Genomic DNA, 72,089 nt, shown 5'->3' on the forward strand with positions numbered 1-72,089 from the left:
TGACCCTCCCAGCGAGAGATTTCCCCACGGCCACGTCTGCCCTCTGGTTCAGCAGTGAGACTCTACTTCTGAAAAAAAATCCAGTTGCATTTCATTATTACAGCAATGCAAAGAATTTCAGAAACTGTGGACAGTTCATAGAAGCCCATTTCTCAGTTCTGCATTCATGAACTTCTTTCAGGCTAACGGGCAATATTTCTTCTCTCTGAACTGTATCTCTCGGGGGCTCTCTGCTTCCCCCGTGTGTTTGTATGTGGTATTACACCCTCGGTTTCTTTCAGGAGGTCCCCTCACCATGTTTGCTTGTTTATGAGTTTATGTTCCTTAAGTATAAGAAGCTATTAATTGTTCTTCATAATTAGACGCTTCGAATTTGATGCATAATCAAGTATGATGATTTACCATCTCTTTCATCTACCGAAATGTACAGTGGGGTCCAAAAGTCTGAGACTAAAATGCTTCTATCTTACATTCTTTTCTAATTTAATACAAACTTTTCATTACTAATTATAATATCAGCATAACAATTTGAGTGAAAAGTTGAATCTTTGCAAAACATTAATTCCAGAATTTCTTATTAGTTGGTATGTCTACCTTTTGCTTTAATAACAACGTGCACTCAAGCTGGCATGGACTCAAATTTGTGCAAAACCTGATGATCCATGCTATCTCAGCATTATTGGGCAATAATGCATTATTGGGCAATGTTCCGAAGAGCATCTTGTGATGTTACTGAATGCTTGGATTTTTTCAGTGTCCCCATTAATGTTCAGTGGGGTTGAGGTCAGGTGATTGTCAGTGGGGTTGAGGTCAGGTGATTGTCAGTGGGGTTGAGGTCAGGTGATTGTGAATTGTGCAGCATTCCTTGCTCTTCTTTGGCCTTCGAGTAGTTCTTGCAAAGCTTTGAAGTAACTTTCTTTTTCTTTAAATTTCTTCAAAATTCTAAACTTCCTGTTTATTTCCAGGATTACATGAGAAAAAAACCCCAGACTTTTGGACTCCACTATATATGAAAGCAACAAAAGACCATTAGCCCATATTAATTTCAGATTTTTTCTACTATCAAGATCAGTTTTCAGGCTGTAACTTGTGCTTTAACTTCCTATGGTGCACTACATGGAAAAGCATTACTTTAAGGACCGTAACACGTTAAAAGTTCAAACACCATATTATGTGATAGAAATTTGAAACTCAATTTGTTTGGAAGATGTCTGAAGTTTACATGAGTTTATGTGAGTTATTCTGGAGAATAACAGGACCTACTTGTTTTTGGATACATGTAGCATATGAGAACAGAAGCTTTGAGCATAATTGCATATTCTTACTATATCCACCTTTATTTTATACTATTCACCCAAATAGCACTTTTTCAAACCAAATGTATTCACTGCTAATCCTGCACACTTGTTGGATAAAAGTGGGCACAAATTTCCTGTGTCCAATGATTGGTTAGGTATTAATAATATCATCATGGATTGGTCAGGAAATTGAACAGCTAATGACTGACTAAACCAGGTAACAAACGGTGACTTGAGTGACTGGCAGACAGAGTTTCATCAGCGATTGGTCAGAGAAGAGACAATATGGTCAGTGATTGGTCAGGGAAGAGGCAATATGGTCAGTGATTGGTCAGGAAAGAGGCAATATGGTCAGTGATTGGTCAAGTATCACAGATTGGGCTTCTTCCTTTGGCTGTCCTGCTTGTGTATTGCACAGATTCACTGACATTTAAATGACCTGGAGGGCTCATCCTCTTCACTGAACTCTATGGTCATTGGACTTATTGACATGTAGTATGTGACATGTCAATGCACATATCATAAAGGTCATAGAGTCTGTCCACAGGCCAACACCAGGCACGATCAACAGGGAAGTCATCCCAATTCCTGATTGGTTCACAGAGACAGGTTTCTATTATTTTTCATTTCTTACCAGAGAGAACAGGTCTGGAAGCACATTACCCCATTACCCTCAGGAATTCAGAAAGACGTGTGTGTGCGTCAAGGTGTCTGTCTAGGTGTCTTTGTTTATTCCATCACACACCAGCCGTCAGCTGGGAGATGTTGCCAGGAGAAAGGTCTCGTTTGAGAGCAGACGCAGTCGAATGCACTGAGCATGCTCACTAACACAAACAGACATGAAGCTGACCCGACCGTGGAGGACCAGCAGGAGCCGAACAGGAGCGTTTAATTCCAGGGTATTTATTGAGTAGATGTGAGGTCTATAGATAGAGCCTGACTCCATGGTGTCTGTGGCCAAGAGAGAGGTTTCTAAGCAAACCAATGGATTTCTCATTAATTGTTGGAGGTGATAAATTCAACAGTAGTGGGAGGAATATGGTGCCTTGGTGTGGGAGAGGGAGAGGGAGGCCTGCCTTCATTGCTGCTGTCCTTTTTGTAACCCTGGCCTGGTCTGTCAGGACGAGGAAACTCGATGTCTTTAGCAAGAACTTGCTTTGCACAGTGTGAGACGGCCCCTTCTGTGTGATGTGGTGAATGGAGCCCAGCTCGACTGAGGGGCTGTGTGCATAATAGCGGTTGCCAGGACGATGGCCACACCGAGGGTCAGAGCTCCTGGACTGACTTGAGCAGGAGGCCCTGTTCTGAGGTGGGGTGATGAGAAGGTCCCACATGTACTCACACAAACACACACACACACACACACTCACACTCTCACACACACACACACACACACACACACACACTCACATTCTCACACACACTCACACTCACACACACACACACAAACACACATACACACTCACACAAACACACACACACACACTCACACACACAAACACACACAAACTCACACACACACTCACCCACACACACACACACACACACTCACACTCAAATACACACACATACACACTCACACACACACACACACACACACACTTACACTCACACACACACTCACACTCTAACACACACACACACACTCACATACACACACACACACTCACACACTCACACATACACACGCACACACACACACATACACACACACACACACTCACATACACACACACACTCACATACGCACACACTCACATACACTCACACACACGCTCACATGTACTCACACACACACATATACACACTCGCTCACACGTACTCACACACATGTACACATGTATATGTTGACATGCACGCTCACACTTACTCACATACACACACATATACACAAAAACGTATACGTACACACACACACACTCTTGCACTCTCACGTACACACACTCACTCATACGTGAGCACAGACGCACACTCGCACACACAGGCACACGTGCACACACACTGGTGGATCACTGTGTGAACCTCTCCAACAGTTCAATTGAGTGGAGTCCTGTTTGATCTGCAGCGTGATAGTAATATTTTAATGTGAAAAATATTTCTTCACTAACTGAAGCACCTCCTCACCTGGCTGACAGTTTTTATCACTGCCCCCCCCCCACCCCCCACACACACATGAAAAATATCCAGTACCAGTCAAACGTTTGGACACACCATGACATGATTTATGACAAACAGAGGAAATAACACCGGCATCAATCAGAAAAGGCAGAAAGGGCAAGGCGCCCACACATGCCCAGGCACTCTTTGAGCCGCTGTTTAAAGGGCACATCTCTATAGTTTCCTCTTATACCTCACAGTAGGCTCCTCAGCCGCCCCCATCCCACCAGCAAGCCCCAGTCTTAAACAAAATAAATCGGTGAGTTGCCATGGAAACACAGCGCTACACCAGTCCTTCCCTCAGAGCAATGATAGGAACGGATTTACAATGGTCTTGTAACAATGTGAGCCGCATGCCCAACCCTGTTCCTGGAGATGCACTATCCTGTATGTTTTCATTCCAGTCTCATGTACGTCATTCAACAGTCACAGAACTGCTAATTACTGAAATCCGGTGCAGAAACTCGTGTGTCAAATTTGGGATTAACTGAAAACCTGCAGGACCGGTAGTTCTCCAGGAACAGGGTTAGGTTGCTCTGTTCTGGGAAATACGCCAGTGTACTGTCTTTTTTGCATACACAAATATGCTCTTGCAATTTAGCGTTACAAAAGTATTTATCAGGTGCTAAAATCAAGTTTTAAAAAACTACTCCCTCAAGTATCAAGGCTCCATGAGACAAGTGAAGAACTCTTCTGTTTCCTGGGGAAGACGTTGGCTTTGTCATTTGATGGTCGGAGGGTTGCCGGTTCGATCCCGCCCTGGGTCTGTCAAAGTGTCCTTTAGCAAGACACCTAACCCCAGTTGCTCCTGACAAGCTGGTTGGTGCCTTTACTGGCAGCCAATCGCCATTGATGTGTATGTGTGTGTGAAATTCATGAAACTTAAAGAAGTAACATGGTGGTTGGTCACACTTTCTAGGTTTTTATATGCAAGAGGGCATTAAGGAAACACAATGAAAGTATTAAATATGTCCGTTCTTTAGTTTTGTAGAAGTAAGCGTTTTAAATGTATTGTCCTATGTTGAGAATGTTCTAGCAGTACGTCACATGAGCATAACCACGCCCTTAATCCCTCCACTTCATCATAGCTAATTCACTCTTCTCATTACCATGCCCAAACAGTTTAGTGAACTTTTATAGTGGGAAATTTAGGCTTAGAAAAATATGTTTTAAAAGACATTTAAAAAAAAATGTATATATATATATATATATATGTATATATAAAAATATTTTGTATTATTTGTTTTATTGTTGGCAAAAGAAAATTAGCAATTCTAATTAAAAAATATATTTCCCAAAATATCAGGTCTGGCAAACATGACCATGATAAGGTTAGAGAACGCCACATCTGGAGGGATTTTTGTCCATTTGTCCATGAACTTCTCAGAATTGATATGGAATAGTGCCCCTTCCACCACTGGTAAAAACATATAGATTATTATCTTTGTTATGTATTATGTGCAGCCTTTTTTCTTCATTTTTATTAAGGGTGCCGATAATTCCAGAGCCCACTGTAGGTAAGATATGTGGGTATGGGGGCGGATTTGTGGGGTGTAATGGCAGGATTGGGGGCATGAGGGTAGATATGGTGGTATGGGGGCAGGTATAGAGGGTATGTTGTCGGATGTGGGATACGGAGGGCAGATTCTGGTGAGTATGGAGACCACCACTGCTTCACAATGACAGGTGCGACCGTTGTGAGCAAGACACCTAACCCCCAAATGCTCCTGACGAGCTGGTGGGCGCCTTGCATGGCAGCCAATCGCCGTCGGTGTGTGAGTGTGTGTATTAATGGGTGAATGAGAAGCATCAATTATACAGCGCTTTGGATAAAGACGCTATATAAATGCCAACCATTTACAGGTGCCTTGGTCCCATGTGATGGCAGATGTCAGGTCTGCTCATTCATAATCATCAAGTGTAATCGTCAATTGCTATGGCAGCAGGTATAAAATGTCTTTTTGTGATTTCAAAAGACATAACAGCTATTAAAACTGGCCTTTAGTGAAAATTTGTTTTGGGAAATAAAATACATGCATGTCATCCCGTCCACAAGATGGTGTTATTTTACCTGGTTTAACCAGGATTGTAGTTTCCCCTTTCTGATAGAATGCTGTTGCTGGAAGTGAGCTGTGTGAATAATCGTATCATTCACCAAATTATTAAATTATTAATTATTGTTAAAATTGCAGGATTATATTATATTTTTCAGATATGACTTGATCATTGTACACTCAATTGGGGGCTGACAGAAAGACATAGCATGCTAAGCTTAAATTTGATTGGTAAATGAACTGAGCCGTTTGAGGTGTTGTATATATATTCCTCTTACAGCGCCACCTATTGGTGAAAATATATGAGAATATTACAATGGCATGCTGCCCCAGATATTTTACAGAATTAAAAAACAGACATAACTTTTATTGGGGTTACTCCCAGCCTTCTCTGTGTCAAATTTGGTGAAGATTATATGAATGTTCGGGAACAAGAAGGGTAAAGAAGAAGCTGTAGACATAAAAGTTATTTGGTAGAAAGAGTAGGATCTAATGATCTAAGTCATAGTATTTTCCCTTAATAATAGCCAAAGGTACCAATCTTTCAAACCTGCACATTTGCTATAGCACCCCCTAAAGGCCGACTGATCCCAAATGATATGGGGCTGTAGCAGGTTAAGCTTCAAGATACTCACCAAGCTTTGTGATGATTGGACAAAGCAATCATGAGTTACAGCTGTTTTAGTAAAGATGCCCATTACAATTGACTGACATGACATGGACAAAGGGTTTGCTCCATCCAAAAATTTGGTTACTCTTAGGTTACTTTTTCCTATGCTTTTTGACAAATTTGGTGAAGATTGGATCAATTTGTAGAATTTAGAAAAAAGAAAGAAATTCAAGTCTATGAGGTTGCCGCCATTATTTATTAAACGTTGTGCAAGTTTGATAAATTACTGTAGTGCCTCCTATTGCCAATTGTTACCAAGTTTTAGTGAGTACACACTGACCAGTAATACACATGGACCAAATTTTGAGATGAATGGACCTTGGCAAGTCCATGAAATATAATAAAGGGAACCCAGAATTGAGCTAACCACTGGACCACCGCGCAAGCACGATACTTTGCCGTTTTTGAAGAAACTTGGTCTAAAACTTCTATAGGCGTTTAAACTTATTTGCTTCTTATAGTGCCACCTATTGGCTGAGAGGTGCCAAAATTGGCATGTGTCATAGAATCATAGACTACATCCAGTGTGTATAAAAGGATCAGACATAGGATTCATAACTTACAGCTGTTTTAGAAAAAAACGCCCATGCCCACAACATTCAATTGACATGTCATGGACAAACAGTTTGCCACATCTAAATAATAACTGATATGTTTTATCGGGGTTCCTCCCAGTATACACCATGTAACATTTGGTGAAGATTAGATGAAATTAGTAGAAGAAGAAGCAAAACATTAAAAAAAAAAATGTAAATGGCGCAAAAATAAAATAAAAATCGTTTAAAAAAATCTTTAAAGGTACAATCGGTAATTTTGGTACAGAGTGTCGGCCCGTCAATTGCTTATTTTGAAACCCGAATTTAAGGACTGTAAACACTGGCAGAGGGTGAGTCAACATGTCCGTGAGTCTTTTTCAATGATAGGAACAGATTTACAATGGTCTTGTAACAATGTTTTAACACAAAAATCTGAAGTAGTAGGATCTACTGACAGGATTTTCCATTGACCATAGCCAAAAATACTCTCTTAGAAATCCTGCATATGTATTATAGCTGCTATAGCACCCCCTGACTGATGGCTGACTGATCCCAAATTCAGATTCTAGACCAAATGGTTCAGTGGTTAGGACCTAAACTGTAGACGGCTGCACCACCTTGGGGCCGATAGGTGTCATTGCAATAACAGTTTTTGTTGCCCATTCATCACTTTTGCCAAAGTAAAATAAAAAACAGAACAAAAACAATAGCTTGGACCCCTAATAATAATAATAATAAGGAGTTTTTCCTCACTAACATTGCCCTAAGTTTGCTCTTGTGGGAGTTTAGGCCAGGGTTGTCTGTGAAGCGTGTTGCGACAATTGTTTGTGAATTGTTGTTTCTCGCTATATAACAAATGATGGTTAATAATAATAATAATAATAATAATAATAATAGCATTTCTCTGTCAGAATATGCTTCAACAATGCACAGTTGTACTAAAGTGAATATTCCAATGTATTCCACTCTTATCTCAGGATACTGCCATGTTTCTGTGTTATATGTTACATTACATGATTGGCAGTTGGCAGACGCTCTTATCTCTTAGCGAAGTACAGTTGATTAGAATAAGCAGGAGACAATCCTCTCCTAGAGCAATGCAGGGTTAAGGGCCTTGCTCAAGGGCCCAACGGCTGTGCGGATCTCATTGTGGCTACACCGGGATTAGAACCACCAACCTTGTGTGTCCCAGTCATTCACCTTAACCACTACGCTACAGGCCGCCCTTGTGTACGACTTCTGTTTTAAGTAGCTGTGGTGTACGTTATGTAATGGTTGTCTGTGTGTATGCCGTTGTGTGCATGTACCATTGTGTGCATGTACATGACTGGGACCCGCAAGGTTGCTGGTTCGATCCCCGGTGTGGCCACAATAAGATCCGCACAGCTGTTGGGCCCTTGAGCAAGGCCCTTAACCCTACATTGCTCCAGGGGAGGATTGTCTCCTGCCGAGTCTAAAATCAACTGTAAGTCTCAATGGATACGAGTGTCTGCCAAATGCCATTAATGTAATGTAATCTAATGTTGTGTGTTTGTGGAGTAACAGTGGTGGTGCATTGGTACAGTCACTCAGTTTTGGCAGCCAGCCCAGTCACATGTAGTTCATGATTTTTGGCCACCAGAGGGCAGGATTTCCCTGAATCTACCTGAGATTGGATTGAGAACCCCAAAGGGGAGTCATAATGCTTCTGGCCAGATCTGAGTTTAGCATGATGTGTATCTGTGTTCTGTATGCATATGTAATCTATCTGTGTGTGTGTGTCTGTGTGTGACTTAATTAAGTTTGTCTAGCTATATGTGTGTGTTATAGCTTTGTGGTCTGTGTATTACTGCAATGTGTGTGTTGTCTAACTGTACGTGGTGTCAAACCTGTGTTATTGAATTGTGTTCGTGTGTGACAGAGAGATCGTGAGAGTGAGTGAGAGAGGGAGTGCAAGAGAAAGAGAGTGAATCAGAAAGAGAGAGAGAGAGAGAGAGAGAGAGGCACAGAGAGAGGGAGAAAGAAAGAGAGTGAGAGAGAGAGAACAGTTGTAAATTTCCCTCCAAATTCACTGCTGTGGCGACCCAGACACCGAGGAGACTGGGCTGTTGCCAGGCAACCACAGGTCTGGGCAGAAGAGGTGGACAGAGAGAGAACCGGGGTGGGGGGAAGGGGGGGGGGGGGTGTAGGAGACGGACATTTAAATACCAAGACCTAACTCAGCTCATTTTCATCTTCTACTTAATTATGACCAGACCTCACCAGTCTGTGAGAATGATTACACATATTTCAGTACAATGCCACGCAATACAATGTCTTATCCACAGTATCTGTGTGTAAACGCATTTGTGTGTGTGTGTTTGTGTTTGTGAGCCTTTTTGTGTGTTTGTGTGTACATTTTATGTGTGTGTGCATACTGTATGCTTGTGGTTTTGTATGTGTGTGTGTGTGTGTTTGCGTGCGTGCGTGCGTGTGATATGCATGTGTGTGTGTACATACAGTATGCATGTGATTGTGTGTTTTTAAGTGTGTATTTCTGGGTGCATCAGTCTGTGCATCAGTGTGTTTCCACTTTCACCTTAAAGTGAGTAAAGTGAGACCTGAGTACTGCATTTTGAATAGAACTGCTGTATTTTGTGAACAGATTAATGAGTGAGATTAGTTTGTAATCAGAGGGATAATTCGTTTTCCATTCCCCTGCAAAGCTCTGAGTTGTATTTTTCTCTCTGTAAAAAAAGGGGTGAAAGGATTTACCGTCAGTGTGAACCAGAAAGGGTTTCACCTGAAAAGAGTGGCAGACCGAACTCCCAACACCAGGCTGCAGGCTGCTCCAGGTACTGCAGCCACAGCGCGTTAGCCTTCTGTTTGCTGAATCTCACTGCACGAGCATATCCCTTTCTCCCTCGCCGGCAACCACAAACAGCGAGTGAGATAAAATGAAAGAGAGAGAGCGTGGGGTGGCAGAAATGGAGAGATGAAAAGAGGAGAGGAGAGGCGACAGAGAGGGTAAAACGGGGATCAGAGGCTGTCGCTCACTCCGGATTAAATCTGTGTCCCAGATTGACCTAATTTCTGTCCCAAGGGACCACTGTTGTGGAACAGGGAAGGGAGGAAGGGACGCAGGGCAGGGAGAAAGTGAACATGAATAATTGATGCTGGAAGATGGATGAGGTCGCCGTGGCTCCGCCCACAGCCTTCTCTCTCTCCTCTCCTTTTTTTAACCCAGACTCTTTTTTTAAAAATCTCTTTCATAAAAAGACAGAAATTATAAATATCCCGAAAACCGTTTTTAGGGCGCGGCACGGCGCTGACGTCTGAGATGCACGTGCCGCAGACGTCAAATGTTCGTCAGAGTGTGTGTGTGTGTGTGTGTGTGTGTGTGTGAGAGAGAGAGAGAGAGAGAGAGAGAACAGAGGGAGCATGTATGTGTGAGAGGGAGAGATGGTGAGAGAACTTGTGTGTGTGTGTGAGAGAGCATGTGTGTGTGTGAGAGAGAGAGAGCGTGTGTATGGGAGAGAGCAAGAGAGCGTGTGTGTTTCTGTGTGTTAGTGTGTGTGTGTTTGAGAGAGTGGGAGCGTGTATTGTGTGTGAGTGAGAGTGAGAGAGAGAGAGTCAAGGAAGGTGTGTTTTCAGTCAAGGAAGAAGAGGAGGGCCATATCTGTGAGCATATGTCGACTTCTCAAAGGGTGGTAATATCATTATCGTATTTCTCTCACTATTTCCTTCTACCTTCTTGAGTTTTTACACATTTGTAGCCCGATTTGTCTTTGCTAGACTTCTCAGACGATGCTCCTGGAGTGCGGTGGGTCTGATATTACAGTACTGAACAGACAGGTGTGCTACAGCAGCAGATCTGTTTGAGAGTCTTTGTCTCGGATTGAATGGGCTGGGGTGGTCGGTGTGGGCGCTCATCTTTATCCAGGTGTCGGTGGGGAGATCTTGCTGCGGTCATATGGCCCCCTTTTTTTGCTGTTATTGCTTCAGCGCCTGATTTTCTGGAGTAGATTCACTGATTCGTTCACTGAATAACTGAATCTCTCACTGAATCATGGAATCTTTCATTGAATCACTGAATCTCAAATCTTTCATTGAATCTGTGACTCTGAGTCAAATCCGAGTCATGGCCTCTGGTCATGCAGTCAGTTGCACACGTTCACGAGTCAAAACAGTCACAGTCGCCGAGTCACAGACAGATATAACCACAAATACCAGAGGAAGAGAATTCAAATTCAAGTCAAATAAAACAAAATCAAACAAAAAAGAGAGTACATTTTAAGTCTCAAAATAAGACTAAAATGTTATATTTCAGTGGACACAGGCGGTTGGGGAGGAGTCGGAGTCGTAGTCCGGTCAAAGAGTGACGGGGTGAGGCTGGGTCAGGATGTCCGTCTTCCTTTCCGGCCAGATTTAGAGAAATATCCCATAATCCTCTTTTCTTGCTGGGATCAGTCTAAACTCCAGTCCTGCAGTGATTTTATTACTGTAATCTCGGTGGTGAAATTGGCTTAGGGTCCCGCCTAATGGAAGGGAGGCTGGATTGCTGAGTGACGAGGCGGCACAGCCACTGATCTGGGGTCAGTTTCAGGTCCGTGCAGAATGCTTTTTAACCCTTTAAGGTGTGAGATCACAAATATTTGCTCAGAATGTTCTTAACTGAACATTCTAATGGTGGCTCTGGTGAAACAGCGCAGGCTATGAGACAGCTGGCAGCTGGTTTACCATTTCAGACTTGCTCCCAACTCCACATGGTTTAACTGGTTCACCAGTTCAGACCTGCTCCCAACTCCACATGGTTTAACTGGTTCACCAGTTCAGACCTGCTCCCAACTCCACATGGTTTAACTGGTTCACCAGTTCAGACCTGCTCCCAGCTCCACATGGTTTAACTGGTTGACCAGTTCAGACCAGCTCACAGCTACATTTACATAGGCGAGTATGACATGGTACCAGCTTCCAGCTCAGACAAGCTACCAGCACTACCAGGTTGACTAGCTTTATACCCAGCTAGACCAACTTATGACCAGTATGAGCAGCTCAATTTTCAAGCTGGTCAAGTTGGCATAGCTGGATTTTACAGCAGGGTAATGTATCAATGATGACTGGTAAAAAAAAAAAAAAAAAAAAAAAAAAACATTAGAGCCACTAGTCAAAGGGTGAGGTATGTACAGACCAATGGAAATGTTCTGCACTTGTGTTGTGTTATGTTGTAGTTTGAGGTAGTACTTTGTCGTGGCTTATTTTGGGTGTGCTGTGTTCGGTTGTGTTGTGCGCCAATCGTCGTACCATGGTTAGAAACACATATTGAGGAAAAACACTGCATTTTGGAATGTACCATTTGACATTTTGCGAAGGGGGCTCGGCTGTTTCAGAAACAGGGCAGCGTGAAGCAACTGTGAGCTGCAGGAGGGAGAGACAGGTGAGGAGTTTACCCTGAGAGAGAGAGAGAGAGAGAGAGAGGGGGGGGCTGCTGTGCCCTTTCAAATTAAAGGTGGAGACATTGCTAATCAGGCTGTAGGTGTGAATTTGTGCTTCATTTTATTTATCTGATGCTAAGAGCTGAATATGGAAGCTCTTCTGATTTTCCCCTCCCTCTTTTATCCTCTTATGCCAGCTTTCTCTCTCTCTCTCTCTCTTTCTCTCTCCTCCTCCTCCGTACCCCTCGCTTACAGCAAGCGAACTCATTGAGCCCAACAACTCCCAGGGGATAAACCCCGCCCTCACACATCTGGCCACGCCTCTCATGTGATGGAATAGAATCCTGAGTCAAGGTTGCCATGGCAGCAGCCCACCCTCACTGGGAAGATTTAAAGATGCAGTTTTTTCTTCTCTCTCTCTTTCTCTCTCTCATTCTCACCGTTTTTCTCTCCGTATCTCTCCCTCATTTCCTTTGTCTGTATTCAACACAGAACAAGATGGTGACACTCAAACACTTAATATTGATTGGATGATGTATATGACCTTTAACCCTCTCTATAATGCCTGATGTCACTTGGGAATTTGGAGGTGGGGGGGGGGGGGGGGGTTGGGGAGGGGGGTATAGGAAAGGAGTGTGGAATCCACAGAGATTCACAGATTTATCGATTGTTTCGATTTCATCCATAAATCTGCCAGTAGCATCCTTGTATGTACCCTCATACAAGGCAACAGGAAGAGGCTGTGTGGTGCAGGACACACAGACAGGAAATGACACGTAGAGCCCGGAAGAACTACACAACACAGGCTAACTTTCAAACACTTTCATTATTTTCTCCACATAACTCAAAAAACAAACAAATCCCCAAAAAAGAACAAAAATGAAATCAAAGAAATTAAATTAGAGAGAGGAAGGAGCAGAGCATGCTGGGGCATGCGATGATGTCACAGGGGGCAGGGCAGGGGGCAGAAGGGCGGGGGGGGGGGGGGGTATCTCCGGGGGTGAATGATACAGTATAAAAACTACAGGAGCAGGTAAATTGTAGCATTCATCAGGTTACCATGGTTTCAGTTGGACAGGTTCTCGCCGAGGTTCAGGAACTCAAGTCTGGTAAAAGCGCACGTCGTTCGAAAAAACAAAACTCGACGTGTTTACTGGGCTTTCGTTCCTTTACATCGCTGGAGAGTTTTAGAGTTTTTTCTAGACAGAGAGAAAGAGAGAGAGCGAGAGAGAGATAGGGAGAGAGAAAGAGGGAGAGAGGTACACACAGCCAGTGGATGTGACCAATAGGGGGCGACATAGAGGAAATTTGGGGAGTACAGGCCCCTCACACACATGCTATAAAAACGTCTCATTGAGTCATTGTTCATAAGCCAGCTATAAAAAATAAACAAAACACTTTTCTTTTTTTTTTTCTTCTTCTTCTCTCATTTTTCCTGCTTCAGGGTCACGGCAGCGAAGCGGTCGGACGCAGGCCTCCGCGGGTCACGCTCCCACCGTTCCTCTCCCACGAAACAGTTCGTCACGGCAAACGGTTTCGGTTTTCGCCAACAGACATCGTCTCGGAGAAGCCCAACACCGTCAACGTTAACGTAGGGATGAAACTCAGATCCGTTTTTTTTTTTTTTTGCAACCCTTACACTGCTTCCAAAACTAGAAGAGATTTATTTTTTTGTTCAATATTTTATCTATACAAAACTAAAACATACGTGAGCATGCAATTTTTGTTTTTACTTTTAAAAAACAAGGCAGTTGGCGTTTTTTCAGACATCTTGCAAATAGCTAGAAAATTTTTTTGTCCTCAGTAAATAAGTTGTTTTGAAAGCAGCGGTTGAAATGTAACAGTCTCTGAACTCTACGGCGGGCGGGGCGACGGCCACGGGTTGGAGGTCACGCCCAGACGCCCGGCACCTCTCCGGTGCTCCTGCGGAAACATTTTCTCATAATAATGCTGGCAACTCGAGCTGCGGGTGGGGAGGGGTCGGGGCATGGACACGATTGACAAGGCGGTGGACCTATGGGGAGCTGTGATGGATGTGACCGGCGGGGGGGGGGTTAAAGTGGGCTGTGATTGATTAGGGGGCGAGTCTGGAGGGGTTATGATGGAGGCGGCTGGCAGGCGGAGCAGATGTGGGTGGAGAGCGCTGTGTATGTGTGCCGTTGCGTATCTGTGCGAGCGCGGTGTGTCTGTGTTCATAAGTGTGTGTGTGTGTTTATGTGCGTTTGCATATGTGTGTGAATGCTATGTGTATGTTTATATGCTTGCTGTTCTTGTATGCATTTGCATATGTTTCTGAGTGCGGTGTGTGTATACGTGAGTGTGGAGAGTGTGTTTATGTGCTTGGGTGTGCATGTATGTTTCATTAGTGTGTGAGTGCATGTGTGTGTGAGTGTACAGTATATGTGTATGTGTATATTTATGCGTGTGTGTGTATGTGTGTGTGAGTGTACAGTATATATGAGTGTGTGCGTTAGCTTGTCTGTGTTGTACGTGTGTGTGTGTGTGTGTGTGTGTGTGTGTGTTTCTGGGTGCGCATGGTCATTATGGTGAGAAAACATTTCTGGGTTTCCATGCGGACATGAATGCAGTGATGAAGCCCTTTCAGACAGCCTGTCTCTCCTCTGTTGCATACGGTTGAGAGTGAGTAGCCCTGTTTAAGAATCCTTTCTCTTCTCCAGACTCCACCTATCCCACAATCCCCCGCGGCTGTGGAAAGGGGGGGAGGGCGTGTCCAGGAGGGGGAGGATGGGGTCAGCTTCTGTCCACACGGCCATCTGTTTTCCGGAAAGATTAACAGACACGTCCCGTTGGATCTCCTCACCTGGCGACGGTGAGCGGGCGCGGGCGTCACCATGGGAACCGCTCCAGGGGCGGAGCTTCACCCAGGGGCCACAACATGGTTTAACAAGCCCGCGCCAGATTCTAATCTCTTTTTTGTTAAACTTCCCAAGAAAAATAAAATATATAAAGTAATGAACCCATCGACATCATCAACAGAGCAAAACAAGGCAATTGAAAAAAACCCCCCAAAAAAACAATAATTTGCAATTCATCGTAATATCGTTAACCAATAAATAAATTATTTAAATAATAAGTTAAAATGGTCTTTGAAAGGAATGAGGAAACGGCAGGTAACGTTATGAGTAGAATGGTGGATTTGAGCATTTGCTGCTCTGTTAAATTTGACCTCACGTGTATCTTTAATGGAGTTTCATATTCTGTATAGACCTTATTATGTCTCTTTGTCAAAACAGGCTAAAGAGGGTTGGAGGGGGGGGGGGGGTGAATAGCCATGATAGTATTCATATTAATTCATAACAATAGTATAGATAATAAGAAGAATTAATAGGCAATACATTGTTTAAATAAAAAAGTGAATAAACAAAATGGCCACTCCAATGTTGAGCAAAATCACCATGACAACCAGAATAGAGCTGGAACCCTGCGTGGGACACAGAAGAGAGAGAGCGAGAGAGAGAATGAGTGAGAGAGGGAGAGAGGGAGGAAGAGAGGGAGAGAAGCATTAAAGCACACGTTCAGTCTGCTCCCACACCCACTCCTACACCCACCCCCTCCCTCTCTCCCTCCTGCCTGGAACAGTGTGTAACCTGCTCTGTGTGCTAAATGTGCCGTCCAAGGTTGGGCGTGCTCGCAGGATTAGGGAGTGATATTGTCTCTTTCACGCCAGAGCATGCAGTCTGAAGGCTGAACCACCTCGCAGTGATTGAGCTTGCGGTGCTGAGTGGTAAAATAAAGCCAGAGGTACAGTAAAAGCTGAAAACATACGGCCATTTACATTTGCCGGCTTGTTAACTAACTGCACGTTAAAAAACCGTAGTTAACTAGCTGGATATTATTGCATCTATCTATATATCTATCTATCTAATCTAAACATGATGCTCTTTATTATCTAAGTAAACAAGGAGAGATAAGATCAGATCAGATTCTTCTGCAGGTGTGATCCCTTATTGTTATTGACAGTATCTGTCCATGAGCATAAAGAATACATATATCTGGCATTGCAGCCTTACAATAGCAGTAATGAAACAAAATTCAAACATAGGCACGTACTGTTATGACAAAGTTATTGACACTACACAACCACCAAGTCCCAAATGGAAATATGGTCTTCCTCTCTTCCTCTGTCACTTAATTTTGACAGGATGCCCTTGCATGTGGTCCCAGCATGCTTTCATGTGTAAAGCAATGCACACACTCTCTTTCACTCTCACTCCCTCACACACACATTACTCACGCACACACAGACTCACATTTCTGCCTTTATGTGTGTAATTGCATGTGCACATTTTCATGTGTTCACACATTCATGTTCATTTATGTGACTGTGTTTGTGATATGTGCAACTGTGTGTTTGTGTGTACGTGTGTGCGTATTTGTGTGTGTATTTGTGTGTGTACGTTGTGTGTGTTTGATATGTGTGCGTGTTTGTGTGTGTACATGCACGTGCATGTTTTTTTGTGTGTATGTTGTGTGAGATATGTATGCAAGTGTGTGTGTGTTTGTGTGTGTACGTTGTGTATGATGTGTGCCTGTTTGTGTATGTGTACATGTGTGTGTTTGTGTGTGTATGTTGTGTGTGTGTGATAAGTGTGCCTGTGTGTGTGTACGTGTGTGTGTATGTTATGTGTGTGATAAGTGTGCCTGTGTGTGTGCACATGTGTGCCTGTGTGTGAGATATGTGTGCCTGTGTGCATGTGTGTGTGTATGCATGTATGTGTACGTGTGTGTGCGCCTATCTGTGTGTGTGTGTGTGTATGCGCACGTGTGTGTGTGTGTGTGAAAGACGGCATGTGTTTCAGATGAACCTGCCATACTGAAGTCTGCTGCATTGCTTTTCTCTTTGCAGCAAACATCCACCCCCCCTCCCTCCCTGGCCTCAGAGCCAATCTGATTGGCTGCTGCTGGAGAGAGGCATAAGCTGTTCCCTGGCAACAGAGTGCAGGGCAGCCAATGGCGGGGTGCATTGTGGAAGGAGCCACTTTGCCAATGCGCTGTTACTAAGGTGCTGGGAACACAGAGAGGCTGTGCGGCAAAGGGAATGATGGGGTAGCCAGGCGAGGCACCATGGGGTCAAGGGTCACAACGCACAACCCAGCACAGTACACTGTAGAGCAGTCTGTGTAACAGTTAACACTGCACTGCAAACACAGGTTGTGTGTAACTTCCCACGGGCAAAAATCGTTCTGTGATGGAAAAATGTACGAGAGAGAGTGTGTGTGTTTATACTCCTGAGACCGGACAGGAAAAAGTCATAAAAAATGTATTTTCTTTTTTTTGACATAATACAAGTATGAAAAAAAACATGTTATAGTGAAAATATTTTCACAAATATTATTCATATAATTGTATTGAATGTCCCTTGCAGTGTCAGGATGTGGTTCAGACCAGACCTGTGTCCCCTACAGAGGGAAAAGTGAATTAGCAGGTCTAAGGAGGTTATGTGTGCAGCCGGGTGTGTGTTTGCGTGCATGTGTGTAAGCTGTGTTGTGCATTTACACGTGTCTGCATGTAATCTGCCACACATGTAACCGGGTATGTGTGCTAGCTGTGCAGTGATAGCCTATGTGAATTTATACTCACTGAGCACTTTATTAGGCATTTATTAGACTTATTTTTTTACTTATTTGTCTTCTGCTGCCACATGATTAGCTGATAAAATATTTACATTAACAAGCTGGTGTACAGATCTACACCGAATAAAGTGCTCCCTGAGTGTATACTCATGTGTGAATTGTGGTGCATGTGTGTGGGTTTTGGTGGGAGTGTACGTGTCTGTAAATATGCATAGTTTGTGTATTTATGTGCATGTGTGTGCGGACTGTGGGAGTGTGTGTGTGGGTGGGTGTTGAGTGTAATTGCGCATGCAGTAGTTTGTGTTCATGTGTATGTATGAAGATGGCGTGTGTGTGTGTTTGTACGTGAGTGTATTTGCACATTGTTTGCATGGTTATGCGTGTGTGTGAGGATGGTGTGTGGGAGTGTGTGAGTGTGGAGACTAATGCACTGAATCTTCAATGCTGCTGTGGCCAACTGAAGAGCGTTAGAACAGAGGAAGCACTGCATTCTGGGAGATCTCTGCCTCTTGTCACTAGTGATTCATACATGCTGTATGTCCACAGCCTCTACAGTCTGCCCCACCAACACAGCAGAGCCACGGCTATCTATTCTGTACAATATCTGACCCTCCCATCCACCTTACTACTGCCCCCCTCCACCAACACACACACACACACACATGCACAGACACACACACATACACACACCCTTGCACAGACACACACACACACGCACAGACACACACACACACACACACACACACCACACCCACGCACACACCACACCCTTGCACAGACACACACACACACACACACACACACACACCACACCCTTGCACAGACACAGACACACACACACATACAAACACACACACACACCCGGAGCCCTTACCGAGTTTGATTTGAGCTGGGTCATGCTCTCCTCGTCCTGTTCTAGTGCAATGGGTGAAGACTTCTGTGGTGGGGAGAGGGTGAGGTCCCGGCAGAGGGGCCGCGCCTCCAGCTTCGGCGTGGGGTCGGAGGCGGCCCCCGCCGGCCACGCCCCGTCCCTGCCCCCCGGGGGCCAGGCCCCGCCCTCGCGGCCCTCCCGGCTCTTGGGCCGCAGTCTCTGCGGGGCGTGCGGCGGGCGGGGCTCGGGGTGCGGGTGGGCGTGGCGCTCCTCGCCGTGCCCGTAGGGCTTCTGGGAAGCGGAGTCCATGGGCTGCAGCGGCCGCATCTCCATCTCGTAGTTGCTGAGCTTCTCCTCGTCCTGCTCCAGCAGCCGCGAGCGCGCCAGGCCCTCGCTCAGAGCCCGCTGCGTAGTCCAGGCCACCGACGGGCAGTCCGCCCAGCGCTCCCGCGGCTTGTGGTTGGCCGAGGCGTGCCGGTGGCCGTTGGCCCGGCCGTCCAGGGGCCCGGAGGGCGTGGCGGAGCGGCTGCTCCCCCGGCTGCTCCCGCCCTGGTGCCGCTTGTCCTCGCTCCAGCTGTTGGCCCGCAGGTAGTCCCCCCCGCCCCCCCGGCCCTCCATCAGCACCTGGATCTCGGCCGCGCCTCCTCCTCCTCCTCCTCCTCCTCCTCCTCCTCCCCCTCCGCCCCCCCGCTCGTCGTCCACGGCGGTCTGCCGCAGGAAGCGGGCGTTCTTGGTGCGGTGCGAGGGCTTGGCCGGGCTGCGGGGCGGGGTGGAGGGCCGGCTGGGCACGGGGCTCAGGTCGGGGGTCAGGTCCGGGGGCGTGGTGCCCTTCATGTACAGCTCGGGGCTGTCGGGCGTGCCGCTGGAGACGGCCTCGATGTCGTTCTCACTCGAGTTCTGATGCTTTGGCCTTTGGCACTCCACTCCTGCTGAGTATGAGAGCGAGAGTTAGCATGCAGTATGAACACATAGCATGGGATAGTTAGTATGCAGCACTGACACATAGCATGGGATAGTTAGTATGCAAATATATACAATGCTCACATTAACAACATTCAACTAAGTGCTGTAAAGAGTTTATTTGGTGCAGTTTAGTCTTAAAAGCAGCAAGGTTTAATTGTTACATCATTCATAAATTAGATGTTCTAATCACACCAGTGTGACCATACACAGCAAAGGATTAACTGAAAACCTTACAGCTTCTTTTCAGTCCTAAAGGTGGTTAACTTAGCTGGGCAAAGAAGTGAGTAGAAGCTGTAGTCTGTACGCTCCCTACCCGATTCAGTCTGTACGCTCCCTACCCGATTCAGTCTGTACACTCCCTACCCGATTCAGTCTGTACACTCCCTACCCGATTCAGTCTGTACACTCCCTACCCGATTCAGTCTGTACACTCCCTATCTGATTCAGTCTGTACACTCCCTACCCGATTCAGTCTGTACACTCCCTATCTGATTCAGTCTGTACACTCCCTACCTGATTCAGTCTGTACACTCCCTATCTGATTCAGTCTGTACACTCCCTACCTGATTCACTCTGTACACTCCCTATCTGATTCAGTCTGTACACTCCCTACCCGATTCAGTCTGTACACTCCCTATCTGATTCAGTCTGTACACTCCCTATCTGATTCAGTCTGCACACTCCCTACCCGATTCAGTCTGTACACTCCCTATCCGATTCAGTCTGCACACTCCCTACCTGTCAGAGGACACTGCCGTGTTGGGACAGCTGGACATGTGCAACACACAAGCCAATTTATTTGGGCAAAACAGTAGTATAAAAAAGCACCTGCTTTTCAGACTGATGTTGTTCTCTTTGGTACACGGTATAGATCAGAGCAAAACCCATCTCCTGCTTACACACACACATACAATGAGATTCCCATTGTGAATAGAATAAACTATCAACCTGCTTCCTGTGGTCTAATCTGGAGCCAATCCTGTAACATAATCTCTTCCCTTGGCAAATGCCGTGAATGATGACTTCACCTTCTCCTGCTCCTGCTTTTTCTACATCCTCCTCTTTCATTGGAGGGTAAGAGGGTCCATGAGCCAATCGGCAAGGACAGGATGAGGCGGTTTTATAAACGGTTTTCGGAGGGGAACGAGAACTGTGTGTTCTTGCGGTGATTTGTCTCGTACGGTCAACTTGTGACACAATTCTTTACAGAGGACATTTTCCATGGGGAATTTAAGAAGATGGAAATTGTTTATTGAATAATAGATTAGTCATACTGTACATAAAAATATGCATGGAATTCTTCACCGGGCATGTTTGTGTAGTCCTCCAGTCTGTCTTGATGACTATTGGAGATATAGATTGCGTCATGTGTACAGCTGGAAAAAATGGTTCATTTAACCGATGTGTCAATAAAACAGGTCAATATGGCCCAGATTCGTCCTGTGTGTGCGTCTGTGCATGTGCATGCACATGTGTTTGTATTTGCAAGTGTGACTGATTTCTCTGTGTGTATACATATGCATGTATTGTGCATGCTTATGAGCATGCTTTTGACTGTGGGCCAGGCCATGCATGTACAGTATGTGTGTGTGCGTGTGTGTGGTGGGGCATGTATATATACAGTCAGGTCCATAAATATTGGGACATCGACACAGTTCTCCTCTTTTTGGCTCTATACACCACCACAATGGATTTGAAATGAAACGAACAAGATGTGCTTTAACTGCAGACTTTCAGCTTTAATTTGAGGGTATTTACATCCAAATCAGGTGAACGGTGTAGGAATTACAACAGTTTGTATATGTGCCTCCCACTTGTTAAGGGACCAAAATGGGACAAACTAACAATCATAAATCAAACTTTCACTTTTTAATACTTGGTTGCAAATCCTTTGCAGTCAATTACAGCCTGAAGTCTGGAACGCATAGACATCACCAGACGCTGGGTTTCATCCCTGGTGATGCTCTGCCCGGCCTCTACTGCAACTGTCTTCAGTTCCTGTTTGTTCTTGGGGCATTTTCCCTTCAGTTTTGTCTTCAGCAAGTGAAATGCATGTTCAATCGGATTCAGGTCAGGTGAATGACTTGGCCATTGCATAACATTCCACTTCTTTGCCTTAAAAAACTCTTTGGTTGCTTTCGCAGTATGCTTCGGGTCATTGTCCATCTGCACTGTGAAGCGCCGTCCAATGAGTTGTGAAGCATTTGGCTGAATATGAGCAGATAATATTGCCCGAAACACTTCAGAATTCATCCTGCTGCTTTTGTCAGCAGTCACATCATCAATAAATACAAAGGAACCAGTTCCATTGGCAGCCATACATGCCCACGCCATGACACTACCACCACCATGCTTCACTGATGAGGTGGTATGTTTTGGATCATGAGCAGTTCCTTTCCTTCTCCATACTCTTCTCTTCCCATCATTCTGGTACAAGTTGATCTTTGTCTCATCTGTCCATAGGATGTTGTTCCAGAACTGTAAAGGCTTTTTTAGATGTTGTTTGGCAAACTCTAATCTGGTCTTCCTGTTTTTGAGGCTCATCAATGGTTTACATCTTGTGGTGAACCCTCTGTATTCACTCTGGTGAAGTCTTCTCTTGATTGTTAACTTTGACACACATACACCTACCTCCTGGAGAGTGTTCTTGATCTGGCCAACTGTTGTGAAGGGGTTTTTCTTCACCAGGGAAAGAATTCTTCTGTCATCCACCACAGTTGTTTTCCGTGGTCTTCCGGGTCTTTTGGTGTTGCTGAGCTTACCGGTGCGTTCTTTCTTTTTAAGAATGTTCTAAACAGTTGATTTGGCCACACCTAATGTTTTTGCTATCTCTCTGATGGGTTTGTTTTGATTTTTCAGCCTAACGATGGCTTGCTTCACTGATGCAAATAGCACACTTGAAATGAACTCTAGACCTTTTATCTGCTCCTTGTAAATGAGATAATGAGGGAATAACACAAACCTGGCTATGGAACAGCTGAGCAGCCAATTGTCCCATTACATTTGGTCCCTTAAAAAGTTGGAGCACATATAGAAACTGTTGTAATTCCTACACCATTCACCTGATTGAGTATGTAAATACTCAATCAGGATGTAAATGCCCTCAAATTAAAGCTGAAAGTCTGCAGTTAAAGAATATCTTGTTCGTTTCATTTCAAATCCATTGTGGTGGTGTATAGAGCCAAAAAGAGGAGAATTGTGTTGATGTCCCAATATTTATGGACCTGACTGTATGTAAAGCAGTTACAAGCAAGATTATTGGAACAGTGATGCATTTCTTCGTAGTTTTAGCTCTGTACTCCAGCACATTGGAGTTTAAATAAAACAACAAATATGAGTTTAAAGTACAGATTGAGAGCTTTAATTTGCCCGTGTTGGGTGATCCTTGTAGGGATTACAGCCCTTTTAATAGATAGTCCCCCCATTTTAGGGCAGCAAACGTAATGGGACAATTGACTGCTTGACTGTTTCTTGTCTGTCCGTCTGTTATTGCATCATTAGTTCATGAGCAATAAAGCTAAGAAAAGGTTGAGAGTTGATTCTAGGCGGGAAATATGTTTGCATTTGGAGTCTGTAGGGCAGAGCAGTAAAGCAGGTCATCGTGAAGCTGCAAAATCAGGGTGTAATTTGTCATTCATATATTGTTTGGAAAAGGATGAAAAAAGTGAGAATGCAATGGGAAGCTCAGCAAAAGCAAAGGACCTGGTAGACAACAGAAGACCACTGTAGTCAATTGTGAAGGAAAAAAAAAAAAGTTAACTGTTAAGCAGATCAAGAACACTCTCCAGGATGCAGGCATAGATGTGTCAAAGACTACCACCAAGAGAAGACCACGCCAGCAGATGACTACCTCAGAGGGTTCACCACAAGATGCAAACCACAAGCCTCAAGAACACAGCCGGGTAAGAGTGCTAACAAGTATGTTTAAAAAACTGTATAGTTCTGGAATAAAGTATTTTGGGCCGATGAGATTAGTAATAACCTATAACAAAACGATGGAAAGAGGAAAGTGTAGAGAAAGGAAGGAACAGCTCATGACCCAAAGCACCTCCCTGCATCTGTGAAACATGGTGGAGGTAGTGTTATGGCTTGGGCATGTATGGCTGCCAGTAGAACTGGCTCACTTGTCTTCGTTGATGTGACGTGACTGCTGAGGGCAGTAGCAGGATGAAGTGCATTCTGAAGTGCACAGAAGCATCTGATTTGCTCAGATCCAGCCAAATGCCTCAAAATGAATTGGATGGTATATCACCTTCAGCAGGACAAGTACCCCAAACATACTGGTAAAGCCACCAAGGAGTTTTTCAGGGCCAAAAAGTGGAAAGTTCTCATATGGCCAAGTCAATCACCCATCCCTGCAAAGAAAGAATCAGGAGCTGAAGAGGGCTGGAGTACAGGCCTGGCAGAGCATCAGCAGGGAAGATACCCAGCGTCTGATAATGTCTATGGGTCATACACTTCAGGCAGTCATCAAATACAAAGCATTTGCAACCAAGTACCATATATGCTATCTTTATTTCTGATTATTTGTCCCATTACTTTTGCTCCCCTAAAATGGGGGACTATGTAAAAAAAGGGCTGTAATTCCCTCACGGACCACCCAATATGAATTTAAATACCCTCAAATTAAAAGCTGACAGTCTGCACTTTTTTATTGATTCATTTCTAATCCAATGTGCTGGAGTACAGAGCCAAAATAACAAGGATTGTGTCACTGTCCCAATACCTTTGCATTTAACTGTGTGTGTATGTGTATGTGTATGTGTATGTGTATGTGTATGTGTATGTGTATGTATATGCATGTATTTGTGGCACACATATGTGTGTGTATCTGTGTGTAGGACAGAGGGGAAGTGCAGTGAGGCGTGGTATGTAACAGGAAAGGCCTGGGGGTCCCTGCGGTGTGACATGCTAATCTGGGCGCTGGAGTGAGGACCACTAAACACTCACTGGAAACAATTATGAAACACTCCCTCATCCCCTCCCCTCCCTCCCGTCTCTGTCTCTCAGTCTTTCTCTTCCACTCTTTTTCTCCCTCTTGTTTCATCTCTCCCACTCCCTCTCACTAATTCACATTCAGAATGAGCTTCGCTGGCAGGACAATAAAAAGAGCTGTTTCCTGAGCACTTGAAAAGGGAAAGGGTGAAACACAGCAGAGCACAGTCTGAATTATTCTCAGGCTTCCTGCTTCTCCAGTACCTCTTTCCTTTGTAACATTACCTCTCCTGTGTGTGTGTGTGTGTGTGTGTGTGTGTGTGTGTTTGTGTGTATTTGAGTGTCTATATACTAAAATATACTTTTATTTCAATACATTTACTATCATGTTTCAATGTTTTTTATTAAGTAGTCTCATTTTCTTCTGGAAAACACGGGTGTCAAAATCATTTGCACCCCTAACAATTATTGTAACTAAAAAAAGCAATACAATTCGACTTAATTTAGTCAATGTCAGTCTAAATCAGTCTAAATATTGTGTTGGTCCATTACTTCCTATTTCACTAGAGGTGTGGTAGCAAGTACACAAAATCCGTCATCCATCAGCATAGGAAAAGCCAAAGAACTGTCAATTTGAAATAGTCAGATGGTAATTGACCTTCAAAAGTCTGGTAATGGGTACAAAAAATACCCACAAATACACACATTCCCATACAGTATGTAAGTACATATGTATGTGGGTGTGTGTGTTTGTGTTCTCTTGTCTGTAGGTATATATGTAAGTGGGTGTGTGTGTTTGTGTTATCTTGTCTGTATGTACATCCTGTCTGTAGGTACATATGTAAGTGGATGTGAGTGTTTGTAGGTGTGTGTGTTTGTGTTCTCTTGTCTGTAGGTACATATGTAAGTGGGTGTGTGTGTTTGGATTCTCTTGTCTGTAGATACATATGTAAGTATGTTTGTATTCTCTTGTCTGTGGATACATATGTAAGTGGGTGTGTGTGTTTGGATTCTCTTGTCTGTAGATACATATGTAAGTGTGTTTGTATTCTCTTGTCTGTGGATACATATGTAAGTGGGTGTGTGTGTTTGTATTCTCTTGTCTGTAGATACATATGTAAGTGTGTTTGTATTCTATTGTCTGTGGATACATATGTAAGTGGGTGTGTGTGTTTGTATTCTCTTGTCTGTAGATACATATGTAAGTGGGTGTGTGTGTTTGTATTCTCTTGTCTGTAGATACATATGTAAGTGGGTGTGTGTGTTTGTATTCTCTTGTCTGTGGATACATATGCAAGTGGGTGTGTGTGTTTGTATTCTCTTGTCTGTGGATACATATGTAAGTGAGTGTGTGTTTGTATTCTCTTGTCTGTGGATACATATGTAAGTGGGTGTGTGTGTGTTTGTATTCGCTTGTCTGTGGATACATATGTAAGTGGGTGTGTGTGTTTGTATTCTCTTGTCTGTGGATACATATGTAAGTGAGTGTGTGTTTGTATTCTCTTGTCTGTGGATACATATGTAAGTGGGTGTGTGTGTGTTTGTATTCTCTTGTCTGTGGATACATATGTAAGTGGGTGTGTGTGTTTGTATTCTCTTGTCTGTGGATACATATGTAAGTGGGTGTGTGTGTTTGTATTCTCTTGTCTGTAGATACATATGTAAGTGGGTGTGTGTGTTTGTATTCTCTTGTCTGTGGATACATATGTAAGTGGGTGTGTGTGTTTGTATTCTCTTGTCTGTGGATACATATGTAAGTGGGTGTGTGTGTTTGTATTCTCTTGTCTGTAGATACATATGTAAGTGGGTGTGTGTGTTTGTATTCTCTTGTCTGTGGATACATATGTAAGTGGGTGTGTGTGTTTGTATTCTCTTGTCTGTGGATACATATGTAAGTGGGTGTGTGTGTTTGTATTCTCTTGTCTGTGGATACATATGTAAGTGGGTGTGTGTGTTTGTATTCTCTTGTCTGTGGATACATATGTAAGTGGGTGTGTGTGTTTGTATTCTCTTGTCTGTGGATACATATGTAAGTGGGTGTGTGTGTTTGTATTCTCTTGTCTGTGGATACATATGTAAGTGGGTGTGTGTGTTTGTATTCTCTTGTCTGTGGATACATATGTAAGTGGGTGTGGAGGATTCTGGGTACTGCTGTCTCTGCTGTAAAGGTCATATCTGGCCTCCCTCCAGCGTCTCTCACTGCTTCCATCACTCAACCACCGCCAAGCGGTCTCATGTCTCAAACCTATCTGGGCCCTATTCTTCCTGTTTATTCGCTACATGTTAAATTCATAAGCCAAGAGCAGGTGAAAATATTAACTGCGGAGGAAAAACATTGGCTGTTTGCATTTTGGCTCCAGAACTGCTTATATGAATGATCAGCCGTTAAATGGACCGGTGCCTAAAACAAGCTCATTCGAACACATCTCCACTAATTAATGTCATGCTGTCAACAAATGGCGATTACACGTAATGACACAACTGTCAGCTTGAGTCAGGGACAATAGTACAGGAGCTCAGTCTGACAGTGTGTGGGCTATGCGGAGAGGGCCAGGCAGTAGGTGTGAGATAAAGAACAGACTTGAGGATGGCCTTTTTTCCTGTATCTTTCCACAGGAAGTGATGTCATCAATGAGTTTCAGCTAGAGGAAGAGAACTGAAGCAGAGGAGCCTAAGGGCTGGTAGTGAGGGGGAATTTACATTACACTACATCGCAACACAGCCATTTTGGGGACACTCTTATCCAGAGGGACTGAAAAAAAGCTCAGTATGTCAGTGCACTGAAAAAGGTTGATAAAAATTGCAGTAACACCAGAAGATTGAACAGACTTAATGGCAGTAACAGAGTGAATATGAGGAGTATATTCAGTTGTTCAAAGAAGGACAGAAAACATCACGGTTTCCATAGTGACCGACAGGGCAAAATCAGAACGGTGACTTAACTTATCCAATGCCACAGTATACGTATGTTCTCAACATTCTAACACATTCCTAACATGTTAATTGCATAGTTGTGCTCTTACACCTTAAAGGAGAGCAGAACATCTGATGGACTGGTATGGCTGAACTGTACAAAACCAGTATTGCAGGCAGGTTTGTGTGTGTGGAGGACTAGAGGTGAGAACCCTTAGTTTTCTGCTCCTCCTACAGACAACTCGGCCAGGCCTGAGGAGATTCCATCAGTCAGTCCCTCTGATCTCCTCCTCTGACCTCCTATCCCTCTGTTTCCTCTCCCCATTTCTCCCAGCTCGTCTGTTTGTGGGCGTCTGTGTATCAGAGAGACCGGTGCTGCTGGGCACCCCAGTTGCCATGGCGGCGGAGCACTGACCGTTTCCGCGGTGATGGAAGGAGGGGGAGAATTCTTTGGCAGTGACCCTGGCCAGCCGACACTCCTCCTGCGCCTTCTGAGCCGCACCCATGGCCGCCTCCGCCTTCCCCCGGGCGTGGGCCGTCCTGTAGGGAGAGAGGCTAGAGCTGAGCATGCGCATACGCACGTACAACACACACACACGCACGTACAACACACACACACGCCCATAGGCACGTACAACACACACACGTACAACACACACGCACGTACAACACACACACACATACAGTACACACACACACGTACAACACACACACATACGCCCATACGCACGTACAACACACACACACACACATACGCCCATACAACACACACACACACACATTCACACACCCTTGCACAGACACACACACACACATGCACAGTACATACGCACGTACAACACACACACACACACACCCATACGCACATACAACACACACACACACACACACGCCCATACGCACGTACAACACACACACACACACCCATACGCACGTACAACACACACACACACACGCCCATACGCACGTACAACACACACACACGCACCTACAACACACACACAAACACGCCCATACGCATGTACAACACAGACACAGTACACACATAAACATACATACAGTACACACACAAACATACACACACATACAGTACACACACAAACATACGCATACATACAGTACACACATAAACATACACACACATACATACAGTACACACACAAACATACATACAGTACACACATAAACATACACACACATACAGTACACACACAAACATACACATACATACAGTACACACATAAACATACACACACATACATACAGTACACACACAAACATACATACAATACACACATAAACGTACACACATACAGTACACACACAAACATACACATACATACAGTACACACATAAACATACATACATATACATACAACACACACATACACACATACAGTACACACATGCACACACATACAGTACACACATGCACACATACACACACATACATACAGTACATAAACATACTACATACATACACACACAGTGCACTCACACATGCATACACATACATACACAGTCCACACACATACACACACATGCATACACACACAGATACAGACATACATACAGTACACACATGCACATACACATACTATGTACACATACATACATAAACACAGACACATAGTAGTGGGCTCCACAATTATTTGCACCCTTAATAGAAATTGATTTAAAAAAGGCTGCATATAATAAACAATATGGATAATGATCTATATTTATGTTCAAACATATGGGAAAACTATACTTTTTTTTATTTAGTGATCTCATTTTTTAAAATGAAAACCACTGGTGTCAAAATGATTGGCACCCCTAACAATTATTGTACAGTTGGGGGTTCTGGCTCCAGAGAGTGGGTCTACCCCTGCGGATGACCTCGGTTCTGCCCTGAACACAGGTCCTTTAAATATTGAGCCTGAGACCTTCTCTATGTATCCTGTTTGCAACACTTTTCTCATTGACTTCAATGCATGAACGCTCACTCTCCCATTGCATGTCAACTGCAGACTTTCGTGATTAAAGGGTCTGATGGTGATTGTGTAGGTGTTATATGGGACCAGTTGAAAGGACTATAGATCTAGAAACAGCATAGATCAAGAAATTACAGTCAGACAGTAGTTCAAAGTCATAGCATAGGCCTATTTGACATGACGAGGAGGAGGCAGTTCACCAATTTGTCGCTCGTAACCTACAACGTGACCAATCAGACTACCGCTTTCTCATTCCCCTGATTAGACGCACCTTTCATCATTCGGAATAAAACTAGGCCGTCTCTCTTGTTTATTTGTACCGAAGTAAACCAGCTCACTTGCAAAACTGCCAGCTGGAACGCCCGCCAATTTAGCAGCATATCAGCCTTTTGGGTGGCAGAGCGGCGTTTCAAGAGCAAGCGCGAGAGAAATCCCTGCAGTTTGTGACTCATGCAAAACGAAGCAGTGGAAAAACACATTTCATCCGGAAGCTCGATGTAATGATGATTAATCAGATCGCTAGATCCCGACCGGCCAAACTAGCTTACAGTTTGGCCAATCAGGGGGCTGACTGATCGCCGTAATATCAAAAACCCTGACTACCGTTATCTCGTCCTAAATATAGACACGCCCGGGAGATACGTTCTAGTTATAATAATCTTTGACGAAGCCTCCGGAACACCGCGCTCAGACTCTTGGTTTTTGCGGCAGAAGGTTTCCAAGTGAGAGCCTTGAAGAACGGACCGTTTTTCCAGAGGGAGCCATGTTGCCGTGGAGTCCCTATTCCTCAGGGAAGAAAGCTGAACACAGCTGGCCACAGTGTGTTCCATACGCACGACTCGATACGAGACCGGGGCGTGTCCATACAGCGGATGCCAGTGTGTTATTAGGATGAGCCAGCCAGACTTGGTTATAAATATGATATTATATGTGACCCGTTCTATCATAACCAGTCGTAAGTCGCGACGGTCAATTTCACATAAATCGATGTTTATGTAAATTTTTTTATTTTTTGCTGTAGGTTTTGATATTTATTTTGTAGAATAATATCTTCTGTTATTGGTTTTCATTATCTGCATGTCTTAATGCGGAAGATGTCAAAGTGAAAGCAACACAGGAGTTGTGCATTGTTTCGAGGCTAGCCATTTGCATTCATGGTCTGTATGTCTTAATTTGAAAAGTAAATATTCTGAGTAAAATACAGTTTTAAAGGGTTCATACATAAGATGACAAGTTAACGCCCCGGAGTTTCATTAGTCCAGTGTCGGTAGTCTCCCAGCCTCCATCTTGTCACAAAACTTTGAAATGAAACAGGACCCAACTCCCTTGATATGTTTTGCGGGCAAAGTTTCAGATATGTTCCAACCCTTTGCAACCCTACATAGAGGGTCTAGAGATCAGATGCCTGGTAGTGGAGAAGGTTCATGAAGCCTGTTATCTGTGCCAATCTCTGACGAGACTAAATAATGAACTTTTTTCTCTCTTTCGTAAAACAGAATAGGCCTTATGCAAGAACCACTTGTACAAGCAGATTTGTTCCAAAATTGCTTAAATCTCTTAAAACAAGTGATTTAAGAGCGCATCTTATTTAGAATTCTTCCTTTGGTTGGAACAACATTTACAAGTGCTTCTGACCTGTTGTACGAATCATGTGACCAAGAGGCTTGCAGTGCATGTCAGCGCGGCTCTTCTGGCACACTGAAATTGGATCAGACTTTCAAACAAGGTGTTTTAGAACAAATATGAATCAAGATTCAGCAACTGCATTGTCCCATTGGCCATCTAACTGTGGGAAGCCACCTACAGAATCCAATGGACATCTTCATTTAGGACAGTTGTCTGAAGGTAGGTGCGCTTAATGTAATGTTTGTTGAATCCGATGTGGCTCGTATGAGCCCTTATTGATGAGAAATGAATGATGAGGTCGTGAAAATATTCTTGCATGAGGCCCAATGATTGGTCTTCGTGGTGAGTCACTGTCAGCATATGGTATCCTTAGTTTTGTGACAGCTGACTCTCCAGCTGTTCACTCTCCAGGCACTAGTGTTCACTCTCCAGTTACTAGTGTTCACTCTCCAGGCACTAGTGTTCACTCTCACTCTCTTGCTGTGTCATAAGCACTCTATGCAGTCGTTTTGGCCACAACCATCTCTGAGCCACACAATTAAAGTAAAACATTTTTTTGGTACTGTATTGTTATTTATGTGTCTGTGATTGCCTCTGCCCCCAACCTCAGTTAGCGGTCTCTGCGTGCGTGTCTCTGAGAGAGCTCCTGTGCTTTTTAATTGACGCTTTGTCTCCTTTTCACGAGGCTCTCACAGCAGCGTCCCGTCCACCTCCCACCTCCCAGCACCCAGCCCAGCACACACAGCCTGATAAATAATTCACTCTGAGAATCAATGCAATGCGTGCGTATGTGTATGTGTGTGTGTGTGTGTGTGTGTCTGTGAGTGTGTGTGTGTGTCTGTGTTTGTGTGTGCATCTGGGAGTGTGTGTGTGTGCATGTGTGTATCTGTGAGTATGTGTGCTTATATGTGTGTGTGTTCAAGTGTGTGTGTGTGTGTGTGTGTGTGTGCTTATGCGTGTGTGTGTTTCTTATTACGTAGGTATTTCTGAGAGTGCCTATGTGTTTGTGTGCTAGAAGCTTTATTGATTTCTGCGTGCGTGGTTTCATTACAGATTTTATGAATCTCTGACACCTGTTTTTTCTTTTGTTTTTATTATAATTCATCATCTTTTATTGCTTTATGTACCCGTTCTCTCCGGGATTCTTGTTATATGTAAAGATGGGGGTGTACAGGTATATTACCGAAGGGGTCCTGACTTTAACACTCTAACTCAACACTTCCTCCTTCCTCACACCAGCTAATGGAGGACCAAACACTGGCGTGTTTAGTGATTTCTTCATCTCTCCCTCCCCTCTCTCACCCTCTCTTCCTGTCTGTTTCCCCCTCTCCCTCCCTCCATCTCTGGTGCAGTGTAGCATGTGGAGTTATTGATCTTCTCTCTCTGTCTCTGCTCCCTCCTGGCTCTCCTCACCTCGGCTGCTGCTTCCACGGCTGACAGACAGAGCAGGGCATCTCGGCTGGTCAGCGTGAATCTGTCAGTCCGTATGTGATTGTATGAATCAGCATGATTCAGTGTGCATTTGTATGAATCAGCATGATTCAGTGTGCATTTGTATGAATCGTGTTATTCAGTGTGCATTTGTATGAATCGTGTGATTCAGTGTGCATTTGTATGAATCGTGTGATTCAGTGTGCATTTGTATGAATCGTGTGATTCAGTGTGCATTTGTATGAATCGTGTGATTCAGTGTGCATTTGTATGAATCGTGTGATTCAGTGTGCATTTATATGAATCGGCGTGATTCAGTGTGCATTTGTATGAATCGTGTGATTCAGTGTGCATTTGTATGAATCGTGTGATTCAGTGTGCATTAGTATGAGTGTGCATCAATGTGACTATCAGTATATATCGGAGTCCGTGTAAGTCATGTTTAATCAGTGTGAGGCACAGTTAATAAAAGTGTTACAGTGTAGATCAATATGGTGTAGACCAGGATGCCAATCACCCTAACACTATAACACTATAAGTGACCTCCGACCTCTGAAGGACAATTAACACTTGCCAAAATGAATTTAATTTTGCCATTGAACTAATAAACTCAGAGAAACAAACACGCACTCACACACATGCATGCCTGCATGACTGCACACACGTGTATTGATATTATCACTGAGTAAAAGCAGAACAGCAATGTCCAGTATTCTGGGACATTGGTCACAGTGTAGGCCCCCCTTTCCTTTGAACTCTCTCACACATTTGTGTAAAGGGTGTGTGTGTGGTGGTTATATTTTTAAGTGACTGCAAAGTGGCTGGTGGAGGGATTAAGCGCTCTAATAGAGTCTGGTAATAAATTGAACTCCACCCATTCAATCGCCACATAGGAATAATATTGCTATGCAATCTAATTGTGCTGATGCTTAATACATATGTAATGTGATGTAATGTGACATACCATAATCATGCCGTTCAGTGTAGTTTGAAGCTATTCACGTATTTGCATTTACAGTTTTGAGCGTATTGCGCGCGCGTGTGTGTGTGAGAGTGTGTGTGTGTCTGAGTGTTTGTGTGTGAGTGTGTGTGCGTGCACAAGCTCCAGGCCACTTAAAGATGACCTCCAGCAGCTTAACAAGCTTATAGTTTTAAGATCCCCCTCTCTGTCCCTCTCTCATTTCCTCTCTTCATTTCTCTCCTTCTTTCTCAAAGTCGAGACATTCCCATCACCCTGCTGTGGAAATGAAAGGGAGAACAGGTCCCTCTGGCTCTCTTTGTGACCATCTCCTGCTTCTAAAACCTCTCATTCAGTGGAGCTGCTGCTTGCAGAAGACTGTGTGCCTGGCTTTCTGACCGCCCACCCACCATTGGCCCTACCCTTATGACCCCTCACTGACCCTGACATGGCCACGTGCCCCACACCAAGCTGTAAGCCGTATGAGATCTGCTGACTGGAGTGTAGTGGCCTTAGTGGATTTTAATCTGGGGAACAAATAAAGTAGAATGCATATGCACTCATTGACACGCGAACACACACACACACACACACACACACACACACATACATGCTCACACACACGTACCCATTCCCAAAGACGCTGTCTAAACACAACCCAATATTTACTCATTTACACACATAAATATGTACATGCTCAAGTTTTACAAGTATGGAAAAGTATGCAATATGATTTTGATCATTTCCAGGTCTGGAAAAGTATCGGGAAAGTGGAAAAAGCATGTAAAAAGAAGTGTGTTCAATTTCAGTTTCATTTGTTCAAATAGATCTCTGGATCTGCAAAAACTGAACGTTAGGTGATGTCGAGGCCTGTGGACATTCTTGTGCTTTCGTACTTGAGCACAGCTGAACACTGGCTGCAGCCACTAAAAAGCTGAAACACTTCCACAGCGAGCGTTTATTCTCCCGATTGTTCATTTGCTCAGTCATTACAATGATACACTTGTAGCCTGTGTCTGTCCTGTAACTGGTGGCACTTAGAAAACCCATATTTTAATTTACTTTTCATGTTTCACTAAGTAATGACACTTGTTGTTTCTCTTATAGGTTGTCTGAGTTCAGCAGTCTCATGGCTCCAGGCTTGGGCGAAGGGGTTAAAAATGAGCCGATAACTGTCTGGAAATTTAGGTCTGGAAAAACCTGGATTTTTTTAATGGAAAATGTGTAGAGAGAGTGAGTGTGTGTAAGTATATATATGTGTGTGTGTGTGTGTGTGTAAGTATATGTGTGTGTGTCTGCCTCCTGTTCTGCTCAGCATTGTATCTGCCTTTTGCTTGGGCTTGCAGCCAACACGGTGCTGGCATAATGCGGAAATCTCTCTCTCCCTCTCTCTTTCTCTCTCTTTCTCTCTCTCCGACTCTCCAGAATCCTCTACAGGGCTTCCACTGTGACCCAGTACAGGAACACACCAGGACCAGAACCTGAGCTTTACTAGGACAGAGCAGATTAGCAGCCGCTCCCACCACTGACAGCCATAACCTTAAATCACTGGAGCATCCAGCATCTATAGGAGCCATGCTGTTAACAAAATGTACATCGGCAGGTATTAATGCCCACACACAATCTGCACACACACACACACACACACTCGTGCCGACACGTGTGCTGACGCAGGTGTGCCCGCTCGGAAGCCGCACCAGGTTTGCGTCAATTCCATTTCAATCCAGACGATTAAGGCCGCCTCCGACACCTGAATAATGAATTCGCGAAACAATTACTTCCGGTGGAACTCCTTAACAGAGCTGCAGTTCATTATTTCCCCAATCAGAACAGCTCACGAATGGAATTCTGATTCATATCCCGAAATGACTCAATCGAAGTCACCGAGTGAAATATCCCCCCCCCCCTCCCCGCCTGGTGTGTGTGCGGGGCTCACCTGGACAGGGCGATCTCGGCCTTCTGCTTGGCGATGTCGGCGGCCTTCTCGGCGGCCTCCACGGCCCGGTCCACCTTCTCGCGGATCTTGCTGGCCCGCAGCGGGATGAGGTTCTTGCGCTTGCCGCTCACCAGCGAGTTCTGCTTGTACTTGCCCTCCTCCTTGGTGCCGTCGGGGAAGGTGGTGCAGCCGTAGCCGTGCCGGCGGTTGGCCAGCCACTCGCCCTCGTAGCGCAGCCCGTCGGAGCGCCGGCTCACCCCGCAGCCCGAGCGCTTGTCGCTCTTCCACTCGCCGGCGTACGCCTCGGTGGTGGTGGCGTCCAGGTCGTCCTCGGCGACCGACAGCTCGGCCTCGCCCTCGCCCAGGCTGACGGTGGAGTTGATGTCGGAGGCGGCCGAGCTGACGGTGCTCATGCCCGCCTCGCTGCGGAAGGAGCTCTGCTTGCTGCGCTGGCTGGCCAGCGAGCTCTTGGACTCGGACTTGCGCAGCTTCAGGCTGCTGAGGATGGAGCGGCGGAAGAGGCCCTTCTTCTTCCCGCGGAGGAGCTCGGCCTCGCCGTGCGCCGTCAGCACGAAGCCGCCCCGCGACACGGCCGGGCTGCCCGCCGCCCCGCCCCCGCCCCCGCCCCCGCCCCCGGCCGCGCCCGGCCCGTCGCCGTGCAGGGCCGCGCCGTTGCTGTGCTCGGAGCGCAGCGAGTTTATGGACGTGCGCAGCGGCGAGCGGATGACGGCCGCCATGCCGTACGGGACGCTCTGCCGCACGCCGTAGCCGTGCCGCATCCCGCCCACCCACTGGCCCTGGTACGTCCCTGCGGAGAGAGGGAGAGAGGGAGGGAGGAGAGAGGGAGAGAGGGAGGGAGAGAGAACAGTGAGTAATCTACTTAACAATATAATATATAGACTCAGAGGCCATTTTATAAAGTACACCTGCTTGTTAAAGCGAATAGCCTGCTCCCCCAAACAGCAACTCACATGGCTGCAACTCAGTACAGTGCCGTAAGTATATGCAGAGTGACCATCTTTGTTTGCAGAGTGACTATCTTTGTTATTTTGGCTCTGTACCCCAGCGCCTTGGATTTGAAATGAAACAATGTTAAAGTGCAGAGTTTCTGTTTGTGGCTATTTACATCCATATCAGGTGTTGCATCCCTTTTTATATTTCCTCAATTTTGGGGGACCAAAAGTAATTGGACACTTGGCTGATCAGCTGTTTCTTTCATGTACAAGAAAGGTAACAAAAGCAGGCCATCATAGGGTGTAAAAAGAAAAATGAATCTATCGGATGCATATCAAAAACATTGGGTGTCAGAAAGTCAACTGTTTGATGCATTGTTTTTATGCAAGAATGCCCCGGTGAGCTTAACAATAGCAAAAACCCTGGTAGAACATGGAATTCCATTGTAGTGGAATACAAACAATACGTTCAAGAATACTTGTGAAGAAATAAACATCTTCAACTTTCCAATAGACCAAAAACACTCTCCACAATGTTGGCATTAAATGTGTCAAAGACTACCATGAGGAGAAGACTACATCAGCATAACCTCAGAAGGTTCGCCGCAAGATGAAAGCCGCTGGAGTTTAGAGTTACTAAAAAGTACATTCAAAACTGTGGAGTTCTGGAACAAAGTCTTATGAACAGATGAGATGACCTCGGAAGACCACTGTAGTGGATGACAGAAATATTTGTCAACACCCTTTCATCTCAAAATCCCTTTTCAACTGTCGAACAGGTGAAGAACACTCCATGATGTAGGCGTAGATGTGTCAGAGATGAGAATGAAAAGAAGAATACGGCAGCATAACCTCAGAGCATTCACCACAAGATGCAGTGCTTGTCATAAAGTAATCGAGAACGGAACGGCTAGGTCCTAAAAAGTATATTAAAACATGTATAGACCTGGCCATATCTTATCTCAAGGTCTTCTGGTCATGAGACAAGTATTAACTTGTACCAAAATGATGGAAAGATAAAAGTATGGAGAAAGAAATTAACTGCTCATGATCCAAAGTGGGGGTGTTTCGTCTGGTAGAGGTAGTGTTATGGCTTGGGCATGTATGGCTGCCACTGGAACTGACTCACTTGTCTTCATTGCTGATGTGACTGCTGACGCCAACAGCAGGATTCATTCTGAAATGTACAGTGGCATTGTACCTGCTCAGATCCAATCAAATTCCTCTGAAATTCATTGAATCATGGCACTTCACCTTGCAGCAGGACAATGACCCCAAATACACAGATGCGCCAGACAGACTCATTCGTTATGACACATTCCTCCCGTATTCATCATTAAAATTCTGCCATGGTAACCCTTCTGTCGGTTTGCACCAGATGGGATAGCCTTCGTTGCCCTCGCACATCGATGAGCCTTGGGTGCCCAACACCCTGTCACCGGTTCATGGTTTGTCCCTCCACCAGTGCTGACTGGGAGCACCCTACAAGCTTTCCCCTTTTCGGAGATGCTCCGACCCAGTCGTCTGGTGATTTGGCCCTTGTCAAAGTTGCTCAGGTCTTTATGCCTGCCCATTTCTCCTGCACATGTCGACTACCAGAGCCTGGCCTGTTCTTGACTGGCCAAGTCAATCACCTAAATTAAATTGAACAGAACTTGTATTTCACTTGGTGAAGACAAGACTGAAGGTAAATATCCCACAACACAAACAAACAGGGACTGAAGGTGGTTGCAGTACAGACTAGACAGTGCCAGATATTGAAAATACACAGCATCTGGTGATGTCTATGGGTTGCAGACTTGAGGCAACCAAGTGCTAAATATGACTTTATTTAAGGTTGTTAATCTGTCCAATAGGGGACTGTGTATAAAAGGGATTCTATTTCCTACAGTGGCCACTGGTTGTGGATGTAAATACTCTTAAATTATACCTGCACTTTAACCACCTATTTATTGTTTCATTTCAAATCCAATTTACTGGACTACAGAACCAAGTCAATACTTACAGACTGTATGATATAAGCCTTAGTTTGTGTTGCATGCAAATAGATATACTCTTCATGTACTGTTCTAAAAATTGCATCTTTGAACTTTACAAATGATAGAAGCAGGTCCAAGTTTATCTGTTCCAATGCCAAGATGAATAATGAGGCTCAAATCATACAGTAACTCAAGGTTGATTGTCTTGTTTTTATTTTAGTTGTCGGAACGATGTATTAATGTTTCCATTTTCCGGGCACGCAGAAATACAGGCTTGATTTTTATTTATTTTTTTGCTGCTTTTCCTTTAAATATAAATTTCATTCTGAGGCAAAATATGAAGTGTTATGTTTGTTTTGAGACACTGAGGGAGAGCGAGAGAGAGAGGAGAAATCTTTGTGTAGTGAGGGAGGAGTTGTCTCATGTCTCTGACTCTTTCTAACAAAGAAGCCAAAGCTGTGAATTCCTTGGTGACAGAACAGGAACAGCAGATAACGACAGCTCGCTTCAGGCCCGAGGAATTATTACCACTATCCATGGCAACCTCCGAGACTCGTAGTTTTACCTATTGCAGGATCCGTTGCCGTTTTTCTAACACCGTGTGCATTTTTGCGAGAGCAAACGAAAAAAAAAACGCGAGACGCTCAAATGATCTATTACAGATTTCGCAAGAGCAGCGGAAACAAAATGCCTCACCCATGGGTATCGTAATAGTTCAAACGTGCGTGCCATATGGACGTAGGCTCAAATCCCAGAGGAGAATACTGCAAACCTGTAAACCTAAGCAACATACCTTAATTACAAAAAAAAAGCATTATTAAAACCCAGCTGCCTAAATGTATCACACCGTGAGTTAGTCCTTGACCTGGAACTCATAATATCTCTGATACATAAAATATGTCAAATATTTTACACTTCTGCGAACATGTAATTATTTGTATAATAATAGTATTCCTTATAGTGGGTCATTCAAGATTGGCACAAAGCACAGTAGTAAGGTCACAGTGTGACGGTAATGTGACTGGAAATTTTACACACTCGCTTAAGTGTCCCTGCGAAAGAGATTGATGCTTGAGATCTTCATCAAAAGAACAGCCTTGCCTCTGCATGAACAAAAGGACTCTGCCTCCTCTCTCTCTCCCTCTCTCTCTCTCTCTCTCTCACACACACTCAAACGCCTCTCCATGGTGCTGATAAGCAGGCTGCACTGCCAGTCCCTCTCTGCACAGAAGAATCCTCTTTCCTGTTTCACTTGTTCCCTTCGCTCTGCTCTGCCCCGCCTCTGCTACACCGTCTCCACATGCCTGCCAGCACTGACCTTCTGCCTCATACAACACACTTGTCCTGAACATGTACACACATAGACACACACACGGACGCGCACACGCACAGACGCACACACACACACACACACACACACACACCTACGCACACAGACATTTCCGTGCATACATTAACGCTTACGCATGCACACACACACTCTCTCTCTCTCTCTCTCTCTCTCTCTCGCTCTCTCTATCTCTCTCTCTCTGTCTCTCTCTATCTCTCTCTGTCTCTCTCTATCTCTCTCTCTGTCTCTCTCTATCTCTCTCTCTCTGTCTCTCTCTATCTCTCTCTCTGTCTCTCTCTATCTCTCTCTCTCTGTCTCTCTCTCTCTCTCTCTGTCTCTCTCTATCTCTCTCTCTCTCTGTCTCTCTATCTCTCTCACACACACCCTGCCCTCTGTGGCTCCATTGATCTGTTCGAGCTGTATGTCAGTGTAATGCTGGGGGGGTTGAGATGCTCAATGAAGCGAAAGCAGGCCTGCACAATCTCCACACACACACACCCACACACCCACATACCCGAACACACACACCACACCCACATACCCACACACACACACACACACCCACATACCCACACACACACACACACACACCCACATACCCACACACACACACACACACACACACAGCCACGCACACACACCCTGCTGCCAACACAAGTTGGAAACCATTCCTGTGCTCCTCATGTATGTGTGTGTGTGTGGGTGTGTGTGTGTGAGAGAGAGAGAGAGAGAGAGGTTGCATTTACAGGATAGACGGTACACAAATCCGAAAACGCTCAGTATCTGGCCATTTGCAGATGTGTGTCAATGCCGGAAACATACATAATCTTGTGCCCAGACGTGCTCTTATTCATGCAGTCCTGTGTCTATATGTGTGTGTATGTGTGTGTATTTGTGTTTGTTTCTACAGTGCAGTCCATAAGTATTTGGACAGTGGTACAATTTATGTTCTTTTGGCTCTGTACTCCAGCACATTAGATTTGAAATGAAACCATGAAAATGAGGTCAGATTGTCACCTTTAATATGACGGTATTTATATCCATATTGAGTGATCCGTGTAGAAATTACAACCCTTTTTTTACATAGTCCCCCCATTTTAAGGAAGCAAATCTAATTGGACAGTTGGCTTCTCAGGTGTTTCTGATTATAGTCTAGTGGAGTGTGTTCTTAGTGTTTGTCAATCTGTTATGCCAATGAAAGTCAAGGAAGCCATTATGAGGCAGAAAAAAAAAACACCCAGAGGCATAGGCCAAACAATTGGCTTATAGAAAAAATCTGTTTGAAGATCATTAAGATGAAAGAGAGCACTATGATTGGGATAATCGCCTTGTTGTGGGATGAAGCAACATCCAATACAATCACCAATACTCTCTTTCTTCTTAATGATGTTCCAAACAATTTAGTTTGGGAACCATATTTTTTGGCAAATGTCTCTGACTGTTTTTTTCTAAATTCATAATGGCTTCTTTGATTGTCATTGGCGCAACGCTGAACCTCGTCTCGCTAATAACACTCCAAAGGCAACCAAAAGCCTAGAATCAAAACTAGATACTGAAAGCTTTCTTATACCACCACTATGGATCAATTTAATAGACCTAACTAATCAGAAAGAGCGGGGTAGCCAACTGTCCAATTACTTTTGGTCCCCTGAAATGGAGGGACTATTTATAAAAAGGGATGTAATTCTAAACAGATCACCCAATATGGATGTAAATACCCTCAAATTAAATGTGGCCGTTTGAACTTTAACTTCATATTCAGTGGTTAATTTCAAATCCATTGTGCTGGAGTACAGAGCCAAAAAAAAACAAAACAGAAATTGTACCACTGTCCAAATAGAGACATGTATGATAGTTAATGGATTTGTGTGTGAAACGGATGTTTCTGTGCAGCTGTGTGTGGTACATGCCGGTGGGGACTCGGCCCTGATTCTACTGCCCGCGGTGACAAGGAAAATCCCAACGTCCCCTCCCAAACGCTGACAGCTCCTGCTGTGTCATGGACCGCCGGTTCCCCCCTCACTCATTCTCCTGTCAATCATCCAGGACAGGAATACCATATGACAGCTGACTCCACGCCAGAAAAGCCCTCTCTCCTAATCTGAGGAGATTAGGTAGGAATATTCCCACTCAGAGGAGGGAAACTACATCCACCACAACATGTCTGCCAGTGTGAGAGGTGCCATTACACCTGTGCTGACAGGTAACCCCTTAACTAACAGAGATTCCCCCCGCTAATATATTTAGTCACAAATTAAAAATAGTTGCACCCCATATGCTGGCAGCCCTTGGGCCTGGGACAAAGTGTCCGGGTATACCAGTGCTCTCAGGTAATCCCTCTGTCTTTGTGTACTACAGACGCAGGAGCTGATTCTTAAGATAATTGGGATGATTAAGTGCTGGAGTAAATCTACTTGTGTTACCCTCAGTTTAACCCCACCAAAGCCACACCTACGGAAAGGAAACCTGCAACACAAAACACTGCCATCAATCAGACTGGCTGTTCAGTGCTCATTGGCCCCTAGAAATTATATCCCTCCCCCCACCTGCTGTTTGACTGTAAAAATCGGAGAGGCACTTCAGCCCTACTCTGTACCTCTATGCTAGCTGCACACATGCACACATATGCGCACGCACACACACACACACAAACACACACACAAACACGCATACCCACACACACACACACACATCAGACATCTGTACTCAGTCAGCCTCCCCCACATACACGCTTATGCACTCTTTGGACTTTGTTAATTCGGCTGGTTTGACCTGGAGTGACCCCTTACATGTGTAGAGACCAAAACAACTGGACAGTGATGGGTAGAGGGGCTCAAACTGAGGGGGGGGGGGGAATAACCCAAACGGTAATCTCATTCTCCCCCTCTCTCCCTCTGCCTCTCTGTGTGCCCCATCTCCTCTTTCCCTGGCTTTCCCTCAACTCAATTCAATCAACTCAATTCTCCCTTTCTCCCGGCGCCAGTCTCCCCCCCTTCCTTGACACTGAAGGGGGAGCCCACCCACACACAAACACACACACACACACACAGCTCAGCACCTCTTTGTCTTTTTGAAATATTATCTATGCTACACAGACACCACATTCCCACCAGGCCATCCTACGTGACCCCACCAAAACCCTGCCACCCTACCCCCCCCCCCACCTCAACCTGCCCTGGGGTTAAATAGATCATTACTATGCAGTTATTCGCGTAATATCCGTTCCAGCCGCACAGCGTTCTATTTAATTCCATTCTCCCAATTTCCCCCTAATGGTAATGTCATTATGATTATAACGGCTCCCACGTGCTCGCGCTGCTGTCGTGTGGCAGTTCACGGAGGAGGACGTGGCGCGAGCCCGTCACCCCTGAGTTTCCTGTCGCTCCGTTCACGTGGGCGATAGAACTATCCACGGTCCTGAAATTGAAACACTCCGAGGATGAATATGCTTATTTGCAGTTCTGCAGGACTTTTGACAACGAACATTGTTTAGTGTCGTAGATAACCACACAGTCGCGTACGCTATTTGACCATATTGCATAGTCGTATAATCGACCTGTGTGTTTGCCAATCTGATCTTGGCCTAAAAATTCGTGCAGGGTAAGCGTCTCTCGGAAGACTCATGTCTATTCCGAAAATCTGTGAACAGCTGCTTAGGCTACTGCGTTTATCTTCATCTGGGAAAACTGAACCACTGTAAAGCCGAGAATATCTCACACGACGCGTCTCCCGGCAGATGTTGTTTGAAGGCTGCTGCTGCGTGCATTTTCATATATTTCAATCTCTTGGTTAACCTAGAATATTTTCTTCTTCGCTACTCATTCATTGTAAATAATGCATTGTTTTAGAGAACGTACACGGTATCTGTGTCATCGTATTAACTCCACGGTCGTGGAATGTTTCATTTTCTACGTATTTCTGTATTGGTGTCATACCTTCAGCCTCCCCTCCCCCCTATACTGTCAAAATGAATTCTCGAGAGTGGCGCTCGAAGGCCTGTCAGATTCTCTGCGCAGATAAACGCAGCAGTGAACTAAAACGGCCAGAGCCGCATACGCACCGCTGCCAGCGCTACTCCAAATGTGTCAATGGAGGGGGGAAAGCCATTGTTTGTATACGCCACTGTGTGGCTTCGTGTGATTCTGCCATTGACGCAACGTGACATTAGAGTGGCACTGCCTGCAGCGTGCTCACTCCATTGAACGCTGTTCCGCTGTCACGCCAGTAGTGTTACGTACTCACATACAGCCGATTACGCCAGAATGAACGCATTTCATGCTCAAGATGGCAGACAGAATCAACCCAGGGACGCTGATCAAACTAAAGAATAGAGAAGACATTTGCAGAATGTAGGTCTGTTCTTTGAAAACAGGCTCAAGCGTAGCCTAGTCTTTCGGCACTCAAGGCACGCTTCCCAAGCAGAATAAGACGTTCACACGCATAGGCTACATAGGCTAAAGAAGCGGTTCTGTACAGAACCACGAAGAATTCACCTTTATTTTTTAGCGTTAGTAGCGTTGTTTAGCTAGGTGATTCAATAGTTGATTCATTTGACTACTTCGTTTTTAAATGACATCTAACTGATTTGATAGCCTTGGGAAAACACGCAGAACTGGCATTTAGGAAGGCTATCATGATTTCAGATTTAATGATTATGGTGACCCTAAAAAAGACAGCTATTCATTCTGGAAATAAGTGAGGGTGGCGTAGTCTTCCATAACACCAAGTCCCTACGCACCACTAATCTTAACATCTTGCTTCCGTTCCCCAAATACCTGGGAGGTCGGTGGGTTATTGTGCGTCTGTTGCGCACTCGAATGTAATTATGTGCCTTCGGTTAGGCACTATTTATAATCTCTTATTTATTCCGGCTGTAGTTCATAGATGTTAATAAAGATGTATGTTATAACAAGTATTTATTTCGCCTTTCCAATTAAGTTACATGGTCAAGCGCTTCGTGTTAATCTAACTAAACAGATTATTGAGTTCATGAGTGGTCCGATATGCTGCGCCAGAGTAACATACACCCGACCATACTAGATTTAAAACATTTTACTGCGTACTACGATTTATTTTAGACAGCGCATCCAACATTTCGGTATCTGTAATATTTCCGGTAATATATGCCGCTCTTGTTACCGGTGCACGCTCGCTGCAGCAAGGTAAAATCATAGGTGAATATTGCGACTCTAGCTCAGCAACCAAAAAGTGTGTTTGGATGGGTTTCTCCATGAATTATTAATAAATCTCATTTTTCACTAAGTCAGCACTTGCTCTGTGGAGTAATTGTGGTGTGTGTGTGTGTGTGTGTGTGTGTGTGTGTGTTTGTGTGTGTACCTGTTTCCCCCCCCTAGTGCCGTGATATGCATGGGATACAAGTGCACTACCAAGCTAAACCGCTTTCTCACGGTGCAGCACTGGGCGTAATTTTATAGTGCAACACAGTGAACATCCAGCATGAAAGTGCAAGTTTTGCAAATGTGTTTATTGTGTCCAGATCGCTCTGCGTAGACCTAGGCTGTGTTTCGCCAACTGGCTACAACAGACCTGGACCCGAGGTGTTTAAATGAAGGCACGAACATAGTAGACCTAACCAAATGGACGTAACCTTTTTATGAAGAAACAGTGGGATTATTTAGCTGGTATACCTATGTACATGGCCTGTCATTTTCTGTTCCAAAGTATTTCTAAATTCTGGAATGCAGTTCATTTTTAGGCTCCTCTTGCTCACAGCCTTTGACTGAGCCTAATGGCTTTAATCCATTTTGTGTGGTTCCCTATTTCCTCCCCAATCTTCACTGCCCAATGATATAGATATAGTTTTACTCATGGTGCAATCTCCACATAAGATAGATAAGCATGAATTTTTGGGGTTCAGTCCTGTTTTTTTGCAGAGGATGACAGTTAATGTGTGGCTTTAGTAGAGGGGGTCAATATTGAGTGATGATATACAGGTCCTGGCCAATTAAACCCTTCCTAACCCTGGGAGAGTGTACCACCAATTACATATCCCCCTTTGGGGCTTCTGGCTTTGCTGACCTTTTAAATGGCCACCTTTATTCTTTTGTTATTTAATTAAACTCAGGATTCAGAGAACCCAATTGGCCAATGTTAACAATATGAGAAACATTGTTGAAATGTATGTCATTAGAAATCTTTGCATCACATTCATTCTCATAAAGGGCTGAATAAGGAACATGTGGAATGAAGATATTCATTCATTAATAATGCATTGTTTCCGGAATGCTTGAGTGATCTATAACTCAATAACTGCGCAGAGACCACAAACAGATAGACCTATATGATGGATATGGTACGCTCACGTTTTGCAACCCAAGTGAACCTCAGGTGTTTCAGAAGCGAAATAATCGATTGTTTTCATTTCTCCGGCTACCTCGCCGGTTTGTTATGATCCACTGAATCTTTAACCACAACTCATTTACACGGCCTTACTTATAATATTCTTAAACACAAATCTCCACATAAAGGACACACTTTTTTGAATGGATAATAGCAGCTAGCTACGGAGACGTTGGTATCTTGGTACTTAGCAAAATTCCTGTTTGCATCACTGCCTTCATGAATATTTAGTAGCCCAACGTTCGTCCTCGCGGGACACACAGTGTAATATGTAGCCGATATGTAAATCAGTGTCTCGTGAGCATGAGGTTTTGGCTGAGAGATTGTCTCTTATTGCCGCTTGAATAATATCCGAATGGTAGATGCGAATATCCCTTTTTCCGTCACAATAAGCACTCTTTCAGCTATGTTTTGCCATCATTGACATTTTTGTTACTCTAAAATCGTTTTATTTGAAACTCCTGAAACTGCTTTAAGCATTATTATGAAGATGGCGTGCATATTATCTGGTTTATGTTGGGTATTATTTTCCTGGTTGGTGTGTTAGAGTGTGGTAATTCAGTTAATAACTTGATTTAAAGAGGCTATACTTAGAAATAAATAGGCTATACCAAAACAGAAAAATACATGTATTGTTTTGACTTTTTTATCTCTGAATTTTGCCACAAATTTTCCTGCCAGTTTCCTTCATGCCTGCTTTAAACATGTTGTGTATCCGATATACTACAACATTTAACAGTTAAGATATATTTTTTATTTTTGTTCATGTTATGCAATTCACCATGGCGCTTAGAATATTCTGACTACTGCTCCATACTGCTGCTCTGACCACTGCTCCATACTGCTGCTCTGACCACTGCTCCATACTGCTGCTCTGACCACTGCTCCATACTGCTGCTCTGACCACTGCTCCACACTGCTGCTCTGACCACTGCTCCATACTGCTGCTCTGACCACTGCTCCACACTGCTGCTCTGACCACTGCTCCATACTGCTGCTCTGACCACTGCTCCATACTGCTGCTCTGACCACTGCTCCATACTGCTGCTCTGACCACTGCTCCATACTGCTGCTCTGACCACTGCTCCATACTGCTGCTCTGACCACTGTTCTACACTGCTCTGACCACTGCTCCACACTGCTGCTCTGACCACTGCTCCACACTGCTGCTCTGACCACTGCTCCATACTGCTGCTCTGACCACTGTTCTACACTGCTCTGACCACTGTTCTACACTGCTGCTCTGACCACTGTTCTACACTGCTGCTCTGACCACTGCTCCATACTGCTGCTCTGACCACTGCTCCATACTGCTGCTCTGACCACTGTTCTACACTGCTCTGACCACTGTTCTACACTGCTGCTCTGACCACTGTTCTACACTGCTGCTCTGACCACTGCTCCATACTGCTGCTCTGACCACTGCTCCATACTGCTGCTCTGACCACTGTTCTACACTGCTGCTTTGACCACTGTTCTACACTGCTCTGACCACTGCTCCACACTGCTGCTCTGACCACTGCTCCACACTGCTGCTCTGACCACTGTTCTACACTGCTGCTTTGACCACTGTTCTACACTGCTCTGACCACTGCTCCATACTGCTGCTCTGACCACTGTTCTACACTGCTGCTTTGACCACTGTTCTACACTGCTCTGACCACTGCTCCACACTGCTGCTCTGACCACTGCTCCACACTGCTGCTCTGACCACTGTTCTACACTGCTGCTTTGACCACTGTTCTACACTGCTCTGACCACTGCTCCACACTGCTGCTCTGACCACTGTTCTACACTGCTGCTTTGACCACTGTTCTACACTGCTCTGACCACTGCTCCATACTGCTGCTATAACCACTGCTCTATACTGCTGCACTGAGCTCTGCTCCATACTGCTGTTATGACCACTGCTCCATAATGCTCTGACCAATGCACTACACCACTGCTCTGAGCACTGCTCCACACTGCTACTCTGACTACTGCTATATCCACTGCTACTCTGACCACTACCCCACACTGCTCTGACCACTGCTCCACACTGTTGCTCTGACCACTGCTCCATACTATGAGGGGGTGTAATCATGTCCAGGTCATTGTGGGAGAGAAAGGGGCGAGCACTGTGGTCACTGAGCCATGTTTACAGACAGTGTGAAGAAGCTGTCAGTGGTGGGAGTCTGTGGCTAATTGAGAGGCTCATGCTACCAACAGGGACACCTGAGTCCTGCTGGTCACCTAGCAACAGGCTGCTTTCATAGAGCACCACTCTATGTGCGGTTCAATAGCACAGTGAACTCTACAGGGTTTGGTTTGGTTTTTAACTAGCATACATATCACTCATGCAGTCTTCTTCTTTCTCTTGTGCGATCCCCATCTTGTGTTTCAGGTTGTTTTTTCTGTTTATTTTCATCTCTCTCTCTCTCTTTCTCTCTCTCTCTCTCTCTCTCTCTCTCTCTCTCTCTCTCTCTCTCTCTCTCTCTCTCTCTCTCTCTCTCTCTCTCTCTCTGCTACAGTCCTGATTAAGCAGCCCAGATTAACGCTCAAGTAAGTAAACACCATTAGCAGTGTCAGCCGCCGGCCAATCAGAGCGCAGAACACTGAGTCCCCTGTGACACGCTGACCTGCTGCATGTGCGTGTGCCGGTTTCCACAGCAACTTTCTGTACCCAGGCACCCCTGCTGTAATGCAGCTAAATGGGAGAGGGAAGAAGAGGCAGGGAGAGAGGAGGCAGAGATAGAGAAAGAGAGAAAGGATGGAGAGAGAACGAGCGAGGGAAAGAGAGAGGGAGATAGAGAAAGGATGGCGAGAGACGTGGAGAGGGAGAGAGAGAATGAGAGAGGGAGAGGGAGGACACTGGAAATGTAGAGACACTTCAGCGTTCCCCGCGCGGGCTACGGTAGCGCTGGGCTAGCGCGCGGGTGGGTGTGCGCAGTGTTGGCGGAGCGTTCAGCGCGCAGGCCTTCGTCAGCAGTGTCAGGAGGCGACGGGTTCGGGAGGAGGCGAGCACGCGCGTGCCAAGCGGCAGAGAACACAGGAGCGCAGACATGGAGGCAGGAGGCCTCTCTGTCCCCCCTGTGTGCTAACGCTAACGCTGTAGCACACTGATCAATGAGCCACCAATCAATGAGCGACCGGCCGGTTGATTAACACACTGCAGTGTTACGGCAAACACAGGGATACGCTGGCCTGTGCTGTTCTGTCCTGTGCATGTGTGCTATCGCAGAGATCCCGGACAAGACCCCCCTTCAACACACAGACATGCCTGAACGCAAAAGAAACACACACACACACACACACACACAGAAAAGGCCTTCTCTTTCAAAATGATTCCATGCCAGAGAAAGGAATTGGAAGGGATTTTAAGTAAGTAAAGTAAAAAAAAAGATCTGATGTTACATGATGTCTCATGTAAACAAATTAAACGATGTTTGCGTTATATTTATTAAACTCATCATCTAACTGCCCAGTGTACGGAGTTTACACAGATGGCACAGACCCCATACTGGTCAAACATGGGTTGTTCTGCACACACACCCCCACACACACAAACGCGCACACACACACACACACACGCACACACACACACACACACACACACACACACACACACACACACACAATGTAACAGAAATTTGCTGTGCGACTCAATCGGTCTGCGTGTGCATATAATCTGGGGGGTGGGGGGGGGTCTTAATGCTTTTCACAACGAGAAAAGGCGTCTCTTTCCTGTCTCCTTTTCTCTCTCTCTCGGTCTCCGGAGACCCCTGTTACAGGCTCTAGCACAAACCCAAGCCTGACTTGGCCCTCTCCCTCCCCCTCCTCTCCCTCCCCCCCTCCCCCATGGTGCCACAGTCGGGCCAGACCCTGCGTGCGGACGAGGGCAACATGGAGGCTGACGGCATGGCGGATGATCGCAGACGTGCGGGCCTCTCTGAGCGTGGGCAGCCAAGTACCCTCCCCCGTCATCCCGCTGCCTCCCCAAAACCTCTCCCATCCTGCCCCATAGCCTGACGTTTCCCAGATATGTTCGCCTCCCTGCTGCCATGAGGAGTCTTGGTGGTGCCGTGCGTACTGGAGTTAGGAGTCTATCTGCTCCTTTATCTCTCTGTCAGTCCTGGCTTTGGACCGGTGTGTGCCCAGGTTCTGGCTTCCTATTCACTCCTGTTCTCGGGTAAGTAACCATTCTGGTTCCTGTTCTGACGGGGTAAGTAACAATTCTGGTTCCTGTTCTGACCGGGTAAGTAACAATTCTGGTTCCTGTTCTGACCGGGTAAGTAACAGTTCTGGCTCCTGTTCTGACTGGGCAACAATTCTGCTTCCTGTTCTGACTGGGTAACAGTGCTGGTTCCTGTTCTGACCGGCCAGGTAATGGTTCTGGTTCCGGTTTTGGTTTCAGACGCTGCCGGTGACCTGGAATCCCTGTCTCTGAGGCTGCAGAATCTAGATGGCCTCAATTTGGGGCCCAAATTTATCTCTCTCTGCAGTGAGAGGAAGAATCCGCTCACCGAGGCGACAGAGAGAGAGAGAGAGGGAGAAAGAGAGCGGATGAGAGAGGAAAAGAGGGAGATATAAAGGAAGAAAGAGGGAGGTAAACAGACAGAGAGGCAGAGAGGGAGAGGGATGGAATGGTGGTGGAGGAGGTGATGGAAAAAGAGGAAGAGGAGAAAAACCCATGTGGCAACAAAGAGAAATGACCTGAAGAGACCCTCAAAGTCCTGCCCAGAGAAATAACCCTTTTGGAACCCCCGCCTGCCCCCAATCCCACCTGCCTGTCTCTCCCTTCTATCCCAACCCCGACCCATCTCCCCACTCATTCCCTCAGGCGTGGTGTGGCGTGGCGTGGTGTGGCGTGGCGTAGCGCAGCGGCCCTTACCTCCGTCGGAGTACGTCTCCGTGCCGTATCCGTCCTGCAGGCCCGTGCTCCAGGTGCCCTCGTACTTGGCGCTGCTCCCAGTGCTCTCCCGCAAGCCGTAACGTCCCTTAAATCCGTGCGTCCACTCGCCCCGGTACACCCACTTCCCCTTGTTCTCCACCCCGATGCCGTGCCTCTTGCCCTGGGCCCACGTGCCTTGGTAGGTGTTCCCGCTGGGCCAAGTGTACACACCCAGCACCTCGAACCCGTGGCTCCAGGACCCCGAGTACTCGCCCTGGCCCTTGGGCCCGGTGCAGATGCCGTGGCCGTGGGCCTTCCCCTCCTCCCACCCTCCGCAGTATGACCCCCCATCATCAAAGTCGAACCTGCCCCCACTGGACATGCATGAAACAGGTTTTGGCAAATCCCCCAAACCTCAAAAAGAAAAAAAAGAGAAAAGGGGAAAAACAGATAAAAGGCAGAAGAGGAAAAAGGACGTAGACCCGTGCCGCGTTGGACTCGTTGGAGCCGGTCCCCCCCCCCGGAGTCGGGAGCGGAAACCTGAAACGGGAGCGAAGGAGGCCCCCCTCGCTCCTTCCTCCTCCCCCCCTCCTGGGAGAGAAGAGTCCGGCTCGGTGTGGCGCAGCAGGTGCTCCTCCGGGCCTCCTCAGACCGGCCTCCTGGCGGCTGCTCCTGGCGGCTGCTCCTGGCGGCTGCTCCTGCCGCTACTCCCTCCCGCGGTCGCGGCTGGGAGACGGGAGAAGGCGCCCGGCGGCCATGCGTCGTCTTCCCGCTGACATGCAGCGCGGAGTTCGTCCCCCCCCCCTCCTTCCTTTGCCGACTCGTCCCCCCCCTCCTCTTTGCCCCCCCCCCCTCCCGGCACAATCTCCAACGCAGAGCCCGTCCGGTGGCCCTGTGGCTCCCCGCAACTCTCCCCCCCCGAGGGTCGGTCTCCGCCTAGAAACCCCGAATCCTACGCAGTCGTCTCCAGGCGTGGCAGGGAACCATGGCAGGAGCCGTCCGTCTACCCCCCTCCCCTTCTCTGGGCCCGGATCAGGCGCTCCGTTCCCCCATCCCCGCGCCGGGAGAGCGCGACGGCTCCGCCAGGAAGGGCAGAGCGGAAAACGGGAGAGAGAGGGAGCGAGAGAATCCGCGAGGCTCCTCTCGACAGCTTGCAATGGAGACGGCAATGCAGTCTCTCTCCTTCTCCACAGGAGACACACACACACGCACGCACGCAGGCAGGCACACGGGAGCGCACACACACTCTCTTACGGACGCCACCGATCGTGCTCCTGCGCACACCTCGGCGATAAACAAGCGATCTGAGTTTTTTTTCCCCCCACTTCTCCTGTCCTCTCTCTCTCTCTCTGCTGTCTCTTCCCCAGGTCTGTTTGTAGTCTAATGCTCAAGTCCTGGATCCCGTTTGATGGATGGAGGAAAATCGGAATGGGTTTACAGTCCCCCCTTTTATCTGCTTCTTCTTGAGGCTCTGTTAATTTTCACTTATCGCGCTCTGCCTTTTTTTTTTGGTCGTCATCTTATTTCCCCCGGCCCTGGTCACGCAGGGCTGTCTCTCTCTCTCGCTCCGTGGTGTCTCTGAATCCTGCTCATTAGAGGAGGACTGTTCCAACGCAGCCAGGTCCCCCTCCCCCCTCCTCCCCCCCGCTTTTAAAGAGACAGTGGAACAGCCTCTCTCAGCTTCCCCCCCCCTCACTCTCTCTCTCCCTCGCTCTCTCTCTCTCGTGGCCCAAGGGAGCAAAGATTGCTTTTCCTAATTGCCCTGCTAGCTTTCCTCTCCCTCTCCCTCCGTCGCTCAATCCCCCGCTCTCCTTATTGCTGAGAAATAGGTGTTTCACGAGTGAGCTGGCTGAATTGAGGAACCACGGGCCTGCAACTGTGTCTCCAGTTGTACGCAGCCATTTTTAACACAGCCATTTTTAACACTTATTTTTGAGGAGCAGTTCAATTTTAATATAATGATGCACCCTTGAGAGGCCGTGAGAGAGAGCGTGTGTGTGTGTGTGTGTGTGTGTGTGTGTTTGGTGTGTGTGTATGTATGTATGTGTGAATAGTGCAGCAGGGGAGGTGAGGTGCAGTTGTTAAGGAGACATATGATTGCAGGTTCGATTCCCCCTGTGTGACTCACCCAAAGTGTGACCCTGGGGCAAAGCACTTTACCACAACTCATTCAGTATATGCAATGTGGGATATATGTTAATTTGCCCAATTAAATATGTTACCCCACTATCACTGCTGTGTACGTATCTATCACTGTTCTGTACTGTATGTATCTATCACTGCTCTGTACTGTATGTATCTATCACTGCTCTGTACTGTATGTATCTATCACTGCTCTGTACTGTATGTATCTATCACTGCCCTGTACTGTATGTATCTATAACTGCTCTGTACTGTATGTATCTATCACTGCTCTGTACTGTATGTATCTATCACTACTCTGTACTGTATGTATCTATCACTGCTCTGTACTGTATGTATCTATCACTGCCCTGTACTGTATGTATCTATCACTGCTCTGTACTGTATGTATCTATCACTGCTCTGTACTGTATGTATATATCACTGCTCACACTGCCCCCACTTACTCACACTGTCTCACTCACACTGCCCCCACTTACTCACACTGTCTCACTTACACTGTCTCACTTACTCACACTGTCTCACTTACTCACACTGCCCCCACTTACTCACACTGTCTTACTTACTCACACTGTCCCCACTTACTCACTGCCCCACTGTCCCCTCATGTTCCTGTGGGCCTGCCATCAGAGGCCAGTGGGTACCCTGGCTCCTGTAGACTGGCCATCCAATGCCTGGCCAGCAACCCCTGTTGCTTTTGAGAAATCAGTGCTTCCAACTCCCACTCGTATGGTCTATCAAAAGCCAGCAGCTACCCAAGCTCCTTTGGACATGCATTCCTTTGAGGCTGTCCAACCTGAGGGCTGTCTGTGGGGAGAGTACAAGTGGAAGTGCATGTCATTCAGCTTGGCAATGGTCAGCTGTCCATTCATCCAAGATCACCCTGGGAGGCTGTGGATCTGTTGGGCAGGACAAGTCTGACAGTTGGCTGGATTTTGTTACTAAGCTGCATGGCTGGGGCACCACATTGATGGTATGTTTCCTTGAATGTATTTTTCTTGGGGGATGTCCTGAACATCGAGGCCTCTGTAGTCCAGGCAAACCACGTGCCCCTCCGTGTCTTCATTGAGACGTGTGTTGCTTACTTGGATCCCAGTTTGGCCCCCAGCTATGCTTTCATTGATAACGATGGATGAGCATTGTATGCTAGTTCTTCAAATGTTTAATGTAAGTTTGCTTGTCTAAAGGTGTTTTGTTTAGGTGCCTAATGGATTCCCAGCTGCCCGGCTCAATGTTCCTGCCCCAGCTACGTGATGACAAGCTCCGTATGCAAATGGATGTTTTCATGTTTGCCCAGGAAGAACAGAGCTTGGTGAGTACAATGCTATTCATGGTTTCAGATGACCTTTCAAGATTGAAGGTACTAAAACTCTTCCCTACAGATTTACTTCTACTTTAATATAATGATGCACCCTTGAGAGGCCGTGAGAGAGAGCGTGTGTGTGTGTGTGTGTGTGTGTGTTTGGTGTGTGTGTATGTATGTGTGAATAGTGCAGCAGGGGAGGTGAGGTGCAGTTGTTAAGGAGACATATGATTGCAGGTTCGATTCCCCCTGTGTGACTCACCCAAAGTGGGACCCTGGGGCAAAGCACTTTACCACAACTCATTCAGTATATGCAATATGGGATATATGTTAATTTGCCCAATTAAATATGTTACCCCACTATCACTGCTGTGTACGTATCTATCACTGCTCTGTACTGTATGTATCTATCACTGCTCTGTACTGTATGTATCTATAACTGCTCTGTACTGTATGTATCTATCACTGCCCTGTACTGTATGTATCTATAACTGCTCTGTACTGTATGTATCTATCACTGCTCTGTACTGTATGTATCTATCACTACTCTGTACTGTATGTATCTATCACTGCTCTGTACTGTATGTATCTATCACTGCCCTGTACTGTATGTATCTATCACTGCTCTGTACTGTATGTATCTATCACTGCTCTGTACTGTATGTATCTATCACTGCTCTGTACTGTATGTATCTATCACTGCTCTGTACTGTATGTATCTATCACTGCCCTGTACTGTATGTATCTATCACTGCTCTGTACTGTATGTATCTATCACTGCTCTGTACTGTATGTATCTATCACTGCTCTGTACTGTATGTATCTATCACTGCTCTGTACTGTATGTATCTATCACTGCTCTGTACTGTATGTATCTATCACTGCCCTGTACTGTATGTATCTATAACTGCTCTGTACTGTATGTATCTATCACTGCTCTGTACTGTATGTATCTATCACTGCTCTGTACTGTATGTATCTATCACTGCTCTGTACTGTATGTATCTATCACTGCTCTGTACTGTATGTATCTATCACTGCCCTGTACTGTATGTATCTATAACTGCTCTGTACTGTATGTATCTATCACTGCTCTGTACTGTATGTATCTATCACTGCTCTGTACTGTATGTATCTATCACTGCTCTGTACTGTATGTATCTATCACTGCTCTGTACTGTATGTATCTATCACTGCTCTGTACTGTATGTATCTATCACTGCTCTGTACTGTATGTAAATATCACTGCTCTGTAAGTTTATCCATTGGGTTGCTGCAGAGGGGATCAGACTGAGCTGAGTATATACAGCTCTAATGTGAGGGCCCTGACATGCTGGCCAAGGTCTGTCTCCCAGGGGTCAGAGACTGGGAGCTCACACAGCCCCCATAGGAGCGGCCAGCCATGAACACCTGGAGAGCGCTGATGACGGGAATGGTCTCTTGGGAATCAAATAGCTCCGCCTCCTCGCCAGAAAGCCCTGCTCCTGGCCCCCCTCTGCCTGCCTATCCTTAATGCTAATCAATGCTAATCAGCTGACAGCAGGCAGGGCCAGAGGGCACATGTGAGCACAGATGATGGGAATAACCAAGCTCGCCACACTCTCCACTCTGTGCCCAGCTACCGCTGCTCTTCCTTGACGGGGAACGTTAGCCAGCAAACTTTCTTCTGTTTTCCACGAACGTTAGCTAATGCTAGCTAACAGTTTGAAAAGGTAGTGTGTGTGTCAAACAAAAATGGCTGCCCGACGGAATGACACCGGGAAACAAAAGTTGACTCATTTGGCTGTTATATTACACTTTTATCAATGCGATGTTTGTTCTTGGCTTTAAAAAACGTACTCTCCCCGCTTACTCACACTGCCCCCACTTACTCACACTGTCCCCACTTACTCACACTGTCTCACTAACTCACACTGTCCCCACTTACTCACACTGTCTCACTAACTCACACTGTCTCACTAACTCACACTGTCCCCACTTACTCACACTGTCTCACTAACTCACACTGTCTCACTTACTCACACTGTCCCCACTTACTCACACTGTCTCACTAACTCACACTGTCTCACTTACACTGTCTCACTAACTCACACTGTCCCCACTTACACACACTGTCTCACTAACTCACACTGTCTCACTTACTCACACTGTCTCACTTACTCACACTGTCTCACTTACTTACACTGTCTCACTTACTCACACTGTCCCCACTTACTCACACTGTCTCACTAACTCACACTGTCTCACTTACACTGTCTCACTAACTCACACTGTCCCCACTTACACACACTGTCTCACTAACTCACACTGTCTCACTTACTCACACTGTCTCACTTACTCACACTGTCTCACTTACTTACACTGTCTCACTTACTCACACTGTCTTACTTACTCACTGCCCCACTGTCCCCTCATGTTCCTGTGGGCCTGCCATCAGAGGCCAGTGGGTACCCTGGCTCCTGTAGACTGGCCATCCAATGCCTGACCAGCAACCCCTGTTGCTTTTGAGAAATCAGTGCTTCCAACTCCCACTCGTATGGTCTATCAAAAGCCAGCAGCTACCCAAGCTCCTTTGGACATGCATTCCTTTGAGGCTGTCCAACCTGAGGGCTGTCTGCGGGGAGAGTACAAGTGGAAGTGCATGTAATTCAGCTTGGCATTGGTCAGCTGTCCATTCATCCAAGATCACCCTGGGAGGCTGTGGACCTGTTGGGCAGGACAAGTCTGACAGTTGGCTGGATTTTGTTACTAAGCTGCATGGCTGGGGCACCACATTGATGGTATGTTTCCTTGAATGTATTTTTTTGGGGGATGTCCTGAACATCGAGGCCTCTGTAGTCCAGGCAAACCACGTGCCCCTCTGTGTCTTCATTGAGACGTGTGTTGCTTACTTGGATCCCAGTTTGGCCCCCAGCTATGCTTTCATTGATAACGATGGATGAGCATTGTATGCTAGTTCTTCAAATGTTTAATGTAAGTTTGCTTGTCTAAAGGTGTTTTGTTTAGGTGCCTAATGGATTCCCAGCTGCCCGGCTCAATGTTCCTGCCCCAGCTACGTGATGACAAGCTCCGTATGCAAATGGATGTTTTCATGTTTGCCCAGGAAGAACAGAGCTTGGTGAGTACAATGCTATTCATGGTTTCAGATGACCTTTCAAGATTGAAGGTGCTAAAACTCTTCCCTACAGATTTACTTCTACTGTCGTCTGAAAGCCACTGGAGCTTCAGATGGCCTGTTCATTCTCTCCAGAAGCTGGCTGGTTAGTAAATTGTGATGGATATATTGAGGTATCTGTTACTTCAAGAAATTGTCTGTTACCCCAGGTGACCCAGCCTCTCTGGGATGGACGTGTGTAGCTGCTGTTCCATTAGCTGTGGTGTGACTGGGAAGGGGAGGAGTCTGGATAATTCAGGTTGGACCTCATTGCAGGTTTACCTATGACTTGTGTGCTGATTGGGATTGGGTGTCCTCTGAAAGCCATTGGTTTAGAACATTTTTTCAGAAGAGAGTTTGAGTTAGTTATCTATGCTCTGGCTACATTGTTTTGAATAGGGTGTAAGCTGTATTTCCAGCTTCAAGTTAGTAAGCTGTATGACGAATGTGAAGACCACTGTCATGTTGATTACGCAAGGGAGTAATACTGTGGATATTGGCACTGCCTTATGAATTATTTATTTTATGTACTTGAGACGGAATATGCGGATATGTGGTCTATGATTTAAAAATGAATAAATACTAGGCCTATCTGAAGAGACTTCCAAAATTGGTAATTTTCCTTCAATATTGATATTTTTGTGCATGTGCCTTTTAATAGTACATGAAGCCATTTTAAATACTGAGTATAAGTAACAAGAGCTATTGTGTGCTGATTCCTGGAAGAAATTGGAACAAATCTAGCACGATCTATGCATAGAGGATGGATGCTATTTTATATCAAGTATGGACCTTCTAGCAAAATAAAATTAGATAAAGATAAAGATTGATAGTTTTTGTTGACTAAATTGCCTTAAATCTTCGTTGACTAAAAGTACTTTAATTTTCGTTGACTGAAACTAATAAAATATAAATGACTAAAATAGGACTAAAACCAAGATCTTTTGTTTAAAGACAATGACTAAAATTAAAACTTTGTTGTGAAAAACACTGTCCTCACATACTCACACTCTTCCCAGGCATCCATATACTTCCAGGTCTCCATTTCCAAGAATAAATATTTACATTAAACTAATTTCATAAAAGGCACAAAATGTGTGCATGTGGGAGCAGGTTTTCAGGTCAGCTACAGTTGACCATGCTCATCAGCAAAGGTGAGCATGTAGAGCAGACTTAATGTCTTTAAATGTGTAAATATAATGGGTCTCACTTTCCTCTTTGAAATTGATGAAAAATGTGTTTTGCTTTGGTCTTGGAGGTTAATAGCTGCTGTATTGAAAGCAGGGTGAAATACCCGTGGTTTTCATTGCTCTTTGTAGCTGTAATTACATGCATATCTTCATTTCATAACTCCCTTACCAGTATCAGAAGCTGGTTTAATATTTATTTTTTGTGTGTCAGGTCATACATGTCTGTGAGTATTTGGACAGTGGTACAATTTATTTTGCCTCTGTACTCCATTACATTTTACATTTTTGTCATTTGGCAGACGCTTTTAATCCAAAGTGACTTACAAGTGCATAGGTTCTTCCACAAGTCAAAGCATCACATCCATAACTAGGAAAATACACATGGAATGCTGTTCTAAACATATAGTCGTCATCATAAGTGCAATTTATTTTTTTATTTTTTTGGGTTAGACAAGAAGGATAGGGATATCAGAAAGGAGGGGCGGGGGAAATCAGGAGGGAGGACTAAGGTAGAGTTTGAAAAGGTGTGTTTTGAGTCTGCGTCGAAATAGGGGGAGGGATTCTGCTGTCCTGACAGTGGTAGGCAAGTCATTCCACCACTGAGGAACCAGAACGGAAAACAGGCGTGAACGTGCAGCTCGACCACCAGGTGCATGTAGAGAGGGAACCATAAGGCGACCAGAGCTGGCAGACCGGAGTGGTCTAGCTGGGGAGTAGGGAGTGAGAAGCGGGGTGACATGAGCCGACCTGGGCTGACTGGTGATCAGGCGGGCTGCAGCATTCTGGACCAGCTGGAGGGGCTTGATGGCACATGCTGGGAGTTGCAGTAATCCAGGCGGGAAATGACGAGCACCTGGACTAGGAGCTGGGTGGCTTTCTCCATCAGGAGATGACGGATATGGTGTATATTATACAGAAAGAACCTGCAGGTTCTGGCAGTGGAGGATACTTGTGGAGCCAGGGTGAGGCAGTTGTCAAGAGTCACCCCAAGATTCTTTGCTGTACGGGAGGAGGAAACTACAAAGTCCTCAACAGTCAGTGAGAGGTCGATTGACGGAGAGGACTTAGCAGGGATGTAGAGAAGCTCAGTTTTGGCAAGGTTGAGCTTCAGGTGGTGGGAAGTCATCCACGCAGAGATATCAGCCAAGCAGGCAGAGATCTGTGTGGTGACTTGGGTGTCGGGCGGGAAGGAAATAAAGAGTTGGGTGTCATCACTGGTGCATGTTTGGGATCATTGCCTTGCTGTCGGATGAAGCACCGTCAAATTAATTTGGTTGAACAAAAGATAAGATGCTTCTGTACACTTCAGATGTAATTCTGCTGCTGCTATCAGCAGTTATATTATCAATGAAGACAAGTGAACGTGCAACTGTGACAGCCATACATTCCCAAATTATGACACCCTGTGGAGAGTGTGGCTCGGTCTGCAGGAAGGAAGCAGGGCGATCTGAGAACCACGCCTACTGGTTCAGCACATATATGGTGTGCTTCCACAGTAGGCGGCTGAGGCCAGGAACCCGTAGGAGAGGAGAGAGAGAGACTAGCTGAAAAGCCGAAAGGCTATGCAGGTCTGGTTATTTTCTTTACATTTGTTATTTTAATGTATTATTTTAGCCTGGATCCCACGAGGGTGACAGGTGAAGACTTTTGTTTATTTTTCCGTTTGGTGGCGTGTGCTCTCTCTCTCACTCCAGCTTCAGTTGCTCAAAATAAACGCAGGTGAAAAACTGACATTTTTCGTACCTGTATCCATCTCTTCTGTCCTCCCAGGGGTGTGTCACAGTGTGACACCAACACCACATTTCACAGATAGTGGTTTGCAACTTGCAGTGCAGCCTGTTTGTAAACTCTTGTGTGTAGTCTCTGACAGATCCACCCCTCAAAAGTGTCTCTGATCTGTCTGTTTTTCTTCATTTTGGTGATGTACCTTAACCACTACACTACACTAGTGATGTTCCAAATAGTTTATTTTGGTAAGCTTTGTTTCGCCTACAGTACTGTGCAAAAGTTTTAGGCAGGTGTGAAAAATGCTGTAAAATAAGAATGCTTTCAGAAATAGAAATGTTAATAGTTTATTTTCATCAATTAACAAAATGCATGAACAGAAGAAGTGAATGAACAGAAGAAAAATCTAAATCAAATCAATATTTGGTGTGACCACCCTTTGCCTTCAAAACAGCATGAATTCTTCTATGTATACTTGCACAGTTTTTGAAGGAACTCTGCAGGTAGGTTGTTCCAAACATCTTGGAGAACTAGCCACAGTTCTTCTGTGGATTTAGGCAGCCTGAAATGCTTCTGTCTCTTCATGTAATCCCAGACAGACTCGATAATGTTGAGATCAGGGCTCTGTGGGGGCCATGCCATCACTTCCAGGACTCCTTGTTCTTCTTTATGCTGAAGATAGTTCTTAATAACATTGGCTGTATGTTTGGGGTCGTTGTCCAGCTGCAGAATAAATTTGGGGCCAATCAGACGCCTCCCTGATGGTATTGCATGATGGATAAGTATCTGCCTGTACTTCCCAGCATTGAGGAGACCATTAATTCTGACCAAATCCCTAACTCCATTTGCAGAAATGAACCTCCACCATGCTTCACTGTTGCCTGCAGACTCTCAAGCTGCGTTGAAATTTCTGCCTGGGAGAGACCTTGCTGATGCAGTATAACTACCTTGTGTTGCTGTGCTCAGTCTTGCCATGGTGTATGACTTCTGACATTAAACTGTCTTCAGCAACCTCACCTTGGAAGTAGAGTTTGGCTGTTCCTCACCCAGTTTTAACCCTCCTACACAGTTGTTTCAGTTTCAGTTTGATTGTGATTGTGTTTCAACCTACATATTAAATTGATGATCATTAGCTCCTGTTTGGTATAATTGGTTAATCACACACCTGAATTTATGCCAACAAAATCCCTGACTTTGTGCAATTGCACCTAGAAGAATTTATGCTGGTTTGCAAAAGTGGTCACACCAAATATTGATTTGATTTAGATTTTTCTTCTGTTCACTTACTTTGCATTTTGTTAATTGATAAAAATAAACTATTAACATTTCTATTTTTGAAAGAAATCTTACTTCACAGCATTTTTTCACACCTGCCTAAAACTTTTGCACAGCACTTTATATTGTTATTTTTCTCATCCGCATAATGGCTTTCTTGACTGTCTTTGGCACAACTCTGGTCCTCATGTTGGCAAATGCCAATAACAGACTCCCAAGGCAATTAAAATCCAAGACTAGACACTGAAAGCTTTCTTATACCTGTGCTAAGGAAGCAATTGAATATACCTGACTAACCTGACTGGTCCCCTAAAATGGGGGGACTACACAGATCACTCAATATGGAGGTAAATACCCTCAAATTAAAGGTGACTTTAACCTCATATTTGTTGTTTCATTTGAAATCCATTGTGTTGGAGAACTGAGACAAAAGAGCAGAGTTTGTACCACTGTACAAATATTTATGTCCTGCACTGTGTATATTGTTTGGCTACATCAATGGTTCTCAGCCTTGATCAGGCTTGACTGAGAACTTGGGCTAAACTTCCCTTCCTGCTACCACCAGTATTTTCTTGTGTGTAAAAAGGAACATTTTCTTATTGTACATTTTTGCCCCTTGGCAAATGTATTGTTCAGTATAGTAATGAAATTAAATTCAACTTCAGATTATTTGATCACAGTGAACGTAAATAAATTATTTGAACAGCAAGGAAAGCCAATGGGAAAAGGTATGCTAACGATGTTACGAAAACCATTTACTGTAAACGGTTTAAGTTTAGTTTTTAGTTTTTTTGTTTTTTCCTATTAGCACATACGTATCTCCAATAATTTAAAACTATTCACATACCAGTGTGACATTTAGATCAGCGCTGAGTCGGACTGGATTGAACTGAACGAAAACCAGTAGTCACTTATCGATGGAACGAGGCCGGGAAAACCATGTGGCACGTAATTGATCTGGAGATATGGGTAGTGCAGTAGAATTTTAGAATTTAGTGACGTTCGCGAAAATGAACGCTCAGTCCACTCACTTGCTCAGTTACATTCATTTCGGTTGAAACAATTTCGAATCTCTATCAATTCGTATTACTCAAAAAGTGAGAGATGAGAAAACCCTATGAAATATCGTCCAGTGGCTACAAGCCCATTTTGTATGGGATCCAGATCGCACATTGAAAGAGAGCCGAGGAACCCTTTCGTACTACAGGGGCCTCCAGTGAGTCAAAGACGTCCTCTAGTGGTCTTTTCCGAAAATCACATGCGTCCTTATGGTACAATTTCCAGGGCACAGTATTTAAAAACTTTTTTTTGGATAGGATTTCAGTAATCGGGTTGGATTAAAGGTACAATTGGGTATTTCAAAACTAGAATACGTTGCACATTAATAGAAACACAAACCCTTCCAAAAACATATCAATTTTTATTTATTTATTAGTAAATTCTTTGGTATGATATTTGAAAATATATTATGTAATCTATTCTAAAATAATTGCCTAATGGGTGGCTCCAAATCAGGAGTATCACAATGCCTCAGAAAACACTATGGCAGCATCCATATGGACCAGTTTGATGGTCAATGAGACACACCAGTATTTTAACTAGGGTCTTTTGATCAGTTAAAACATTATCCTGACAAAATAGTTGTTTGGATGTTATTGTTCATTAGTGTTTAAAGTTCAGTGCAAGATATTTATGATTGAGGCAAAGAAATTAATGTTGCAAAGAAAAATATTGACTACAAAACAAAAAAGATAAAATATTGCAAGTTATCAATATTTGTTTGACACATTTGACACAAATCTGATTCTACTGCAGAGCAGCGTTGTAAGTGATGTAGGGGCTACATCTTCGTAATAGGCAAACTACCTCCATGTTATGTCACGACTAACTCCCCACATACGAAAAGTGACAGAGTGCCGACATCAACCCTATGTTTTTGTTGCTTATTTCAGTGTGCCATCTAGCCTGAATTCAGAAATTAGACTGACTTTGGCCTGTGTATTGTGCGCTAAAGCAGATGAATAGGACTAATATGTAAACTGATTTATAAGTTTCTTAACATGTCACTCGTGGCTCATTTGTCTTAATGAAGTGTTGCATTCTGAAGACTCTGTAATCCTGATCTGCTGATATCCGGGTCAAAATGACCCTATCTGAAAATTATTTGAAAAACCAGGACATACCCTAAAATATCAATATGATCTGGGACAGCAAAAACATGAATTTCAAAATCTGGATAATTCTGATCTAGATTCTTTTTTTACAAAATACTGGGCCCTGGGATTTTTTGGATAGGATTTTGGTCATTGGATAGGATTCAGTCTCAGAATTAGGTATTTCAAAACTAGAAGCTGTGATCCTGATTCTAAAAATGGTGATATAGATTTTGCAATCCAATCCTACCTATAATCTAGATCAAATATTGTTGGTATTTTGGTAAATCAGGATAGTCTAGATCCTACTGAAAGACTGGATTTGGGATGGATTCATAGTTGATGTAGACATGTGGGACATTATCGAATGATTGTACATTAATTAACAGAAACCCTTCCAAAAAGTATCCATTCTAAATTGCCAATAAAATATTTTCAAGAAGAACCCCGCAAAACTAAAAGTCTAAAGAAATCTGCAAGCCTAAAGAAATTGGTTTGGGAAGTTATTCTAAAATATATTCTGTTATCTATTCTAAAACAATTGCCTAATGAGTAGCTGTGAAAACAAGAATATCTCTGAAAATGTTACACCAGAATCTAGATGGACTGTTGGATGAAATGCACTGTAGGGAACCATTATTTTTAATAGGGCCTTTGATCAGTAAAAACATTATGTTCTCAAAACAGTTGTTTAGAATTTTTTTTATTACTGTATCAACTGTTCAGAGTGTATGGAATTATAAAGTGATAAAATGTTGAGAATTATTTTTATTATCCAGTGAGGATTTTGAAGTTAGACTGACTTTGGCCATTGGACTAATATGCAAATTGAATTACACATTTTCCAACATGTTCACTGTTCCTCTTAATGAAATGTTACATTATTTTGACCAACAGATAGAGACATATTCAACGACTGCAAATCAAGATTTGGTCATCCTGATCTTGTGGTATGTGGATCAGAATGATCCTATCTGAAACCTATTTAAAACATCTACAAGATCAAATTGATCTAAGATAGCAAAAAAATGTATTTCAAAATCTGGATCATTCTGCTTTTGAAATATTGGGGCCTGAAGTTCAAAAGACAATTATTAGCTGGTGCGATAAGTTCTGCAATCAGATAACATACTCTACTGTAAACATGGAAAAGCTAGGCTATGTGTTACATCCAGTACATAACTACAGGGCCCGTGTACCACGAGCTGGATACTTGTAGTACAATTTACAAACTGTATGTCCCCTAGTCACCGGTAGGGTCCGTTATTTTCAAGAAAATAACCTACGATATGATTGCTTTGGGCGTCAGTTACTTTCACAGGTTTTGTGTTTTGGGACATCTACATCTTATGTTTATTTTGCATAAACATAAACATGTTGTTTATATGGAAAGGACATTTAGAAAAATGTGTTTAAATGTGCAAATGTGTTTTATCACCTTGACAAGCTGCGTTTAAGTGACAGTCTATCTGATCTGTCCATCTGACTGACCTAAAATCACAACCTCACAGAATAGGCGTCCTTTGGCGGCATACGTGTACATTTTCTTAAATTGAGGTTTTGGGGACAAACTTGCTTGAAAGCTTGCTTGTACTTCCAAACATGTTCCATTGTAAAAACATTATCGAAGCAGTTTCTATAACTCTGACGGGGTTGAGAGCACGATTTATGGGATCTCGTTAATTCTTCTCGGCCGAAAAGCAGGTATCTCGTTACGCCAGTATCTTTGCTTACACTTACAGTAACTAATGGAAGGTGGGCGCAAAGGTTGAAGGGGCGTCGCGGCAGAACGGCGAACCAATTATAACGCAGTATTTCTCCTGTCTTCGTGTGCTATGACCAACCGGAATGCTCGGTGCCTGTGCGAGCCACACTCACTCCCTGGCGCCAATTGACTGACAGCAAGGTTGACGTAATAATATAGTGATTACTGAACTCCCAAAAAGATATTGCCAAAAGCTAATTGAGACATGAGGTTGTACTTGAGGGAGGGGTAGTTATTGTTTTCCCACCTTTCTGTTATCCTCTGTTTAAAACTTTTGTGACTAATTAATGTGAAGTATATGCCTTTTCTGTCTGAAGAAAATACTGTTTTTTGTTGCCGACACAGAGAGCAGAGCGACTACTACGGCTACAACTGTAATGGAGAGCTCCGAAACAAACAATACTACCTTGCTGTCAAAAATCTACGAAAAGCGTGAGCGCATGTGAAAGAGATGCGGAGTGTGGGGTCCCGTCTGGCCAATCACAGCAACAAGTATAGTTGTCGACAAACAGTTCACCCAATCGTATTTCATAATAATATACAGTGGGTAGGGTTAGTGGGGAGAGTTTGGGATGGTGAACCACACAGCTGTTTTGCTCGATTTCAAAGCAAGGGTATGATAAGCCTAAAGGGAACATTATATTCTATCTACTATTGTATATTTCTGGATAGAAACAGCGACGAGTCCTGTATACGTTTTAAAACGAAGGTAGGAATTCCAGCGTATGAATAACACTCTGTGATTGAAGCACAATCCTTCTCTTTTTTGGTATTCAAACTACGAGCTCGAGTCGCTGGAGTTTGTATATGATCTTGTTTATTGGCCGACGCTCCCTAATAATTTTAACGCGTGTCATGCTGGTGGTTACAACTGGAAAAAGGGACTTTTAACAGCGAGCGGCGATCAAGAAAATGGCACGAATGGTGGATGGAGAAACGTGGACGTGGAGCGTGCTTTTTCCAGACACTTCGAGATGGTCATTTACATTTTAATGTATTTTCCGGTGGACATAATACAAAGGTCTTCCATAACCTACTGAAGCGGAGAGCCGGGGGACGGACGAAAGACGGATGTTTGACCGTGCTACGCCATGCAGAGCAGCACAGTAAACACAGACACGCGCTTTGTCTGCGGAGTGCTTTTATGTACAGTGAAATTTAATCAATACTTTATTTAACACTTCATTTTTTGGTTAATACAAATTGGGGTATAATTCGCATTTGATATTGTTGCGGAAGACGGGTCTTGCTTTTTAACGTTAATTAGTTGAGAAAGGAAGAAGAGTTTTACAAAGTTACGTTTACAAAGTCCACTTCACTAGCCTATAGGCTGCCTGGTGTAAAACTGGAATTACGCTACTTTTCTTTGTTGCAAATGCACGTTTGTTTAATCGACTTTGCTTTATTGATAGTCGAGAAATGGAAAATAGACTCATAACAAATGGAAAATAATTGCTAATCTTCCATTTTAATAAAACTGGCAATAGGACCTGCGGTGAAAATGGTGGAGAAGAGGTGTACGGTTCAAAGGGAAGGGGTGTACCGTTGGTTCTCCCAACTAAACTCCGCGCAGCGGGCAGAGTTCCTCTGCGGGCTGCTGGATCTCTGCGTGCCTATAGAACTGCGCTTTCTCGGCTCCTGTCTGGAGGACCTGGCGCGGAAGGACTACCACTCCCTGAGGGATGCGGAGATCAAAGCCAACAACCCGGCTGACCTGGCGAACCTGACCAACATCACGGACGAGGTGGTGCGGAGCAAGCTGCTCATCTCACTCGCGCTGCTCAACTCGGACAACCGAGAGGCCGCCGGAGTCCTCTTCAGGACGCTAACGCACATCGACTCCATCATCAACAACTATGGGCTGCAGCTCAACGACGGCCAGACGGGAGATCAGTTCCTGCTCCTCTTCACCATGGCGTCCAACCACCCGGCGTTCAGCTTCCACCAGAAACAGGTGCTCCGACAGGGGCTGGTGCAGATCCAGGGGATCCTGCAGACGACGTGCGGCGAGCATCACTCCGGCGTCAGTAGCGGTGCGCTTGCCACCTTAACCTCCGCCAACACCGTCACCACCTACATCACCGCCGCCACCCTCAACTCTTGTTACGCCGGATGTACCAGCTGCCACACGGTAGGTGCCACAACAAGAAAAAGGAAAACAAAAAAAACACAGTTCAGGTGAGCATTCATCAGGAAACGGCCTTTGTCCTTTGTCTTCAAACGGAGAATAAAGCAGCTTTGTTGCTGCACTACTCTACTGAAAAGTTTTGAGAACTTAAGCTGCACGTCTGATTTTGTTATTGTTCTTCAGAGGGAGTGAGGCTAGGTTAGTAGCTACTTGTTTTGATTAGGTTTAAGGTTGTTATGGTACTCTGTATTTGTTTGCATAGCTGGGGGCAGGGGGCATACTATGCTTTTGGGTCAGTGGGGGGCAGTCCTTCCTCAGCACAACACAGAAAACCAGTGCCCTGGTACAGTAACGTGGGCACTGTGAGGGAGGAGACGTGGTCGTTTGGACGTAACCGACACTCATTGTCCTAGCCCTTGTGCGGTCATTAAAGATGCCAGGGGACCTGCTGAGAAAGTAGGGACTTTCCCATGGTCCTGGCCTGCTTCCCAAACCTGCTGTCTCAGCCTGGCCGACTCCCCTTACCAATTTATTTGGCTAAATAAATCCATCCTACACTCTCAGAAATAAAGGTACGAAAAGTGCCTAAAAAGGTACAAATGCTTGTCACTGCGGTGGTACTTACAATTGTTTCCCTAGTCGGCGATAACAATGAATTTGAACCTTTTTTGCTTGGAAAACATTGTACTTTCAGGGTACATTTGGGAAATAGCATCTTTGAAGAACAAATATGTACCTCCACTGTCACGTACTCGCTATCTGTGAGCATGTAATTCAAGTGAGCTGGTGTGTGGCTCTGCACAGCACTGTGAGATCTCATGTAAGCTGCTACAGAAATGCGATTCAGAATCACCATGATAATTATTAGCATTAGGCTTCCAAGCCCAGAGGCAATTGGCCAATAACCTGGACGTGTGACTTGGTGACCAGACAGGAAATATATGTTATTTACGTTGAAAATGATCATTTTTGATAACCGTAGCCTAACCGGCACCCCTTTAATAAGTTTATTGAAATATTCATATAAATTGGTCGCATGGGGTTGCAGCCATTTTTCATATAGTAACTTTATATTAAAGTAGTTTTAACGCTGTTTCATCATGTGTATTTCTTCCAGTAACTGTCACATACATATTCTCCAAAATTCACACACAAAATGTTGATCCTGTGCTCTGAGAAAGATTAACAATTTTTACCAGGGCTAGGGAAGATTGAAGCGTTAATTTAAAGGTTTTCCTGGGTTTTCACCTATATTTGCGGCAATATAAATACAAAATTGTCTCTGTCCAAACCAATGTCTTCTCCTCCTTGTCTTTCATTTGTACTCTATGGTACAGGTATGTGGAGTCACAGAGATGTGTAATCTCTATGGTACAGGTATGTGGACTGGAGTCATAATGATTTGTAATCTCTATGGTACAGCTGTGCAGAGCGCATATTAGTTGTAATCTCTACTGTACGACCGTGTGGAGCGGTGGTGCCCTGAGGTTTGTGCGATACAGTGGAGATTACGGGTGGTGATGTAACATCAGAGTGTGACAGCAGTATGGGGCAACGCTGGTGAGTCACAGGGATCTGGGGTTAGAGTAGGGGTGTGGGGCGCGGAGGTGGGGGTGGTTCTTTTGAAGGTGGAGCGAGACGTACTGTGTAAATATGTCTCTGTGAGGGGGGGGGGGGGGGGGGGTGGAGTTTGAGAGGAAATGGGTTTTATTTTGTGTCTTGGCCCCCGTTGAGCATGGATCAGCACATTGCTTGGTAATGAAATAAGCTCTGTGTGTGAGACTCCCCTGCGTATCTCCAGGAAGCCCCAACTGCTGGCCTGCTCTGTAGGCCTCTAGTTAAACACATACCAAAACAGTGCGTATAAACATTCGGCAGCCCCTCCCCGCCAACCCCATCGACTAGAACCTCTCCCTCAACCCCCACAACTGAGTTCAACAGGCAGGCATTAGACAGAGTGCTGTAATGTTAGTGTTAGGTGGTGAAGTTGTTGGTTTTGGAGTATGTTTAGACTTAATTTCCCATCAGCACGTCGGTGAATCCTTATTTTGTCTAGCAGCCTCCTCCCTCTCCAAGATGCATATTACTGTTCCTCCAAGTCCGTGTCTGAAACTGTACCCTCTTATCCTGTCCCACCTGTTGCATAGAACCTCTTATCCCCTATCTACGTGATGCTGTAGTCTACTCCTTCCTCCACATGTGTGATAGCGTAGCCCCTCCACCTCCTGCACGCGTAACGCTGTAGCCCCGCCCCCTCATCCCTTTTTCACATCTGAAACCAATTCCACCGTTCAGGACAAAGTTCAGCCTGTTCCTGTCCTTTTTCCGACTGTTTTTAAACATCGGGGAAGCAGGATGCTCTCCGAAATCGGGTTCTCCGCCATGTCCAGCGCTTCTTCTTTTGTTCCGTCACGTACCTGTGTGTGTGTGTGTGTGTGCACGTGTGTTTGTGTTTGTGTGTGTGTTTGTGGGAGGAGCGGTGTTTACCTGTGAGTTTATCAGCGGTATCATTGGATATGATCTGGCTGTGGAGGAGTGGGGGGAAGGGGGGGCGGTGGAGGATGTGGCAGTAGATTTGGGGAAAGGCAGATTTTAATTGGTTTCAGATCTGGTCTGTGTGCTGCAGTCAGGCCGTCGGCACGTGCTTCTCTCCTTACACACACAGCAGTTTGAGCCAGCGTGGGTGGAGGGAGGAAGGGAGGGGAGGGAGAAAGAGAAGAAGGCCAAGAGAAAAGAAGAGAGGCAGAAAGGCAGAAATCCTGGAGCACGTGGTAATGGAGCAATAAACATCCAGAGCCTTCAATGTTTATTCAGACAGCACAGAAACATATACAAATTACTGAAACACATATTTTTATTATATCCAAATGTGCCTACAGGAACACGGTCATATACGCTAATTTACAACAAATAACCTTTCTATTTTAATATTTAATACAGATTGGAAGTGTTGCTAAATGTTTCCACTCACTGGTATGACTGCAGTTTCTACTGTTCTGTGTTTTTGCACCTACCAGAAGGCTGTAGATTTACAGTCCACAAGTATTTGGACAGTTTCTGCAGTCTGTATTTCTTTTTTCTCAGCCAGCCTCATGTTGACAAATGGCAATAACAGACCCCAAAGGCAATCAAAAGCCTAGAATCAAGACAATATGCTGAAAACGTTCATATACCTACACTAAGGAAGCAATTAAATACAATACATGGCTCTAGCAGTTGTCAGAGATCTGTGCTGATAAACCTTGATGGAGAGCAGACTGATGTTAGCATTAGGGCTGATCAATTTAATTTCCTGTCTTTGTTTTAATGCAAACATTTCACTTAAAACAATTTTTTTATTAATAATGATTTTAGTAGGTGGGGGGGGGGATTGTCACTAGACAAATGACCCTCATGGCAGTCTTGCATGGGGTCAGATTTCTATATTTATTTCCTTGACATTTTTTGTCTGTTTAGATTTTTATCTGCAACCTTATTAAATCGTGCTGTCTTTCTTCCTCGTATTTTGGTTAATATGATGTGATTTTAAAAGAGGAAATGGTTTTAATATGTAAGAATAGCTTTAAGTCAATAGGAGACCTTTTGTTTCTTAAACATTTAGGGCCAGTCTCAGGCACAGATTAAGCCTAGTCCTCGACTCAATCCAGGACTAAACTTGGTTGGTGAAACCAGCCCTAAGCTTTTCCTGCCTTCTCATTGGCGAGAGCGGCTGTGTTTGTGGGTTAATTTTTTTTTATAGTTTTTTATTTTCAATTTTTTTCCCCTTTTCTCCAAATTTGGTAGCCAATCGTACCCCGTCTGATTCAATTCGAGCTAGTATTAGATACACCGCCCGTACCCCGTCCCTCGGCGGCCCGAAGGAGAACGACACGCCTTCTTCAAGCTGTCTCGTCTCATGCTCGTCTTCCGTGATTCCAAGGCGCCCGAGGTGCTTATTTTGTGGCGATCTACTAACCCTGCCAAGTCCCTCCCTCTGGAGCAGCGAACCAATCATGCTGCTCCACGTGAGCCGGCCAAACTTGTGGGTTCATTTTTGAGGTCAGTGGAAGCTGCATGGTGGCGGGTTGCTGGGGTCGTGTTCGGGGAGGGTGGTGAGGCGACCATTGTGTCTGTGGTCAGCATCATTGCTGAGATGTAACTGAGCAGAGCTGGATTTCATGGTTTGGCGGTTTCCCTCTCCGCGTTGGCGCCATGGTTTGGGAACTTGTTGCAAGAAGGGTTGGGGGTTCAAATCCCAGTTAGAGTACAGATTGTAGAAAGCCAGAGGGTTGTTGGTTCGATCCCGCACCCTGGGTGTGTTGAAGTGTCCCTGAGCGAGACACCTAACCCCCAGCTGGTTGGTGAATGGGTGACGTAGAGGCATCAATTGTAAAGCGCTTTGGATTAAAGTGCTATATAAATGCAGTCCGTTGACCATTTAGCGTTTAAGTGTAAGGATGTACAGTACTGTGAAA

General features: G+C 45.0%; 2 protein-coding genes across 3 annotated transcripts in view; one reads left to right on the top strand and one right to left on the bottom strand.

Annotated features, from left to right (window-relative positions):
* Nucleotides 1-14,219: 14,219 nt before the first annotated feature.
* jph3b (junctophilin 3b) lies at nucleotides 14,220-51,450 on the bottom strand. 2 transcript variants are annotated; one of them, XM_061222203.1, is made up of 6 exons: nucleotides 50,801-51,450; nucleotides 35,309-36,116; nucleotides 27,800-27,924; nucleotides 19,257-19,499; nucleotides 18,577-19,214; nucleotides 14,220-15,550 (listed from the first exon to the last, which is right to left on the bottom strand). In XM_061222203.1, exons 1-6 carry the CDS (start codon nucleotides 51,180-51,182, stop codon nucleotides 15,470-15,472), a joined length of 2,277 nt encoding a protein of 758 aa, XP_061078187.1. In that variant the 5' UTR covers nucleotides 51,183-51,450; the 3' UTR covers nucleotides 14,220-15,469. The 2 variants fall into 2 exon arrangements, with proteins under 2 accessions (XP_061078187.1, XP_061078186.1); XM_061222202.1 differs by having other exon boundaries at nucleotides 18,577-19,499.
* A 14,637-nt stretch (nucleotides 51,451-66,087) lies between these two features.
* The window catches only part of zcchc14 (zinc finger, CCHC domain containing 14), a 40,361-nt gene continuing 34,359 nt past the window's right edge, over nucleotides 66,088-72,089 (top strand). Inside the window, exon 1 of the mRNA XM_061222234.1 lies at nucleotides 66,088-67,638. Coding sequence (XP_061078218.1) covers nucleotides 67,009-67,638 — 630 coding nt within the window. The 5' untranslated portion in view covers nucleotides 66,088-67,008. The remainder of the gene's footprint in view (nucleotides 67,639-72,089) is intronic.

Source organism: Conger conger, chromosome 15 (assembly GCF_963514075.1).
Source record: "Conger conger chromosome 15, fConCon1.1, whole genome shotgun sequence".
NCBI lineage: Eukaryota > Metazoa > Chordata > Actinopteri > Anguilliformes > Congridae > Conger > Conger conger.

Bases quoted from the DNA above. Each gene is read 5' to 3' on its own strand.
- jph3b (XM_061222202.1), bottom strand. From the start codon at position 51,182: ATGTCCAGTGGGGGCAGGTTCGACTTTGATGATGGGGGGTCATACTGC. The intron at 27,925-35,308 runs GTGAGCCCCGCA...CTCTCCCTACAG, and splicing joins GCCGAGATCGCCCTGTCCAG to GACGGCCCACGCCCGGGGGA. The intron at 15,551-18,576 runs GTAAGGGCTCCG...TGTCCCACGCAG, and splicing joins CCCAGCTCAAATCAAACTCG to GGTTCCAGCTCTATTCTGGT.